Raw genomic sequence first — 72,089 nt, 5'->3', positions numbered from 1 at the left:
GCTGTGCGGCCCTCCAAAGAAATGCCACCCCACACCATTACTGACCCACTGCCAAAGCGGCATGCTGAAGGATGTTGCAGGCAGCAGATCGCTCTCCACGGCGTCTCCAGACTCTGTCACATCTGTCACATGTGCTCAGTGTGAACCTGCTTTCATCTGTGAAGAGCACAGGGCGCCAGTGGCGAATTTGCCAATCCTGGTGTTCTCTGGCAAATTCCAAGCATCCTGCATGGTGTTGGGCTGTGAGCACAACCCCCATCTGTGGACGTCGGGCCCTCATACCATCCTCATGGAGTCAGTTTCTAACCGTTTGTGCAGACACATGCACATTTGTGGCCTGCTGGAGGTCATTTTGCAGGGCTCTGGCAGAGCTCCTTCTGTTCCTCCTTAAACAAAAGCGGTCCTGCTGGGTTGTTGCCCTCCTATGGCCTCCTCCACATCTCCTGGTGTACTGGCCTGTCTCCTGGTAGTGCCTCCAGCCTCTGGACACTACGCTGACAGACACAGCAAACCTTTTTTCGCATTGATGTGCCATCCTGGATGAGCTGCGCTACCTGAGCCACTTGTGTGGGTTGTAGAGTCCGTCTCATGCTACCACGAGTGAAAAGCACCACCAACATTCAAAAGTGATCAAAACATCAGCCAGAAAGCATAGATACTGAGATGTGGTCTGTGGTCCCCACCTGCAGAACCACTTCTTTATTGAGTGTGTCTTGCTAATTGCCAATAATTTCCACCTGTTGTCTATTCCATTTGCACAACAGCATGTCAAATTGATTGTCAATCAGTGCTGCTTCCTGAGTGGACAGTTTAATTTCACAGAAGTTTGATTTACTTGGAGTTATATTGTGTTGTTTAAGTGTTCCCTTTATTTTTTTGAGCAGTGTATCTACGCTGATGGGTGCGGTGGTCTCGAAATGAGGAGTGTTTTCATTTCTGGCGTATTGCTGTGCATCTTGGCACCGGAAAACACAGGAGGAGCTCCACTGACTGAAAACAGCCTAGGCAGACGTTCATCAACAGTCAGACGTTCGTTGCTATCACTTGGCAGTGAATTGTCAGCACAGGCACGTGCTCAGCTTGTACACCCCTGCTTGTTATGCACACATGGACACACAGCAGTGCACAAACCCATAGGCAGCTAGGCAAAGTTTTACATCAACAGAAATACAAAATAAAATAACATTATTTTAGAGGTGAGGTGCTCCACTGCATCTGCAAGCCTTCCCCTACTCTGAAATAGCAATCCGTCAAAGTCAGTCAGACCGCACTTGGCTTTTAAAGGGAACTGCAAGTGACACCCTGATTGGTTTATTACTGCATGTTACTACCCAAAACAAACACACCCATGATTAATTAAGAGACTTTTGAGCGTTTCGAGCCAGACAAGGCGAACTTTTCCCATCGTTACCATAGCAAAGACACACCGACACGCCCCCTAAATCAAGCTGCACGGTGCAGGGTTGGCGGCTCGCCTGAAGATCACTAAAATGGGGCCCATTGTCTTGTTGGATGCGCTATGTTTTTTCCTAAATGAGCACACTAGCTTATTCATTGTTGTTATGGTTATTGTTGTTGCCAGCATGGTCGTGTGGCTAACAGTAACATTGGGCCTTATTCATTAACTGTTATTAAGATCTCACAGGTTTCACGAAGAATCTAATCCTCAACAACATCGTCTTATTTGGGATTTGTCCAGTTTACGAGGATCCATAAGTTAAAGAGTGCTTTGTCTTAAGGGTTTTCTCAAGAATAAGTTTAAGAAAGAAATTCCTAAGAAGATATTGGTGATGGTAATGGTGCACGATGACTTTATCAAATTCAGATCATGACAAAAATATTGGGACACCTGCTCATTCATTGTTTCTTCTGGTTTCCTGCTTGTTTGTCCTGCTTTTATTGGAGTAAATGTCTTTAATGTCCAGGGAAGAATGTTATCTACTTGATTTTGGAGGAGGATTGCTGTAAGGATTTGATTGCATTAAGCGACAAGAGCGTTAGTGAAGACAGAATGTTGTTGCATGATGATCATCACCTCACCTCATCACCAACTTTACCCTTTCACCTTAACTCATCTCAAAAGCATTAGATGGAGCACTACAGAAGAACACAGTTCTTCCACTGCTCCACATTTCAATGCTGATAGGGGGCTTTACACCCCTCTATAGCCCACACCTGGCATTAGGCAGCATGGTGCCAACAGGTTCATGTTGGTTTACCTGCTCCAGAGAGTCCTATTCTATTGGCAGTACTTCTCTACAGGGACTAGACAGGCTATGTTTGTACATTAGAAGGAGCATCCACAAACATATACTGGACACATACTGTAGCTCTTCTTCTGTTTGCAAACATGAATGTGACATTGATTAAAAGTTGAGAATCTGGACTGTCCACACGATATCTCCCCTAATTCAGTGGAACTATGAGTCAGACATAAATCATGCTAATTCACACCATGCTTTTGTAAGCACTGCTGGTAAGCGTAACTTAGACCATGTCTGTTTGGGTCACTGTTGCACTGACAACGATAAGATAAACAATACCCAGTACATGAGGTTATTAATCTAATTATAAACGAGAACAGTCCTGCACTTTTTAGCAGGTGTTAATTGACTCCAGATGTCGTTGTTCTTCTGCGACTGCTACATCAACACTGACTTTGCCTCCAGGATTGAAGATTGGAGGAAAAAAGGGATGGAAAACATACATTTCTTATCTGGAAAACAGGTCATCTTTAAAATGAACGGGTCTCCGGAGAAGAAAACATAATATTGAGTCGCCTGCTAGAGCAGGTACGTTTCACTGATTATATATTATTCCCAGAATCTGAGAAATGTGGGTTTTCAGTGGGAACGTCTTTCTTCCCAGAGGTTTCCAGGCCACTGCCTGGACTCTTCTTCTGAGAATTATCAGTTGACATGTGGAGGGGTGGAAAGAAACTGCTTTACCTCAACTCCGGTTTACCGGAACCAGAATGTGCTGAAATGCTGGACAAGCTCTGGATCACAGTTTTTGATGGTTTCTGTACTGAATATAAAGGAAAAGGTGCACATATCTGCCACTGCACAGCGAAATGTGTCCTTGGCATTTGACCCATCTGTGGTAGTGAACACACACACACACACACACACACACACACACACACACACACACACACACACACACACACACACACAACCAGAGTGGGGGGCAGCCAACTCCAGCACCCGAGGAGTAGACTGGGTGATTGGCCTTGCTTAAGGGCCCAACAGTGGCAGCTTGCCGAGCCCGGGAATCGAACCCACAAGCCTGTCATCAACAGCCCAGAGCTCTAACCACTGAGCCACCACTGCCACATATTTACATTTACATTTAGGGCATTTAGCAGATGCTCTTCTCCAGAGCGACTTACAAAAGTTCTTCACTATTTACCCAAGAAAAACCTCAGCTAGTTTAAATAGACTAAAAATTCAAAGATCCTCTAATCTTAGACTCTACTAAACACAAGTCAATATGGAGACCATAATACTCTTCTCTTAACCTGAGTACTCTTAGAAGAGGAGGGTCTTCAGTCTGGGTTTGAGGACAGCAAGCATCGGACACCCAGGGGAAGTTCGTTCCACCACTTCGGTGCAGGACAGAAAAAAGTCTGGACGCTCGTCTTCCGTGGATCTTAAAGGATGGCGGGTCTTGGTACAGATCAGCTTTTGACCATTATCATCAAGTACAAAGGGGCTGGCTGGTCCAGTCCTGGCTTTGTAGGCCAGAGTCAGGGTGAATCTGATGACCTGGGCAGCAGCTACAGGAAGCCAGTGAAGAGAGAACGCAGCAGAGGAGGAGATGAGCATGGCTGAACTTAGAAACATTGAAGACGACCCGACCCGTGCCACTGCATTCTGCAGAGGGAGACCAGTCAGAAGAGAGCTGCAGTGGTCAAGTGACGAGAGACTGAACAAGCACCTGGAGCACCTGGTTTCCTGGAAATTAGGGAATTTGACATAGCTTGAAGACTAATGTTGATACATTTTGAAAACGCCCACATTTCTCCTAAAATGTTGCAAAAACAGCCCAGTTTAGAAATAATTGGTTTTGTGATATAGTATATACCTACTCAACTTACTGTAGTTTAGCCCCGCCCATTCCTGCTAAAGTTATAAAGAGTGTTTTAGGCTGGACTGCTTTATGAAAGAGGCTCAGAATAGGGCATCCAATCACACAGAGGTCATTTGCATATATATATATATATATATATAAATATATATATATATATATATATATATATATATATATATATATATATATATATATATGGGACAGTAACAAACCCATCTAGTTGGGTTAAGAATACCAAAATGCACTGCAGTGCTGAGAATGACCCACCACCCACCACCCTGCTCTGTAGTGGTCAGTCCTTTGGGGTCCTGAGTAACTGGGTAAAAGGAGGCTAATTACAAAGTATGCAGAAAAACAGATGGATACAGTCTGGAAAATTATTTAATGAAAGTTTAATGAACAGACTGTAGCCATTGGTTGTTTTGGATGCTTCGTCTCTTCAGATGCATCGTACCACCACAACTTTTTCTGCTCAAGTGTTATAATCATAATATATAATCATAATAACCTATATAATCATAGTAAAGATGGTAAAAAAAGAATAATAAAAAGAAACTTACTTACTTACTTACTTAATAGATTATTTGCTATTATTATTATTATTATTATTATTACTTATTGTGTTTTAGGCTGGACTGCTTTATGAAAGAGGCTCAGAATAGAGCATAACAGAGCAAATAGAGTCCATATGTGTAACATACACAGATCAGCCATAACATTAGCATTAATACTAATCCTGAGTAGGCTCCCCTTGTGCCTACACAACATATCTGACCATTCCGAACATGGACTCCATAAGACCTCTGAAGGTGTCCTGCTGTGGTCTCTGGCACCAAGATATCCTTCAAGTCCTGTAAGTTGTGAGGTGGGGCCTCCATAAGCATCACTGGCCCTGCTGCTTCCTCACCAGTTGGTAGGCACAGCCTACCAGGAACACCCCACAAGACAAGCTCTCTCATTGGCCGGCACTTAGTGAGCAGAGTCATAGTAAGCCAAATTTCCAGTGGGTGGGGCCAGTTTTATGAGAAAATGTCAGCCTACAACTTATGGAACTTCTGGAAGTTCTAGATAATGTTCGTTTTAAAATGTCTTTTCCTGTCCAATAAATTCAGAGCTGACTCGCAAGTGGATCCATACTGTTCTCAGATCAGGCAAAGTGATTGAGGTGGTCCAAAGGAATAAGGCACTGTCACTATGATCGGAGGTTCGAATCCCGGTCATTCTGCTAGCCAGTTTTCAGCCGAGGCCCTGAGAGATTGCTATTGGCCTTGCTCTGTCCAGGGTGGGTAGATGGCACTTTCTGGCCGGCACTGTGGTCTGCCGGCTGCTGCATCAGAGCTAGCTACAGGTTTCCTCCGGATGCGTTCGTTGCCTGGTGGCGTTGCATCGACAGCAGTTCAGAGAAAGGAGGCGTGCATGTTGGTCTTCACCCTGGGAGAATTGCATAGGGGGAGAATATGTTTGGGTTAGTTATTAAAATTGGGGAATAAGTGGGAAAAAAAAGAATTAAATAAATTAATTACTAATTAGGACTGTACTTGGTTAGATAGTTCTGCTGATCCTGATGTTCGTCCTGTACAGTTTTGATGTAACTGTGTCCAGATTTTCCGGCATGTGTCAAATTATTTGCACCGGGTTCGGTGTGTAACAGTCGTCGGACAAACCAATGATAGACATAATGTTAATAGAGTGAAAAAAAATACTGTGGCGTCCGTAAGTGACCTTTAGCTTCTGAGATTGATGTAAATAAAGCATAATATTATTATAACTGATGATTTAACGACACTGTCCCTCTGCAACCCCTGGCCCACTGACATTTACAGACATTCCCAGGTGTTTTCATCCTGCTGCCAAATCATACACCCTCAAAACATCTTCCAGTAGGAACTCAGCACTTGAAGCGAGGTCGAGCCAGATCCCAAGCCTGTCGCAGTGCTTTTCCATTGCTCATCACTCATGAACCTTCTCCAGCATCCAAGAGCGCTGCTTTTATTATGGCTCTGTGTGAAGGTTTCCATAGAGATGATAACACCTCACATGTTTTGCTTTTGTTAAAACATGAAACCTTTACAGAACCTTGCGGTCCAGTGTGCCGTAAATTCACAGTCAGTGAGTTTTTTGGGCTTTAGTAAAGCTCTACAGCTCTGCAGTGCTATGCTCAGCGGGGGACGAGTTGTTTTTGGCTGGGTGTTAATTGGGAGCATATGAGGAAATGGTCTATTCTTAACGTTTCATTTCATCTCATCACCCACTCACAGTGACTGACTCCCCCCCACCCCCGAACCCCAGTTCGTCCTCCGACCCACGGAGCGCTCTGCCGGGCCTCTGTAGGGGTGAAGGACATCAGGCTGTTGGGTTTTGGTTTATGAAAGGAATCTGGCAACCCACAGAACAGTGTCAGAGTCATAAACAGGAAGTTTTCTTTGGACAGATCACCTTACAATACACATTGAATTCCTTCATATACAACCACATGTCCAAATGTTTGTGGACACCTCATCTAACTAATGCATTCAGCTACATACTTTAAGTTGCACCCATTGCTGACCGTGTAGAATAGTACTGCTAATATATAGGATAGATATAGGACTCTCTGGAGTAGATCAACATGCTGCCTAATGCCAGGCGTGGGCTATAGAGGGGTATAAAGCCCCCCAGCATTGAGCTGTGGAGCAGTGGAAGAACTGTGTTCTCTGGAATGATGGATGGTGAAGCTCCATCCAGTACTTTTGGGATGAGTTGGGGAGTTGGGGATGAGGTGGGGTGCTGATCATGTAATATCCAACCTCAAAAATCAAACATTTCAATACCCTTGGTTTCAGAGGAAACATTGAAAAAGCAGGTGTCCCAATACTTTTGTCCATATAGATGACATCTGTAGATACAGATGTGACACAGAGATTGCATAGCTCGCACTAATCTGTCTAACATTATACGTTCAGTGATTTAGTCGTGGCTTGTGGCATGTGACTGGCTTATGTCTGCTAATGTGAATGTGAAGCTATTCCTGCTGCAAATTAGGGAAGCGTCTATTTTTGTCTGCGAAGTTCATGAATCATGAAGGCAATGGGCGTGTGTGGGAGGGGGTTCTTTTTTGGCAATAAATATTTAAAAAAAACACTGTAGTGAATCAAAATCACACCCATGGATCAGATACTGGTCTAGAAACCCTCTCGTTTTTATTCGTAAGCTGTATTTTTCTATTTGGCATGTCTCTGGATTGAAGCTCAAACATGTTTAAGCCACATGTCAACACATTAGGTTTCATTTTACAGTTCTTCTGAGTTAAAAGTGCAGTATGGACTGTTTCCACAAGGCCCGGAAGCTGCTTTGTGGTGTTCTAGCGACCTCTACTGGACAGTAGAGAAAGTTCAGGGTGCTGTAAGATGATTTGTAGACTTTCCTGAGCATTTCTAAATTCCTCATCCTCATTCAACCCAAAGTGCCACTTATAATGACCACTGCAGTCTCAGAATTACTCAACCCCTCAGTACTTTAGTAGACCTGCTGCAAGCGTGATGCATAGCCAGACTCCATCTAAGCATCTAAGCCCGTTCCATGAGGGCAGTGGCCTCCAGTCCACTAATGGTCTTGTGTTTACTGCTGCAACCGCCTTCTTCAAATCCCACCAAAGATCTTCTATGGGCTTCAATTCAGGCGACTGTGACGACCACTCCAGAATCTTCCAGAACTTCTTCTGAAACCTAGGCTGAAAAGAGCACCCTGCTTACAGTGAAGCATGGCGGTGGTGCTCTAAAAATGGAGACCTGCGGCGTGTGGAAAGAGGGCAAGATGGATTCAGTCAAGTATCTGGAAATCCTGGGCGGAATCCTCATGCCTTCTGAGAGGAAGCTGAAGCTTGGGCATCATTGGACCTTTCGCCAGGACAATGATCCCAAGCTGAAGGCTGGGTTACAGAAGAAGTCCTGGAAGATTCTGGAGCGGTCGTCACAGTCGCCTAAGAACCCAAGAATATTAGTGAACTGGAGGCCACTGGAGGTCCAGAGTCAAGTACTAAAGACGCTTGTCCTGAAGGGGTTAAGTAATTCTCAGTGGGGGTTGAATAACGATGAGTGCAGCTGTATATGATATAGTTCCTAGTTCCTTTTTTGGGGTTATTTTTAATTCTGTTGCATTGGTGACAGAGCCTGGACTGTTTTACTCTTGCTCAAACTTCTCACTTTGGCTTTTTGGCGTTTCATTTTAGATCAAGGACCTAAAAAGAGAACAACAGTCTGGCCAGTTCAAGCAGGTCAAGCTTAGCTCTGGACCAGCATAGGGTGTTTGAGTTTGATGGTTTAGCTGGCCTAGCACCAAGCTAGACCACCAGTATGACCAAGCTTGACCATGCTGGTCGACCAGCATTACTAGCATCATCACCAAGCTGGTCCACCAGCTTTTCCATTAAACCACCTTGAGCATTAAAGACCAGCTTAGACCATCCGAAACCTGCGACTTTTCAGGATCTAACAGGGCCTGTCCACTCCAGCTCGTTACAGAAAGTCTAAGCTGGTCTTTGATGGTCAAGGTGGTTGAAAAGCTGGTCATCCAGATAAAAAAAACTCTATACCTATACCTTTACCCTATGCTGAAAATATGAACAGCCGGTTGCTTTCATATGGGCTTAGCTGGTCAGGCTGGGTCTGCCAACAACACCCACCAGGCTCTGTCACTAGGAGCAGTTAAGCTACTGCAAGGACAAAGGCTTATTTAACTCCATATATATTTATTTATTGATAAAAGTTGCCAAACCATCTATACTGATGAAGTGCTCTGATCATAATCATAATGTAATAATGATGGTGTGGTAGAACTTAATGTAGACATGGCAGTAATGAGAGTATGTTGGTTAATAGTGGTAAGATTAATATTGGCAGATAGTTAAAAGTCTGTTTAGGTTTTAACATGGTCATGTGTGTGTGTGTGTGTGTGTGTGTGTGTGTAATAAAATATATATAAATATTGTCGCTACCTGTATACACACAGTATTGTACTGTATTGTAAAGTGTTGTACTGTACTGTCCTGTATTGTACTGTACTGTACCGTATTGTGTTGTATTGTATTGTCCTGTACCATATTGTACTGTACTGTGTTGTATTGTATTATACTGTATTGTATTGTGTTGTACTGTACAGCAGTGTATTGTACTGTATTGTGTTGTACTGCACGGCAGTGTATTGTGCTGTATTATATTGTATTGTGTTGTATTGTACTGTATTATATTGTATTGTGTTGTACTGTACTGTATTATACTGTATTCTGTTGTACTGCACTGCAGTGTATTGTACTGTATTATACTGTATTGTGTTGTACTGTACTGTATTATACTGTATTGTGTTGTACTGCACTGCAGTGTATTGTGCTGTATTATATTGTATTGTGTTGTATTGTACTGTATTATATTGTATTGTGTTGTACTGTACTGTATTATACTGTATTCTGTTGTACTGCACTGCAGTGTATTGTACTGTGTTATATTGTATTGTGTTGTATTGTACTGTATTATACTGTATTGTGTTGTACTGCACTGTATTATACTGTATTGTGTTGTACTGCACTGCAGTGTATTGTACTGTATTATATTGTATTGTGTTGTATTGTACTGTATTATACTGTATTGTGTTGTACTGTACTGTATTATACTGTATTGTGTTGTACTGCACTGCAGTGTATTGTACTGTATTATATTGTATTGTGTTGTACTGTACTGTATTATACTGTATTGTGTTGTACTGCACTGCAGTGTATTGTACTGTATTATATTGTACCATATTTTGTTGTACTGTATTGTGTTGTACTGTATTATACTGTACCATATTTTGTTGTACTATATTGTACTGTATTATACTGTACTGTATTTTGTTGTACTGTATTGTACTGTATTATACTGTACTGTATTTTGTTGTACTGTATTGTGTTGTACTGTATTGTAATGTACCACATTTTGTTGTGCTGTATTGTGTTGTACTGTATTATACAGTACCATATTTTGTTGTACTATATTGTACTGTACTGTATTATACTGTGCTGTATTATTCTGTGCTGTGCTGTATTGTACTGTGCTGTATTGTACTGTAATGTATTGCAATGTATTATACTGTAATGTATTGTACTGTACTGTATTATACTGTGCTGTATTGTACTGTATTATACTGTGCTGTATTGTACTGTATTATACTGTACTGTACCGTATTATACTGTGCTGTACTGTATTGTACTGTGCTTTATTGTATTGTACTGTGCTTTATTGTATTGTACTGTATTATACTGTGCTTTGTTGTATTGTACTGTGCTTTATTGTACTGTGCTGTATTGTACTGTATTATACTGTGCTTTATTGTATTGTACTGTATTGTACTGTGCTGTATTGTACTGCATTATACTGTGCTTTATTGTACTGTACTGTTCTGTTATACTGTGCTGTACTGTACTGTGTTGTATTGTGTTATATTGTACTGTATTGTTCTGTGTTATATTGTACTGTATTGTTCTGTGTTATATTGTGCTGTACTGTACTGTGTTGTATTGTGTTATATTGTACTGTGTTGTTCTGTGTTATACTGTGCTGTACTGCACTGTGTTGTATTGTGTTATATTGTACTGTGTTGTTCTGTGTTATATTGTGCTGTACTGTACTGTGTTGTATTGTGTTATATTGTACTGTATTGTTCTGTGTTATATTGTACTGTATTGTTCTGTGTTATATTGTACTGTATTGTTCTGTGTTATATTGTGCTGTACTGTACTGTGTTGTATTGTGTTATATTGTACTGTATTGTTCTGTGTTATATTGTACTGTATTGTTCTGTGTTATATTGTGCTGTACTGTACTGTGTTGTATTGTGTTATATTGTACTGTATTGTTCTGTGTTATACTGTGCTGTACTGTACTGTGTTGTATTGTGTTATATTGTACTGTGTTGTTCTGTGTTATACTGTGCTGTACTGCACTGTGTTGTATTGTGTTATATTGTACTGTGTTGTTCTGTGTTATATTGTGCTGTACTGTACTGTGTTGTATTGTGTTATATTGTACTGTATTGTTCTGTTATATTGTGCTGTACTGTACTGTGTTATACTGTGCTGTACTGTACTGTGTTGTATTGTGTTATTTTGTACTGTATTGTTCTGTGTTATATTGTGCTGTACTGTACTGTGTTATACTGTGCTGTACTGTACTGTGTTGTATTGTGTTATTTTGTACTGTATTGTTCTGTGTTGTATTGTGCTGTACTGTACTGTGTTGTATTGTGTTATATTGTACTGTATTGTTCTGTGTTATATTGTGCTGTATTGTATTGTACTGTACTATAGTACTATATATTGTGTTATATTGTGCTGTGCTGTACTGTACTGTGTTATATTGTGCTGTATTAAACTGCATCCCGCTTTCTCTTTACTTGTATTCCGCCCCTGTGGACACTAGAGGGCGCAGGAGTCCATTACATTCCCCACTGCATTACTGGAAACCAGTGGAATCTCAGTGTCTGTAGGTTCCTGATAATCCAGGTGCTGGGAATTTTAAGATACTGGGAATCTGTGGAATAGCTCTGATACAGAATCACACACAGTTTCTCCTTTCTTCTTCAGTGCTCACTGTGAGACCATATAGATATTATCTCAAGCAGGGATGTAAAGAACTTAATTAATAAATGAGAATATGCATTATGTATGTTGACTGTGCTGCAGCCCATCTGCCCAGAACAGGATGTAACAGTGTTCAAATGCTGTTTGCATTTATATAAACTTTGAAAATTAAGAACTGAAAATTAATCAATTAACAATAATTACTTATAAGTATCTGTATCAAGTTCTTTTTTTCTAGTGTCAAATTGTTGTTGTTTTTTTCATCAGAAAGCAGAATATTATTTATCAATTTCATTCATCTGATTTGTATTGTTTAATTATTGATGTATTCAAGCAAATGCGCGATTCCGCGGCTTTGTACAGATTAATCCTCAATAATTGCATTTCTCGCTTTGCAAATTTCACAAATCGTAATTTTTTTTAGTTTTGTTTGTTTGAACTTGGCCGGTAGAGAGCGCTACAGCAGGGGACTTTTATTATGAATTAGAGCGCGAGAGAGAGAAGCGGCTCCATTAGAGAGTAAATAAAAGTCCCCCTGGAGAGGCTTCGTTTTACATTAAACACATGCATATATTTATTTAATTAATTAAATTTAGACATATAGACAGAATCGACGCTAATAATTGTTCTAATATATAAAAACAATCAAATAACGCAACAATAGTTTTTTTTTGTTAACGATTCAGGTGCGCATTACCGGCTGTTTATCATATCGTATTAATATTATTCATGTTCTGCAACTGAGGATAAACGGGCTACGGTTTTACGCAGTTTTTCATGCACGGCAAACACCTCTGAACACCCTCTCTCTCTCTGTCTCTCTCTCTCTGTGTGTATATATGAAGTGTATGATGGCGGAGCACCGCGCCCGCAGCACGGCGAAAACACACCGACCGACCGAACCAGTGCGCGCGCATATGTGCATATGTGTTGTGTTTTTAATATTATTATTTAATAAACACCATAGAAATGCATAATCGTGTGTTTCAAACATTAAAACATTGCAGTAAATAAAAAACAAATTCGCTTTTAATTATTTATTTTATTTATTTATTTTTTTTTTCTGATTTTGTTTTTTTTTTTTTTCTGGTTTCGTCATGCGGAGAGGAGGGAGGACTCTTCCTCACACCCTGCAAAAAAAAAAGAAAAAAATAAAATAAATAAAAAAAAAAAAAGAAAAGGGAAAAAAAAAAAAAAAAAAAAAATCATCCGCATGACCCCCGTGCCTGGGTTTGGTTTTGGGAGGAGGAGGAGAGGAGAGGAGGAGGAGGAGGAGGAGGAGGAGACGCAGCACTGCCTCTTTTTTTTTTTTTTTCCTTTTTTTCTCCTCTATTTTTTCTGAATTAGATTTATTCATTTCTACACTCCGGCGCCTTGCGGCTTGTCCACTCGCTGCTCCGGATTTTCTGCGTTTTTGTGGGTGAAACTGATGCAGCTCGGGTAAGCGCACTGATCACAGAACTAAACGCTTTTGGGAAAAAACTTCAGAATTTTTTTTTTTTCTGAAAATGTGAATGTTGCTTTTCTGCTCCCTGCCTCCTGCCTCGACTCGGGCTTTTTTTTTTTATTTCCTCCCTAAAAGCTTTTCAAGTCGAGTTTAGGCTAAAAAACGCACTTTTTAAATCCCGAGCGGGGCTTTTATTGTTGTAAATTTGTAGCTTTGCTCAGTGAAGAAAAGCTGGCCGACGGCAGGAAGGGGAGAGCGGCCAGCAGCAGAAGCGACGCAGCCATGTTTGCCCGCAGAAATCCGCTGTATTCGGCTCGTATTCGGCGATTAAGCCCCGCGTTTGAGCCGGTGCTTCGCCCCTGAGCGGCTGATCCCGCTGTTAGGAGGCTTATTTACGCACAGCGCTTCGTCTTTGTGCGGAAAAGGGGCGTTAGGTGTGATTAATCTCAGCCTCCTGTCTGAATGTCGTTTTCGTTTTTTTGTGTGGAGAAATTAGCGCCCCCTGCCGGCAGATATTCCCGAAAATTAAGAAATTGCAATTAATCTGATTGCAAATTCAGATTTTCTCTGTAATTCGTGAGTTAGTCTCGGTTTGGCCGCTAACCCGGCCTTGCCTGGTCTCCTGGAGGCTGTTTGGAGCCGGAGTGTGGCTGAAAGCAGGCAGATGCGCTGAGAGGCTGGAGGAGAGGCTGGATGTGGGAATCTGGGAGAATCTGAGCTGAGCTGCTGCTGCTGCAACAGCCTGCCTGCAGCTCTCTGGGCTCCTGAGCTCCTGAGCTTCTTCTGGGCTTCTGTGCACAAGAGCATTGATTTTTCTTCTGTTTGTTATTTTTTCCCTCCCTTTCCTCGCCTGCAAATATTGTAAAAGATCAATCAGCCTTATCCAGCATGCTGGAACAAAAATTGCAGTGTGTGTGTGTGTGTGTGTGTGTGTGTGTGTGTGTGTGTGTGTGAGACGGCCTAATTTTACTTCTATGGTGCTCTTAGATGTGCATTATGAATATTATGGCATTATGGTTAATGCTATAATTTATTATTATTATTGTTATTATTATTATGATTATATTGTAACACAGTAATCTAATAATTTTAAGGGCCAATTTTTTTTTGGGATGCAGTTGTGACACAGTATTACCTAGTAATGTAAAGGGCTACATGGGGGGGGGCGTTTTTTAAAATGTGTTTTGATTTACGAATGCGGCAATGTGGAAATATGTGGAACAGCATTATTTCCATGTAGATATCCATATATGTGATATACACATGTATGTATGTGTGTGTATATATATATATAATGTGTTTGTTATATATGTTATGTATAACTATGTTATATATGTTATGTGTATATATATATAAGTTTGTGTATCAGTGGTGGCTGCAAAAAGGCCTTATCTTACTTATGTGGTGCTATTAGATGTGCAGAAAGAATAGTAATAACATTATGCTTAATACTAAATTTATTATTATTATTATTATTATTATTAAAATGTGTTTTGCTTTAGGGATTCGACAATATGGAAATATGTGAAACGCCTATATTTCCATGTCCATATCCATGTGTGTATGCTTTCTCTCTGTATATATATATATATATATATATATATATATATATATATATATATATATATATGGTGCTCTTAGATGTGCGGAACGGACATTCATAACAGTATATACATATACAGTATATATATAACTATAGTTTAGTTAATACTACAGTTAGTATTACTATTTCTGATATTTATTATTATTATTATTATTATTATTACTATTACAGTGTGACACAGTATTACCTGGTTAGTTAAAGGCCCCATATCATGAAAAACTGCATTTTCCTCCTATTCTTTTTAAATGTGTTTTGCTTTAGGGATGCGACATCAGGGAAATATGTAGAACGCCAATATTTCCATGTCCAGATCCATGTGTATTCGTTCGCTCTCTCTCTTTCTCTCTCTCTCTGTATATCTATCTATCTATCTATCTATATACACATACATATACATATGTGTGTTTGTGTGTATGGATCAGTGGTGGCTGCAAGACGGCCTTATCTTACTTCTGCGGTGCTCTTAGATATGCAGAACAAATATTAATGACATTATGCTAAACATTATACATAATAAATGTACTATTATTATAGTAGTGTGGCTCAGTATTACCTGGTTATTTAAAGGCCCAATATCCCCAAAAAATGCATTTTCCTCCTATTTGTATGTGTTTTGCTTTAGGGATGCGACAATGCTGGAATATTTAGAACGCCAATATTTCCATGTCCAGATCCATCCATATATGTGATCTATATGTGTGTGTGTGTGTGTGTGTGTGTGTGTGTAGATCAGTGGTGGCTGCAAAAAGGTCTTCTCTTACTTCCGTGGTGCTCTTAGATGTGCGTAATAAATATTCTGACATTATTATTATTATTACGTATTTTGCTGCAGTGTTTTGCAGTAATGTAAAGGGCCCTTATCATTTCTTTATTTTTTTTTGTCTTTCATTTATTTATTTATTTATTTGTTTGTTTGTTTAATCGGGTTGTTTTAAGGCTGCAATGCTGTATGAATTTGCAGAAATCCCCAGATTTCCCCCTAAATATCGAATGTTTCCCCTCTCATGGGAGGCTGCAGAGAAGGGGGACCTCCGCTTCATTGTTATGAATTACACGCCTGATTAGATTTATGGGCTAATAGTGAAGCACAAAGGCCGCCTCTGTGTCGCTCGCAACTTCCCCCGGTGTCAGTTTTAACGTGTGTGTGTTTTCACACAAAAGCACTTCCTTTCCTCTCCCGAGGAGCTGCTGTGTGTAAAAACACAGCCAATCCAGCCCGTTTCACCTTCAAACACCAGTTCAGTTACAGGCAAAACAAAAGACCAAAGGCCGGAGAACAGCATCCTCATCTCCTCCAGACAAGCCGAGATTTCTCCCCTATTTACATGAATCTGGTGAACGCAGGCAGAGCAGGCCTCCTCTGTTGTTGTGTGTCAGCAGTGCGATGGTGGAGACTTCAGCTGCTTCAATATTGACCTTTACGTTTCCCTGGGTTTGAAGGGCCGACGTAAAATTAGCATTTCATCACTTTCTGCTATTTGCAGAATTCTGTCCACAGAGGCAGAGGCAGAGGCCTCATCGTACTTCGGAGAGGCCCGGACCACTGTTTCCTTTCCCATTCCGATACCTGAGATCGTACACACCCACCGACCCACCCACCCAGATTGGTGGGCACCCGGGGAGCAGAGATGGCGAAGAGGCCTTGCTCAAAGGCCCAACGGTGGAGCCCGGGTATCGAACCCACAACCCCCTGTCATCAATAGCCCGGAGCTCTAACGGCTGAGCCACCACTGCCACATACAGTAGTACATATAGTACATGTAGATACTAGTGCTGCACCGATACTGATACCGTATTGGTATCTGTAATTCTTTTTATTATTATAATTTATTTATTTATTTATGTTTTGGGGCAGACTTTGTTCCGAAACCAAACGTTTGAACAACCGTATACAGACATTTAATAAACTTTTAGCACTTTTTTTGGACTTTCAGCAGCTCGTTTAAAGGCCAGACACTGAAGTTTAGTAGCGTTTTACACAGAGACGTGAACCTGAACGTGAAATTTGCTGCATCTGAAATAAATGTGAATTTGCATGGATTTTACATGCATGGACTAAAACAACATGTCTGCTGTTAGGTGGTCAGTCCTGTGGGGTCCTGACCATTGAGGAACAAGCAGGGTGAGAGGAGGAGGAGGAGGCTGGTACAGGGTCTGCAGAGGAACAGCTGGAGACAGTCTGGGTCTATAGAGCTACACAGTGCTGCTGTATGGGAAGTGGAGCTGATAGACTGGACAGTAAGGTGGTGTTAATGTTGTGGCCGGTCAGTGTAAAGATGGATGAATTTGGGCTGTGTTTGGTGCTTAAACCCACGCAGAAGGACACAGGGTGGGACGTGTGAGAGAAATGTAGGCTGTGGGCTCTTGTATGTGAGCTCTGTGGTGTTGCTGGACCTTCAGCTGGTTGTAACTCACCACTGCTGACCTTGAGGCAGGACCATGTTTGCAATTCCAAATTGTTGACACAACTTTGTGCTCATCTAGTGCCTTTTTTGTCCTTTTTTGCATTGCCCTCGTGCTCTGTAGTTATGGGGTAAACACTGGGCTGTTGCTCTTTGGCTTTCGAAATTGTAACATGCTGGCTGGCTAGAGGAGTTACACACCAGTGGGGAGGGGCTGGACTTTTTCAGTGGTGGACTTCTGGGTAAAAGTGGTGATAAATATTGTATAAAGATATTTAAGCAATTTTCTACATACCAGAAATATCACAATCAATAATAACAGAATTATGTATAATAATAAATACATGAATAACAGTAATAAACAAAATGTGTGTGTGTGTGTTTGTGTGTGTGTGTGTGTGTGGTGTTATATGCATGCATGCACGCGCAGGCAGGTGTCCTAATACTTTTGTCTGTGTGTGTGTGTATATGTATATATGTATGTGTATATATATCACATACACTCTATGGACAAAAGTTTTGGGACACCTGCTCATTCATTGTTTCTTCTAAAATCAGGGGAAATAAAGCATAGCTGGTCAGTCGCCAACTGGCGATGTCTATAATATGATGTGTCTAATCACGATAACGAGCTCTATACCTGCGTCTGCATTTTATTTCTATGGACAAAAGTATTGGGACATCTGGTAATTTCTGATTTCTTCTTAAATTAAGGGTATTAATACGAGTTTATCCTGATTTTGTTGGAGTAACTGTGTCTCTACTGTCCAAGGACGAAGACTTTCTACTAGAATTTGGAGGAGCATTGCTGTGAACATTTATTTATTTATTTATTTATTTATTGGGCTTTAGCGACAAGAGTGTTAGTGAGGTCAGAATGTTGGACAGCAATGAGTGCAGCTGAAGGTGTATGTTGCATGTATTTATAATGAATGTATTTATAAGAAGGGGTGTCCACAAACATTTGGACATATGGTGTGTATGTGCATAAACAGTGGTAAAGCTTTAGTCATAACAAGGTTGTTAGCAGCCATAATGGATGATATTATTGCTCTATTTTGACCAGTAGAAAAAAATCACCAGTACTGACTGATTAAAAAAAAAAAAGGGGGGGGGGGGCGCTATCATACACCCTGCGCACGGCGCGTTGCGATGCTCATTGCTATCTTACAACCCTAAGATTTACACTCCTTCCGTCTGCGTCAGTTAAACAGCAGCGCTGCTTGTGAATATATCTACGCTGATGGGCGCGGTGGTCTCGAAATGAGGGGTGTTCAGGTCAATTTCTGGCGTATTGCTGTGTATCTAGGCGACGGAAAACACAGGAGGGCTGAAAACAGCCTAGACAGATGTTTGTCAACAGTCAGATGTTCGTTGCTATCTCAGCAGTGAATTGTCAACACAGGTGCGTGCAGCCCGGCGCTCGTACACCCCCCCCCCCCACGCTTTACACCACTGTAATAGTAACCCACCAAGGTCAGTCTGACCGCACCAGGCTCTTAAAGGGAGCGCAGAGACACGCTGTTTGGTTTGTTACTGCACGTTACGCCCCCCAAAAAAACACACCTATGATTCATTAAGAGACTTAGTACATGACTTTTGAGCGTTTCAAGCTGAGCAAGGCAAACTTTTCCCGTCGTTACCATAGCAAAGACACACCGTCACACCCCTAAATCAAGCAGCGCAGTGCACAGTTTACTGCTCGCCAAAAGATCGCTGAAATAGGGTCCTGGGTGTCATAATTTGCTGCACTGCGTTTAATTAACAGCGTAAAGTGTTGTTATAATTGTGATTAGGTGGAAGACAGATCTACTAATTAAACTTCGATTAAAGAGACTCACTGATCAGGTCGAGTTCATTCGTCATGTGAAATGCTTTGACGACGGTCCGTTCACAAGAAACAACAGAATGCACCCATTAAGCTGCACCCATTTCTGACACAGAAGTGCAAATGCACACACACAGCTTGTCTAGTCACTGTAGAGAAGGACTGCCAATAGAATAGGACTCTCTGGAGCAGATAAACAAACATGAAGCAATTGGCACCATGCTGCCTAATGCCAGGTGTGGGCTAGAGGGGTATAAAGCCCCCCATCATTGAGCTGTGGAGCAGTAGAGGAACTGACAGTGTTCTCCATCCAATACTTAAGGATGAGTGAGGATGGCGATCAGGTGGGGTGGTGATCATCATCCAACATCCATCACTCCATCCTCACAGCAATGCTTTGCCAAAATCTAGAAGAAAGTCTTCTTCCCTTGACAGTAGAGACACTGATACTCCAACAAAAGCTGGATAATAATAATAATAATAATAATTATTATTATTTATTTTATTAATAAATACCCTTGATTACAGAAGAAATGGGACATGAGCGGGTGTCCCAATACTTTTGTCCATAGTAAGAACATGCGAATATTGTACTGCAGTAGTTCTGTATATACATAAAGAGATATAGAGCTGGATAATAGTCACTTTTATCGTTATGGAGGTTAGACTGGTCTCATCGTGGATAGCCTCTCTAGTCCTAGTTCACTGGGTTTGGTGCAGTGTGTGAAATCTCCAATAACCCTCATTCAGGCTCATTAGATATTAGATAAACAATATTCTGCCATGTTTCTAAATCTACTGAGATTGATATGATTAATACTGGATATTGGACTAATGTCCAGTACTGGTTCCTTGGTGTTCAGCGGTCAGTATTAAACGTTGCATAAAAGTTAATGTTTGTACATTTGGTTTCCACTCAGAAACTGAATCAAGCTCCTTCCTGTTGCTAAACACAAAAGGCTTTATTTGTGGTGGCGGGAGACTGACGTGGACTAATATGAAGCTTTAGAAGCTGTCTGGGAGATCAGCTCGGAATAAACGCTCTCAGTAGGAGGAAAGAAATTGGGCTTATTGGTGCGCTTGGCCAGCAGCAGTGACCAGGTCATCTGAGGGAAACAGCTGAAGCTGATGACAGAACAATTGCACAAAAACATTATAAAAGACCTGCAATTACACTTACCAGCAAAGTTTAGGAAACAAGCAGCCTCTACAGTCAGGGGACAGAGAGAGCTGAATTGTAATGGCAGTTTTCAGATCCTTTAGGAAGCAGCAAAACATCTCAAATTTAATAATTCTTTAGAAATTAATTGAATTATTTTGCATCATTTGCATATGTCAGTATTATATTATAGGAACAGGCCCTGTTTTACACCCTGTCGCAATGCTCATTGCTATCTTACACTCCGCCGACAGTCTATTTTCAACCCTTTGAGCGCTGCTGGCGAATATATCTACGCTGATGGACGCGGTGGTCACGAAATGAGGGGTGTTGAGGTCAGTTTCTGGCATATTTCTGTGTATCTAGGCGACGGAAAACACAGGAGGAGCTCCACTGACTGAAAACAGCCTAGTCAGACGTTCATCAACAGTCAGATGTTCGTTGCTATCACTGCAGTGAATTGTCAACACAGGCGCGTGCAGCCCAACGCTCGTACACCCCCCCACGCTTTACACCACTGAAATAGCAATCCGCCAAGGTCAGTCTGACCGCACCCGGCTCTTAAAGGGAGCACAGAGACACGCTGATTGGTTTATTACTGCACCTTACGCCAAAAAAAAAACCTCATGATTCATTAAGAGACTCATTACATGACTTTTTAACGTTCCGAGCTGCACAAGGCGAACTTTTCCCGTCGTTACGACAGCAAACACACACTGACACGCCCCCTAAATCAAGCTGCACGGTGTATGGTTGACAGCTCGTGAAAAAATGGCTGCAATAGGGCCCGAAGGTTTATTACATAGTAAGGTGTATTACTCAGTAACTACAGGGAACTGGTGGGGCTGTTTTCTGGTAACAGACGTTTGTAATAGACGTTTTAAGGGGTTAAAGGTTACATGAGCCCTGTTCGGACGGGAGTAATGTAATTTTACTGCAGGGCGTCTGTAAAATTTATGAATCTGGGAGACGGGACTGGCTACTTGATTTACACACCAAAAAAAGTTGATACTGATTATTTTCAGTGTTTACTGTAGAAATAGTAAGCGTGTGACTTTGCTTGGGGTTAAAACTCCTCAGATGCAATTTTAAAAGCCTGTTTACCACCCTGTTATTTCACCTCGTTTGGTAAATCCTGATTGTCCTGATTTGATAAAACACTGATTGTCCATTTCTCAGGGGCTCATGTTCTTTGGCTGGTTTACGTCACCTCACCGGCCCACTTGAGCCTCTTAGCGTAGTTTTTAACACTGTATTGAACAAAAAGTGCTGCTGTCCTCTCCTTGTGTGCTCTCAGCGCAGTGTGCTGTTAGCAAGCCCCTGCTTTTCGCCTTGCCCTCTATTACTTCCCCAAGTTTGGCTTTCTCAGAACCAGTAAAACCAGTAAAAGTGCTTTAAAAGTAAAAGTGTTAGCTTTTAGCCTAGTGCAGATCCCTGTTTGCGTCCCTGACTTTCACGTTGTTGCATGGGTTCGAGGTGTTTTAGGTTTTAGGGGTGTAAATATAAGACTGTGAGTCAAGACTGTGATGTAACAGTTTAGGGGGTTTGGAATTGGCCTGTTTTCCAGCTCTGTTGTTGTTATTTTTTGGGAGGAAAGCAGTGTTTGAGGATCACAGTTTGTCACTTCCGTCTTCTTAACTCTCATTATTCAACTGTATCAAGTTCAACACAGCTTCCTGTTTTAGGACCCATCTAAAAATAAGGATGTGGGATTGAATAATGAATACTTTTGCTACGTCAAAATCACAAACGTTAAAAAAATAATAAATAAACAAAGAAAAGCATAACTGACTCTAATCTGGAGCTGCGGGAGGGATGCTGCAAAACCAGCGATTCTGATTTCAGTGCTGTGATGACAATCCTCAGATCCTAGACTTCACTAATGTGGCCTTTCCAAAAACATTGTAATGTGTTATATATCTGTTAGATGAGGCTGGGTGAAGTAGAGCTGGGCAATATGGCATTATATTATGGTATATCGTAATAAGTTTTATTATCGTGGTACGCAATATGCTTTAATGAATGTATCGTGGATATCGTCGGTTTTTAAAGAGCACTAATTAACTGCACATTTCATTACAAAGAGTGTTATCAGTCTTATTTAATTTAATAGAGGGAAGCACATTTTAAGTAAAAAGTTTTTAGAATTTTTAAATGACAAAATATTGTGTTAAATATTGTGTATCGTTAAAAATATTGTGATATAATTTTTTTATATATGAAGTCATACCCTCATCTTCTCGCTGGTGGGAATCTTTAAGCTTTGGCGCTTTGCTGAAACCATGAAGAGCTAGTTAAATGTTCCTTGATCTGCTTCACATTTTAGCCATTTTAAGAACAGTTCGTTATTGAAGAGACGCTACTGCCTTTAACAGCACGAATATAGCAGCAGTTAAAAGTTTGGGTACTAGGAATGGCATCAAAACTAGCACATCATGCAAAAGGCTTGTATCTTCAGTTTTGACATAATGTGAGTCTGGCCTTAGTTCTTAGTTCTCCGCCAAAATGTCATGACAAACGGACCAGTAGAGATGCTCCAAATGGACTTGGAATAAAATCTTTTTGCATTGACTTCCATTCAAAGTTCAGAGGTTTTGGAGGTACAACATCCTCTAAATAACACTAGACTCCATGAGGAGAACTTTGGAGATGTTCTAATGATGAACACAGTGATGGAGAACCACTCCACCACTTTCTGTAGGAGGATTTTTTTGAAGCTTGAACAATGTTTATATATGACGTCGATCTCTTCTATGTCTAAATGTGTCTCGTTATTAAGTGGCATGGCCACATTTCCAGGTTTCTCCTGGACGGCATCAGTCCAGCACAGCGTGGATGAGGTGTTTAACTCCATCAGCAGCAGCATTAGCATCAGCAGCTCATCTGATTTACCATCATTAAGCCCTGATTTACCACCAAACCAGGTGTTGATCTGAGGAGAACTCTAAATAATACTAGACTCCATGAGGAGAACTTTGGAGATGTTCTAATGATGAACACAGTGATGGAGAACCACCACCACTTTCTGTATGAGTGTTATTATTAGTGTTTATTCTAATATATAATTATATATATATATATAATCTCTATTAGAAATATATAATCTCTTCAAAATTTCGTGTCGTGTTATTAAGTGGCATGGCTCCTTTAAGCAAATCCAAACCGTTGTCTATTTTCCATTCATCAAAGTAGCCGCCAATACTTTGATGTAGCTTCATACAGTCTTGGCATTCTCTCAAGCAGCTTCATGAGGAGCCACCTGGGATGTTTTTCAGCAGGCCTGAAGAAGATCCACATATGCTGGCTGAGCACATATGCTGAAATAAATTCATAGATAAGCATCAGCTTCGCTGATTGTGGATCAGATTTCAAACAGCTCATCCAGAGCCTTCAGATGAAAGTGACCGTATCCAGGCTTTGGAGTGGCACTGTACGAGATGTGGTAATAATTCAGAATCCGCTCAGAACTGGACACTAGATATTGATCCCTACACCTTTTGGTGCTTCCAAGGGTGCTTTGATCGACGCCCTAGAAAAACCACCAGGCAAAGTAGAGACCCTTTCCACCCAGTGAAGGTTCTTTAGACCTTCTCCAAACATCTCAGCTACAACCACAGAAACGTGGTTCTTGTATGGCTTCAAGAACCTTTTGAAGAACCTTTAGCTCCAAAAAATCAGAAGTATGTTCATCTATTTTAGCTGCTTGTGTTCTGCATATAGCCGCTAATTACTGTGTGCACCGTCTATTTGTGTTGGTGGTAATTTGTGGTTTGCTCTTCGTAGGCCACCAGCAGAGATCACTCCACTGCAGTTTCCCGTTCTAAAGTTCAGCCCTGTTTACCCCACTATCCCCCCCCCGCCCCCGCCTGTGGACTATAACCTGGGATTTGCATAGAAATATTCAAACCTCCTGCCTCCACCCATGCTCCACCCCTCGGCACATTTTGCAGTAAATTCTGTAGTTTTCCGTATATGAAGGTTCTCACCTATGGGCCTGGAATTTTCCGCTGCGGTTAGTTCAGCTAGAGAAGAGTGGCTAATTTTTAACCCACTGAATCAGGAGGGGACGGGACGGGACGGAGGGGCGGAGGGGACAGGGGGTAGGTGGAGAGAGTGGAAAGTGAGCTACAGACCTGTTGGCTACACTGTTTGAGGGGCTCGTATTGTGGTGGCTCAGCGGTTAGAGCTCCGGGCTGTTGATAACAGGGTTGTGGGTTCGATACCCCGGCTTGGCACCCCGGCTCGGCACTGTTGGGCTCTTGAGCACGAAGCTGAATAACTGGCTACATCCTCACCGCTGTCTGTCCACAGTCTCCAGTTTAATCTCGTTATGATATAGGATAAATGGGGAGGGGGGCTTACGTTGGGGTCACCTCAGCTGTCATGGGTTTGACTCTTGCCGATCCCTGCAATCAAATAAAGTCCCCGTTATCGTCCCGTTTTTGTTTTCACCCCCTCCTGAGGGTCACTTATGACGTTTCTGTGGTTTTATGAACCAGATTTCATATTTTCACGCCCATTTTTTTCTCAAATCATCCTTAATTCCTTAGCGTTAATCAGGCTGATTGATCTGTACAGTGTATGTAAATGAGCTCTGCTCTGTAGGGCTGTGTATTGGGAAGGACGTGGTGATATGATGCCTATCACGGTACAGGGCTCAAATTTTAAGGTTCATATAGTGATACTGTCAGTAAAATTTGATATTAGTAGTTTTTAAAATCTATTTTTTTGGAGAATGGTCTCTTTAAAATGAAATAAAACAACATCTTATGCATCAAATCTGAGTAAAAGTTCATTAGCTTTTTATTTGGGACGTCCCAATCAAGGTTTTTTAACCCGCAAATCCAATCCGAGACTCTTAACGCTGACTATCAGCCGATGCCGATCCGATCTTGGTGTTTCTATAAACAAAACAGGCCTAATTTAGCTAAACTGTGCTAATCTACGACAGTAAACAGCAGTAAAATCACTATTTTAGTACCGGTTCCTAAAATCAGACTAAACTCTAATCTGATCTTCTTTGTCTGGAGCAACTTTTTAAACGACTGTTTTAAACTCTACAGTGTTTAATATCTCACAGTCCAGTCTGACTGACCTCCCTGACCGTTCAGCTCCCAGCTCCTTTAGTTACGGCTCTGCAGTCTGATCACTTAGTGTGTGAGCATTAGCATTAGCATTAGCATTAGCCTCCTCCTCGGTTCTGAATGGGCCGTTCAGAGCCGGTTTAGAACCGAAGAAAGGAGCGTGGTTCTCTCGCTGGTAGAACATTACAGCATTTCCACCATAGTCTGGGTTCTAACCAGCGGAACTCCAGAGTAAAGACGGGATGGAGGAACGTTAGATCTTCCTGAATGGAGAGAATGGGAGGAAATATCTGGGTCAAAAACAGCAGAAAATAGAGCAACATTTTGTGGAAGAGTGACGAGTTTAGATCCTCCTCTTCTGACAGATTAACCAACTCACTCTTGACCTGCTGCTCTAGCGGCTCTGAGCTAACGCTAAGCTAAAGTTTTCCACTTCCCCGAACTTTCCGTTCCACCTTAAATACTGCAGCAGTGACGCTCTGCTGTTGAGATGTACACACTGTAGCTGCGGCTCTATTTAAGGTGGAATGAAGAGTTAGCATTAGAAGCTACGTGTGTGTGTATGTGTGTATATATATATATATATGTACAGTGTATGTGAATGAGCTCTGCTCTTTAGGGCTGTGTATTGGGAAGGACGTGGTGATATGATGACTATCACGGTACAGGGCACAAATTTTAAGGTTCATATAGTGATACTGTCAGTAAAATTTTATATTAGTAGTTTTTAAAATCTATTTTTTTGGAGAATAGTCTCTTTAAAATGGTAGAAAACAACATCTTATGCATCAAATCTGAATAAAGGTTTATTAGCTTTTTATTTGGGACGTCCCAATCATTTTATATATATATATATATATATATATATAGTTCAGCAGTTCAAGAGGATAGAAGCGTGAGGAAGTGACGATATATCTCACATACATTACATTTTATATATATATATATATATATATATATATATATATATATATATATATACCCACACATATACATACATACGTGTGGGTATATATATGTATGGATATATAACGTAATGTATGTGAGATATATCGTCACTTCCTCACGCTTCTAGCTTCTGTTGGTCTTAATCATTATAAATCAGCAGAAGATGGCATTTTCCTCCACATTAGACAGGAAATTAGAAGCCTGCGCTTTGTCAGAGGTGTCTGAATGAAAATTAGACTGGCCCATGGTCGCGTTAATTGAGTGCCTCTTTCAGACGCCGAATCTAAACAAAATTAGACTTCAAATAAATAAACAAACAAACAACCCACCACAATATGCAACTAAACAGAAATGCTGTGTTCCCTCAAAGAAAAGCCAATTACACCCTGCTTACAGGCGCTTTAGCCCGAATCCCGAGCTCGTCCCGAGTGCTACGATCCGGCGCTCCCAATGGTAGCCGATTAGCGAACTTCAGCCAAGCTCGCCAGCGTTGCGGCCAATCGGGATGAGCCAGAAGTCATGCTTATTGAAGCCTGATCAATTGCACGGCCCTGTTAGGTCGCGTCGGTGCCGCTTGCCGTCTGTCCTCGCCCACAATCACCTTAATGTATGGAGGCTACGGTTTGAATATCACGCCTTTGCGCCAACGTACCGACTAATGGGCCTTTTGTGAAGCTCGCCGTTATCTGAGATCCTCTGCTCGCAGCTTAGCAGCCGTCGCCGTCGGCCGTAACAGATCACCATTGTGCCAGAAGATGAACACGGGTTCGCGGGATTAAGAGAGCTTGAGGAAGTGACAAAAGTGCCATCAGATACAGCGTGTGATGCTGTAGTAGATGGTGCTATCTCCAAACCCAAGGCAGTTCATTTCTCTTGGTAGAACAGTGAGGTTATTCAGGCCTACAGCGGGCAGGCTGGAGCTGGTGGAGGGCGCAGTAATAGTCACTGGATTATAAATGGTAGTTAGGTTTGGCTTCGTTTTTGATGAAGTGGGTAGAAGAGCTTCAGAGAGGGGCTGGGTTTTTTTGGCACTGTTCACTGTATGATTGTAAGGAGCTCAATTAAAAAATCCTGTGTTTATTTTTTGAATTATTAATTTCTTTTTCATTGAGCCTCTCTTTATTTTCTGGAAGCTCATAAATAGCGTTAACATATTAGCTGTAACACAATTTTTGTCCCCAAAAAAGCTATAACCTGCGCCATGTGACACACTGTGCAGAGTGAGGTGCTGCTGTTGCCCCAAGAACTGTCCTTAGGCGCGAACACCCTGATTCAGGGCTTCCATCCCCACTGTTTGGAGCCTAGTTTGGGCAACAGAGGTAACTATATTTATATATATATATATAAATAAAAAATATATAAAACGTAACATTTTATGTGTCAGGCCCTCGTTATCGCTCCCTTCCCCGTGGCGATCCCGAGCCGCCGCCCACAGGCCCAAATAACTACATCCAGAGCCGCCCTCTGTGAACATACAGGGGTGGAGAGCCAGCTGCCTGACTGGAAAATGAGGCAAGCCAAGGCTGAGTATGTAGCGACTGCCTCGAGCCGGGGTCACCTAGGCGCATGAGCAGGAAGTGAACGTTACACGCTTGCCTCTCGAACCGGACAGCGATCTCTCTTGACTATGAACGGAACTCCTGCCAACCTGAACTTGCCACCAATGCGTGGGGAATCACGGAGAGTCAAGGAAACTCCTGGAGATTCAGTGAGATTCAATTCACAGCCAGGAGTGGCCGTCATGGAGCTCCTTAAATGCTCCCAGTCCCAGGTGCAACTCATGAACAACGAATGAACAGGAATCAACACAAAACCAGGAAGTGAGGCGGAAGTCCTTATTTGGGCCTGTGGGTGGCGGCTCCGGATCGCCACGGGGAAGGGCGTGATAACGAGGGCCTGACACATATAATGTTATATTTATATATTTTTTATTTATATATATAAATATTATATAAAAAACATAACATTTTTATGTATATGTATATATACAGTGGGGGAAAAAAAGTATTTAGTCAGTCACCAATTGTGCAAGTTCTCCCACTTAAAAAGATGAGAGAGGCTGTAATAGACATCATAGGTAGATCTCAACTATGGGAGACAAAATGAGAAAAAAAATTCTGAAAATCACATTGTCTGATTTTTAAAGAATTTATTTGCAAATAATGGTGGAAAATAAGTATTTGGTCAATAACAAAAGTTCATCTCAATACTTTGTTATATATCCTTTGTTGGCAATGACAGAGGTCAAACGTTTTCTGTAAGTCTTCACCAGGTTGGCACACACCGTTGCTGGTATGTTGGCCCCTCCCTCCATGCAGATCTCCTCTAGAGCAGTGATGTTTTGGGGCTGTCGGTGGCAACACAGACTTTCAACTCCCTCCAAAGGTTTTCTATGGGGTTGAGATCTGGAGACTGGCTAGTCCACTCCAGGACCCTGAAATGCTTCTTACGAAGCCACTCCTTTGTTGCCCTGCAGTGTGCTTGGGATCATTGTCATGCTGAAAGACCCAGCCACGTTTCACCTTCAATGCCCTTGCTGACGGAAGGAGGTTTGCACTCAAAATCTCACAATACACGACCCCATTCATTCTTTCATGTACACGGACCAGTCGTCCTAGTCCCTTTGCAGAGAAACAGCCCCAAAGCATGATGTTGCCACCCCCATGCTTCACAGTTGGTATGGTGTTCTTTGGATGAACTCAGCATTCACTCTCCTCCAAACACAGCGAGTTGTGTTTGTACCAAACAGTTCTACTATGGTTTCATCTGACCATAAGACATTCTCCCAATACTCTTCCAGAACATCCGAATGCTCTCTAGCAAACTTCAGACGCGCCCGGATATGTACTGGCTTACGCAGGGGAACACGTCTGGCACTGCGAGATCTGAGTCCCTGGCGGTGTAGTGTGTTACTGACGGTAGCCTTTGTAACGTTGGTCCCAGCTTTCTGCAGGTCATTCACTAGGTCCCCCCGTGTGGTTCTGGGATTTTTGCTCACCGTTCTTGTGATCATTTTGACCCCACGGGCTGAGATCTTGCGTGGAGCCCCTGATCGAGGGAGAGGAGATCGAATGTGAGGAGATATTTAAATGAGAGTAGAGCTGGGCAATATGATGATATTTTATGGTATTATGAGAAATGATGAGACTGTTGGTGCTTAATGAACACTGATCAACTGCAGGCTTCGTTTCTGACAGTGCGATTAGACTGGTTTAATTGGATGAAGGGCAGCAGATGTTAACCGCCTCCGTTTCTAAGAATCTGCTGCCACTGATTGATTTAGTCGACAATTAAAAATGCTTTAAAATATTGTGATATAGTATTTTTACCATATTGCCCAGCCATAAATGAATGTTGTTTTTTGATTGGGGCTTTAATGGATCCAGTTTCGGGTGTTTTAAGCCTGATTGGTGTCCGATCTTTTGTTTTTACAGCTTAAAGCTTACAGTGTAAATTGACGCTATTCAGGGTGGAGCGTTCTCAGAAGTTAACGAAGTAGTTTTTAGTTTACAGGGTGGAACCATTAATAAAGTGTACTGTGGTTCTAGTCAGCTGCCTAGTCTATTTTCCACTGTTTTTGCTCCCACCACCTCCACCCTGTCTGTACTCTTGTGTTATGGTTGGTTAGGAACTAATTCTAGCACTATTAGCTTAGTTTAATCTTTTCCAGTCCATTGCTGTTTATGTGATGCTGCCAGGACTCTATATCAGTAACAGTCTGCAGTCTTTCATCATACACAGCACCTCTTAATAGTCATTATTACTACTGTTAACTTAATTACTGCAGTAAAACTGCACTCCACACTGTTATGGTTAAACTTTGGCGATTAATCTGCGGTTCACTTGCTCTCTGGACCTGCTCTTAGATGACGTCGTCCCCTAATTGATTGTTCAGTTAGTGGCTAACTACTAATTTAGTTGTGGATTTTAGTGGACGGGGTCGATTAGTCGTTGCACCCCTGCTGTACCCCTGCCTGGGAAGGAAGACCATGGGAAATTAGTTTTGTTGTTTTGTATGTTTTAATTTTTTTATTTATTTATTTTTATTGTTAAGGATGTGGTTGAGGATGAGGTGTTGGTTTGGACTTGGTGTATCAATCGGGGCTGATTGATGGTGAATTCCTGGCCTGCCTGTTGTTGCTAGTCTGCCCCTGTGAGCCATTTTCTGAGGGCCACACGTTTTAACCTGTAGCCGGTAATTCCCCCTCATCTGTCAGGATCTCTGCTTTCACACACTTCACAGTTTGCTGAAATCACACACACGGAAAGAATTTAATGATTGAGTGAAATGGTGAGGTTGCAGTTTTACTTCTGTAGAGTGTGTGTGTGTGTGTGTGTGTGTGTGTGTGTGTGGGGCCAGCCAACATGCCGTGACTTACTGATCAGAGTATCTTATTAACTTTAAACTGAATTTTTAAAGTGTTTTTTTCCTCCCCCAATGATGTCAGAAATGCATTTTATGGACAAAAGTATTTGGACACATGTTCATTCTGAATTCATATTTATTAAAAAGTGTGTATCCTGCTTTTGTTGGAGTAACTGTCTCTACTGCTCAGGGAAGAGGGCTGTCTACTAGATTTTGGAGGAGCATTGCTGTGAGGATTTGATTGCATTCAAGAACAAGAGCGTTAGTGACTCCATGGCACAGGAAAAGCCATGGACGTGGCGCCGTTTCCCCGTAGTGTCCCGTATCCCCATAACTATAGTCTGGATGATGGTGATGAGCTGCTCTCCAGCATCAACAGCACCATGTTCTTCTGAAGCCAGCTTTGACCAAAGCTGGGGTGGGGTTTATGTAAATTTTGGGGGTGTAAGTATAACAAGTCAAGACTGTGATGTAACAGTTTTGGGGGTTTGGTATCGGCCTGTTTTCCAGCTCGGTTTTGGTTCTGCTGGACGTTCTTTTGAAGGAGGAATTGCAGTGTTGGAGGTTCACGGTTATTCAGCTATACCAGAGATCTCCACTTCTCCCTACTAGAGCACCTTTAAACCACTGCAGTAATACGTTATGGTTTTCTGTGGGTTTGAGAGCCGCCAGCTAATCTCTGAGACTTGCAGTGACTTTGGTGAAGTTGCGGAGCTCCAGTGCAGCGTTCAGGAGACCACACGGAGAGGTAGTGTTTATCTGATTTGTGGGTGAAGGCCTCGGTTTAACTGGCTGAGAAGCATTCTGTTTCTTCTACGTTCTGCGTTTTAGTTTCCACGTTTGTTTTTCTTGGAGATCTGATCAGATTGGCGTGTTTGGGCAAGCTTCTCGCTGCAAACAGGTGCTGAATTTTCTGTATGATGGGTATAAACATGCGCCAGATCAGGAGATTTCTGCTCAGCCCCTTTTCTACCTTCCTGCTTTGTACACTCTTCCCGGTGCGGCATGATGTAGAATCCAAAAAGGCCTAGAAATGAAAGGGGAGGGGTGACTCTGAAACCTGTGTGTAGGTCCTTGTGAATGGGTGCATTTTGTGGCTTATTATTATTATTATTATTATTATTAATACTTTATTGATAAAGATAAAAAAATGCCACCCTCGCCCTTATGTACGCCGATCTTGGACCTATCTGCTCTTTTTAAATACATACTTATATATATATACACACTAAATTTGGCCCATCTGACATCAGATCAGCCAAAGAACCAATCCTCAAGAAGCAGAGCCCAAAACTCCCCTGCTGGCGTACGGAAATGCCTTGGGAATGGCTCGGGATTCAGCTGTAAGTTCTCGAGTGAGGTGGTGGAGCTCCCTGTGGCGTCGTCTTTTCTGTAGGAATGGGTGAACCCGGTGTGTGCGTTTTGTTTGTTTAAGTGCAGCAAGTAAAAAAATTAAGTAAAATAAAGAAATAAATCTAAATTATTATTATTATTATTATTATTATTATTTTTATTATTATGTCAGCCTTTTCCCACAATTAAAGTGTTTACACACAAATAAATGCATCGGACTTGGTGTGTAGGTTCCACCACATTGAAAATCACATCGGTCAGTAAAAATCGCTCTGTGTGAAAGGCTGTAATAGGGCGTAGTACTAACGAGAGGGTTGGGTCATTGGGAAAGGATCAAAATTGGGCAAAGTTTTTGTAAATAAATATAAAAAGAAGTCTGTTTGTGGTAGATTTTACAGCGATATGGCACCCAAGCCATTTGAACTCGTTACCGCAGAGTGATCACCTCTACTTTACATTTCCTACAACCTTCATCAACCTTCATCCGTTTTGGTTGTTTGTTTGTTTTTGTTTTGTGTTTAGACTTTTTTTGGCAACCTGTTGCATTTAAAACATTTTGCATTATTTTGTTTTCTATGGTGTTTTTTTTTTGTATTTATTTATTTTTATTTATTTATTTGCCAACCTGTTGCATGTTTTGTTTGTGAGTTTGTTTGTTTGTTTGGTTTGGCTGTATCTGAGACCCTACATCTGTGCGTCCACCAAGATCTGCTGGAAAACAACTACCCGTGTACTCCGAGTTCTCATGATCAGATCTGCCATCTTTCTTATTACGTTTTTGGTTCTAATCCTCAGACATTTCTGCATATGATTTTTGTAAACCTGAATTTCAGAAGTCAGAAGTTTTTATTATTTATATTGTGTGTATATAGTGGTAATTTATCTACGTTTTGCATCTGAGTGTCTTGCTTTCCCTTTGCTGCTGTGACACTGTGAATTTCCCCACTGTGGGACTTATAAACTGTTTATGACAAATGAAAACATACTGTACTTTCCTAGCAGCTCTACTAGGAAAGTGTATCTATGGGTATAACACTATATAACACTATATAACACTATATAGTGCCTCTAGCTATTCCGATCCTCCAACAGTTCATACGAAAAATTAGATGAACATTAATTACCATATACCTCGTAACCTCGTGTTTTCTGCTACATGCTCAGTACTGAGATGCAATTTTATTGCCTGGCAATAAATTTCATGGTCTTTGTTCTCGGGCTGCCTTAACAGGTAACTTTATCATTTTTAGGGGGAATATTACAATGATTGACTTGTTGAGATGCAAAAAGAGTTGGATTGCATTGTTAGAAATGTAGAGTTGTGTTGGATAATTGAACAATTGAAAAAAAGATTGATTTAATCCTTAGAAATTTGCTCTACATTCAATTTATATCACATAATTAAAATGCATTATTATTATTATTATTATTATTATTATTATGCAGGTTAAATTGAATGTAGAGCAAATTCCCAAGGAATTCAATCTCATTATACATCTCAATAATTCAATTATCCTGCAAATTATCTATTTTTTTGTAACTATGTAAGCTGAACAGAAGTTTACATTTCTGAAGATTCAGTCTATAAACTGAATGTTTAACAGGTTGGGTTTTAGATTCAGATGCTTCATTAATACAATTATACAATTTAAACCTAAAACTAAATTACCAGGAACTGCCATATTCTCATTACATCTAATGCTTTATATCTTAATTAAAACTCAAACACACAAAGCTATTATCTAAATCCTTGTGTTTTCTGATAAATTCTCAGTACTGAGATGCAGTTTTATTGCCTGGTAATGAATTTCATGGTCTTTGTTCTTGGGCTGCCTTAACAGGTAACTTATAACCATTTTGGGGGGATTTTATGATGATTGACTTGTTGAGATGCAAAATGAGATGGATTAAATCTTTTGGATGAGTTTTTTTTCATAGATTCAGTTTATAGAATTACTCAAATTAATGCAATGTAAAAAAATTTTTAGGATACTTGAACCGCTGAGCTGTGAAGAGAGATGGATTTGCTCTACATTTAATTTGTTGCATAATTAAACTGCATAATTATGATGTATTATAAAATGAATATAGAGCACATTTCTTATTGACTTTTTCTGAAAATGATGTTTTTACATTACATTAATGTGAATAATTCTGTAAACTGAACAGAACTTTAGATTTCTAAGGATTCAGTCAATAAACTGAATGTTTAACAGGTTGGGTTTTAGGTTTCTCCACTATGCCCCTAGTTATTCAGATCCATCAAAACTGCAATACAGTGAAACAGCAGTGAATAGCAAAGCACTTTGTAAGTCGCTCTGGATAAGAGCGTCTGCTAAATGTCGTAAATGTAAATGTAAAATGTAAATGAATACAACAGTAAGACTCATATAATAACACTAGCTGTTCAGACCCTCCAACAGTTTATACCTAAAACTAAATCAACATATAAATATAAATTTCATATTCTCATGCAATCTAATGGTTTATATCTTAAAATTAAACCACAAAGACACAAAGCTATTATCTGAATCCGTAACCTTGTGTTTTCTGCTACATTCTCAGTACTGAGATGTAGTTTATTGCCTGGTAATGAATTTCATGGTCTTTGTTCTTGGGCTACCTTAACAGGTAACTTCATAATTTTTAGGGGGAATATTAGAATGATTGACTTGTTGAGATGCAAAAAGAGTTGGATTGCATTGTTAAAAATGTAGAGTTTTTGTTTGTTTGTTTGTTTGTTTGTTTTTTGAGGATAATTGAACTATTGAGATGTAAAAAAAAAAGAGATTGATTTAATCCTTAGAAATTTGCCCTACATTCAATTTATATCACATACTTAAAATGTATTATTATTATTATTATGCTGATTAAATTGAATGTAGAGCAAATTTCCAAGGAATTCAAGCTCATTATACATCTCAATAATTCAATTACCCTGAAAATGATCTATTTTTTAGTCACACCTTAAAAGAAGAACACCTAAAACTTAATCAACAGTAATTGTCAATTTCTTATGAAATCTATTGCTTTAGATCTTAAAATTAAACCACAAACACTCAAAGCTATTATATGAATCCATAATCTTGTGTTTTCTGCTACGTGTTCAGTACAGAGATGCAGTTTATTGCCATTTCTGCCAATAAATTTCTTAATTAAGCCCAATTTACATGTTGTTCCAAATATTTTAGCAGAGTCTCTTAACAACAAGTAATGTAACAAAGCCCCGTCCTGCTACCACCCAACTGCTCTCGGATAGAATGAGGGGGGCTGGTCAACCCCGCCCATTCTCTATAACTGCATCATATATATTTAAATATATATATATATATATATATATATATATATATATATATATATATATAAAATATTAAGCTAAATTATTGAACAAACACGTTGAGACACACACAGCCACGTGTTTGCATTAATACGATCTATATTTATGCTAATATTTATTCTATATTCTAATCTCTACTATGCTTTTCTAACCTAATAAAATCTCAATGTTCAGACATACATAGTGTTTTCTATAGGACCTTCTCAGCTGCTTATGGCCAGTGCTTTTGCACAGCACTGTATTTGTAAGTGGTCTTGTATAAAATAAGGGCTAAGAGCTGCCTAAATCCTCCTGCTTGCCTCCAGTGCACTGAATATGCCCGAGCACGTTGCTGATTTGCATTGTGTATAAAGCAAAAGGGAGGTACGTGGAGAAAAACAGCGTTTCAGAGACGCCGGTCTACTAAATCTAGACGTCACGTGGTGTTTTTATGTGCGCACAGACAGACCTTTCGGTTTAATGATTCCATAAACGACAATGGAACAGATTTGCTCTCTCTATCTCAGGCTTGCTTTGCAATTTTGATTTGTATCATAAAAAAAAGGGAAAAAAATTTAATCTTGCGCATACCAGGGCTTAGCAGCAGCCAGGGACGCTGCCCTGAATTTCTAATTTTAGAGCACTCTTTCAGGATTTATTTTCATATAATTCAAGTCTGCTTTTCAATAGCTCCCAGTTATTAAATTTTAATTCAGGCAGCATTAGCATATAAATTGAAAAGGCTTTATTGCGTTGCCCACTCATTTGGATGGAATTTTAAGGCCTGACATTTCTGTTTTTCCAGCCGTCTCCGTTAATGGAAAAAATGGAAGGTGGGGGGGGGGAGAAAAAAAAATTCCCCCCTCCCCCCTCCAATATGTTTTTCACGTTATTGCTTTTTCAAATTGTCGGTTGCAGTAATTGAATGCAGGCCAGCAAAGTATTTCTGGTGCAGGAAAACTGGAGCAGCTCAACTTATCATTCCCAGCCCCCTGCTGAAAGAAAAAAAAACAGCACAGAAATTGGAGTGATGAATCTTTTTGCTGTGACTGTTGCAGTTCGCCATTCCTGCTCGTGTTGCAGTTAGCAACGACTTTCCGTGCCAACTGGGTGCAGCGCTGCTTCCTTAAAGTAGCTTACACAATGCATTACACACGCCCGGCCTGGGCTTCTGTTCACCCGGCCAGCAGCTGGGACACCAGCACAACATGGGCTGTGAATCTTGGGCTGTGTTTTGTCATGGATTAAGTTTACATACTTATTGAAATTATTGGAATGTAGAAATATTGTTTCAGGAATTATTGAGATGAAATGAGGGATTTAATTATTAGACATTTGCTCTACATTCAGTTTATATTATGTAATTATAATAATCAGAGTTCAGTATGTAATATAGTTCGAAGGTACAGCAGAACTTTGTCTTTTTACAACTCAATAATGTCCTGAAAATTTCACTTTTAACAATTTTAATTTGAATTATTATGCAATGTGAACTTTTCATATAAGAGAAAACTAGATTCGTAATTATTCAGTCTATTATTTTTTTTTCACCAACGATTAATTTTTACTGAAACTTGAAAAAAATGGGAAAAATGGTAGAATTTTCCTTTAGACTATATAGTATATGCTAATTATGTGCTTTTTAAACTGAATTTTAGTGCCTTATCTTCCAAGCTCTTATGATGGATGAGGAAATCGTAGGGTTGCCAAAATATTTATATTTTATATTTATGTATTTTATATTATTTTATTATATATATATATTAGATATAATTTGTTTTTAGAAACTATTTCGCTTTACATTTTATGTAAAAAAATTAAGGGGAAAAAATCACATCCTTTTAATTTTTTTTTTTTTTTAAAGCACTGTTCGGACAGAATTAGCGTTACATGGGGGAGGTGAGCCAATGTAATTATTACCATATATTTTTTATATGGGTTTTAGGCCCGTCCAAATGTGCCATGTCAGTCTTCTATTTATTTATTTATTTATTTATTTATTTAATGGACCACGAAAAAACTGCATCAGGTCTTTAGATTCTGTAGATTCTTCATTCTATAAAACGAGCTGTAGAACTAACCTCAGGTTATAGTAATCCTGTGCATGTGGGTAAATATTCTGAGAAATCCTGTGGAGAAGGAGAGTTTTCCGCAGCTCTTTATCGTGTATGATGTTCGGAGTTTCTCTGGGAGGCTTTGGCACAGATACCTTGGGTCGTTCTGTCTGTAGCAAAGCTCAGATCTGCTCAAATCCAGAAGACAAGCCAAGATCTCCTCAGAGGCTCAAAGCTTCTCGCAGGTTTAGCCGTCATTGCTGGGCGTAGCCTGTAATAGCTGCTATCAGTGGGTTATAAGACTGGTCATCACGTAATACAGTGGTCACATGATGCTGTGACCCCACGTCAGTCATTTATGCAGAGATTTCTTATCGTCAACCTAAGACACTTTTGTAAGTCCAGCCCCTGAACTTGCTTAGAGTAAGGGCGGAGAGGAAAGGCCATCCTACCCACCCAGAAAGGGTGTGACCGGTTGGCATGGCTGTGGCATCACCAGGGATCGACCCAGTGACCTTCTGATGCTATTGGGGCCAGAGCTTGGATAGCTGATGTTAGCATATGTTAAGATCTTACACTTAAAACGCAGAAGACCACGTGTTGAGATATGATATGACTGTACTTGTGTTGTCATGGCGACGCACACTGACGATGACTATGAGCACACATGCCCGGAGCGGTGGGCATCCATTGCTGCGGTCACCAGGGTGCAGAGAGGGCCCAACGGTGGCAGCTTCCCAGACCTGGGTATCGAACCCACAACCCTGTCATCAATATCCCAGTGCTCTAACCACTGACCCACCACTGCCCCACTGTGAATTTCACACCCTCATTTTGGGTGGAATTCCCCTTTAGATGCTGCCTAGCCCTGCTCACACACTGCAAATGTGGTCCCATTATTTAGGAAGTGGGTCAGATCACTGAAATACATCCTCCCTGTGAAATTTAGGCTGACTGCTCATTTTGGTGGCGTGAGGTGTAGCCATTTTCTCCCCGCTAAGAGTAGAGCAGTGCAGTGCAGAAGTGGCGGTGGAGGTTCTCCATCACTGTGTTCTTCATTAGAACATCTCCAAAGTTCTCCTCTCTCATGGAGTCTAGTATTATTTAGAGTTCTCCTCAGATCAACACCTGGTTTGGTGGTAAATCAGGGCTTAATGATGGTAAATCAGGTGAGCTGCTGCTGCTGCTGCTGATGATGATGATGATGATGGAGTTGAACACATCCTCCACGCCGTGCTGGCTGTACTGGGGGGGGGGGGGGGGGGGCGTCCAGGAGAAACCTGGAGGAACCGAGCTCTGTTCTTCAGACTAGTGTGTGTGTACATATTACTCAAGCCTGACTAATCTAGATTTCCATGTGTTTTTCCTTCTATAAACAGTGCCGTCCACATATTTTTGTCCTTTTTTATTATCATTTTAAGACGTTCTAATTTTAATAGCTGTGTCCCAGCATTATAAACTGAGCCCCAGGTTCTTCTTCTCTCAACACTTTAGGTTTCAGATGAGGCCAAAAATAAAATAAAACACCCACATAAGATTTTGGCCGGTTTGCTGGTTGGACGACAGCCAGGTGAGCAGAAGTGTTTAGAAAACAGCACAGTTGAAACACAGCGGAAAGTCCTTTCTGTTTCCCTTCGTGCACTACAAGGATGACCCGTCCTTGCCCCCCCCCCCCCCCCCCCCCGTCCTGCTTTTTTACAATGTAACGTAATTTAATTAATTTATTTTTTTGCTCGGGGACGCATGTCCGCTCACGCCAGTTCTTCCACATAGATCATTTTTAGAATTTTAAGTGAGCTAAAAATAGGACGTCTTGGCCGTCCCTGGCCGGAGAGGGCGAGTCGTGCTTAGTCTGAACCTTTTCATGGCTGTAGATCGAACCTTCCTGAACTGGAACATCTTTAGTAACGCTGGAATGGAGCGGTTTATAAATCATCATCATCATCATCATCATCATTATCATCATCATTTATTTGTGTTCTAGGAAGTGTGTGATGGTGATTGAGAGCTGGGCAATATGACGATATTTTATCGTATCGTGATAACAATACACCTTCTTAAGCGAATCGAAGAGACTGTTAGTGTTAATAAACACTGATCAGCTGCAGGTTTCATTACTAACAGTGTGATTAGATGAATTTCAGCAGATGTTGAGTATAAATCACTGTTTTCAGTGCAGGAGAGGATCTGATCAGTAGTTTATAAGAATCTGTCGCTACTGATGTTTTCAGTCTGTGATCACACACATGTATCGCCATCAATATCGTTAAGCACAAAAAAAGTCTTTAAATATCGTGATCTAAGATTTTGACCATATCGCCCAGCCCTACTGTTAACTGCATCGTGTTAGCTTGCATTTAGCGCGTTACTAGCGTTATTATTCTAATGATTATTATTATGATTATTACATTTTATTTATTTTTAAACTCTTTTTTAAATTTTAATTTAATTTATTTATTTAGTTATTATTTTTTTGCGTGGGGACGCATGTCCGCTCACGCCAGTTCTTCCACATAGATCATTTTTAGAATTTTAAGTGAGCAAAAAATAGGACGTCTTGGCCATCCCTGGCCGGAGAGGGCGAGTCGTGCTTAGTCTGAACCTTTTCATGGCTGTAGATCGAACCTTCCTGAACTGGAACATCTTTAGTAACGCTGGAATGGAGCGCTTTATAAATCATCATCATCATCATCATCATTATCATCATCATTTATTTGTGTTCTAGGAAGTGTGTGATTGTGATTGAGAGCTGGACAATATGACGATATTTTATCGTATCGTGATAACAATACACCTTCTTAAGCGAATCGAAGAGACTGTTAGTGTTAATAAACACTGATCAGCTGCAGGTTTCATTACTAACAGTGTGATTAGATGAATTTCAGCAGATGTTGAGTATAAATCACTGTTTTCAGTGCAGGAGAGGATCTGATCAGTAGTTTATAAGAATCTGTCGCTACTGATGTTTTCAGTCTGTGATCACACACATGTATCGCCATCAATATCGTTAAGCACAAAAAAAGTCTTTAAATATCGTGATCTAAGATTTTTACCATATCGCCCAGCCCTACTGTTAACTGCATCGTGTTAGCTTGCATTTAGCGCGTTAGCTCGGGGCAGAGGCCTTTATAGGTTTATAGGTAGCACGCTAACTCCTGGTTAGCATATTAGCTCTCATTAGCTCGTTAGTTTATGTGATGTTCAAAGAATTACAGTTAGACGTTAGTCAGTGATGGTGAGGTGACGAGTTAACTCCTGGTTAGCATATTAGCTCCCAGCAGTCTTTAGAGGTTGGTTAGCTCATTAGAGTACAGTTTCCCAGGGCTAGCGTTATAATAATTATTATGATTATTTATTTATGTATTTATTTTTCTCCGTTAGAATTAAGAATCTGTCGATATTGATGATCTTAAGGATAATTCTGGAGCTGCATCGCTGATTTCTGGAAGTCTAGCATGTTAGCTTGTGACTTTGCTAAAGGGCCCAACAGTGGCAGCTTGCCAACAGTGGCTAGTTTCCCAGGGCTAGCTTTTTAACATTTTTTGCAGTTAGGACATCATCTCAGGGCTGGGGCCTTAGTTTAGCCTCAGGGCAGGGGTGGCTTAGTGGTTACAGCTGTGGGCTGTTGTGGGTTCGATACCCGGGCTCAGCAAGCTGCCGCTGTTGGGCCTTCGAGCACCCTCTCTGCTCCCTGGGCACTGCGGCAATAGCTGCCCACCACTCCGGGCATTTATGCTCGCTGTCCACTCTGTGTGTGTGTGGTGTTTTTAGATACAGTAAAAAAAATAAAGCTAGCAAGGGTTTGATATGACCGCGGCAATGAGGATACGTTTTCCTAGTGAAAAAAACAAAGCTCTTTCTGTAGTGTGTGTGTGTGTGTGTGTACGGGCGCATGCGAAGGCTGTAAATGTAAATGTGGCACGCCTTGCGTTTGGTTAATGTGTGATCGTGCCAGCGCTGGAGCCCTGGGTATAAATGCATGTTCGACTGCAGGCCTACTGAAGGTACAATGTTCTTGCTGATTGTTGTCATTTGCTCTTGGCACTGCTGCCTTGCTCTTTATGAGCCTGGAGCTCGGAGAGCTTGTCTTCATCTATTTTTTTTTTCCACTGTATTAAACGTGTTATTTATTTATATTCAGGTCTCTGGGTCTGATGACCAATGGGCCGACGGAGACTCTCGTGTTAGCAAGTAATTGACTTGCTGCTTCCTGCGGCCTGCAGCCTGTGTAGCCGTGGCTGAACTGAATTATTTTGCTGTGTGTATTTCAGTGTAATCGCAGTGTTCACGTTCTGTACGGGCGGGTTCGAGACAGCACATCTGACTGGATTAGGAGATAGGACCATTTACATATATGACATTTAGTGGATGTTCGGTGAATCGTATTACAGAGGTGGGCTGATGTGGTGTAAAGAGTCTCCCCCAAGGACTTATATTGGTCACCCAGACTAGGAATCGAACCCCCAGTCTCCTATTTGGTTGGAGCTACTTGGGTAGTAGCTCACTGGCTACCAAGCTACATTGCCCTCCTCAGACGTCTCTCCACCTCTCTACCTGCCAGTAAAGTTGGAGGGCGGCAGTGTAGCTTGGTAGCCAGTGAGCTACTACACCATGTGGGACACTGGGGAAGTAGCTCACTGGCTACCAAGCTACATTGCCCCCCCCTCCAACTTCTCTCCACCTGCCAGTGAGTTGCTATACCATGTGGGAGACTGGCCACCAAGCTACATTGCCCCTCCCCCTCCAACTTCTCTCCACCTTCCAGTGAGCTGCTACACCATGTGGGACACTGGGTACCAAGCTACATTCTCCCCCTCTCTAACTTCTCTCCACCTGCCAGTGAGCTGCTACACCATGTGGGACACTGGGGTAGTAGCTCACTGGCTACCAAGCTACATTGCCCCCCTCAGACGTCTCTCCACCTCTCTACCTGCCAGTAAAGTTGGGGGGCGGCAGTGTAGCTTGGTAGCCAGTGAGCTACTACACCATGTGGGACACTTGGGAAGTAGCTCACTGGCTACCAAGCTACATTGCCCCTCCCCCTCCAACTTCTCTCCACCTGCCAGTGAGCTGCTACACCATGTGGGACGCTGGGTACCAAGCTACATTCTCCCCCTCTCTAACTTCTCTCCACCTGCCAGTGAGCTGCTACACCATGTGGGACACTGGGTACCAAGCTACATTCTCCCCCTCTCTAACTTCTCTCCACCTGCCAGTGAGCTACTACACCATGTGGGACACTGGGTACCAAGCTACATTCTCCCCCTCTCTAACTTCTCTCCACCTGCCAGTGAGCTACTACACCATGTGGGACACTGGGGAGGGGAAGTAGCTCACTGGCTACCAAGCTACATTGCCCCTCCCCCTCCAACTTCTCTCCACCTTCCAGTGAGCTGCTACACCATGTGGGACACTGGGTACCAAGCTACATTCTCCCCCTCTCTAACTTCTCTCCACCTGCCAGTTAGCTTCTACACCATGTGGGACACTGGGGTAGTAGCTCACTGGCTACCAAGCTACATTGCCCCCCCCCCCCCCCCCCCCCCAACATATCTCCACCTGCCAGTGAAGTTGGAGAGGGGAGGACTCTGAGTGTGGGGGTGGGTGGTGTATTTGGCTGAGCTAAATTGGGGATAAAGGAAAGAAAAGTGGGGAAGGAAATCCACAGTTCAGAAGCAAAGTGCTTCTGTATTTTTATCAGGTTCTGGAGCGGCCAAGGCAAAGTCCTGACTTGAATTCCATTGAGATGCTGTGGCAAAACCTTAATCAAGCAGTTTATGCTGGAAAATCCTCCAATATCTGCAAAGGAGAGTGGGCCAAAATTCCTCCACAGCGATCTTAAAGTCTCGTCCCAAGTTATTCTGCCCGTTTAATTTCAGTTGTTTGTCTTTGTCTTAAATGAATGAATGAAACGATCAATTAAAGGAGCTTTATACGAATCTGGAGAATGACTGTTGATATTTGAACTCAACAGCAACTGGTTACCAAGCTCCGTCCCCTGGTATTCATGCACATAGTGGGTTGACAAACTGTTGACAAACTGCTACGATTGCTGCTGCTAAGCTAAACAGTCACAATTATCCATCATGGACATTCACAAACGGGCCTTAACAAACAGTACTGAATAATAAGTCAATAAGTCAATGTCACCCACCAGTTTAGCAGGAATAGAGCAACATCCTCATCCCATTTCATGCCTTTCAACTAGGGATGCACCGATCCATCTTTTTCTGTTCCGATACAGATACCGATACAAGAACTTTGCGTATCGGTCGATACCCGATACCGATCCAATACCATAGTTGAATTAATAAACCATATACGTGACCATCTGGGAGAGACTTAAGGCATCAGGATTGATGTAACCATTACTTTCCGAATCAGATTTATTGGCCAAGTATGTTTACACACAAAAGGAATTTGTTCCGGCTGTTAGTGACTCTCTAGTGTTACAGCAATATACAGCTACTCTACATATAGTTTACAGACAATATATAATATACAGTATACAGAGAACAATAGTATACACAGTATATTCTGACTTTACGAGGACATTTCTATACTAACTATGTAAAACAAGCTATAACAAATGAACACAGATACAGTGTGTGCAGAATTATTAGGCAAGTTGTATTTGAGAGGATTCTTTTCATTATTGGACAACAACTATGTTCTCAATCAACCCAAAAGACTCATAAATATCAAAGCTTAATATTTTTGGAAGTTGGAGTGGGTTTTTTTTAGATTTGGAGGATATCTGTCTGTGCAGGTAACTATTACTGTGCAGAATTATTAGGCAACTTAATAAAAAACAAATATATACCTCACATATCTCACCTGTTTATTTTCACCAGGTAAACCAATATAACACAATATTTCTGACATTCAAAAACAAAAACAAAAACAAATCAGTGACCAATACAGCCACCTTTCTTTACCATGACACTCAAAAGCCTTCCATCCATAGATTCTGTCAGTTGCTTGATCTGTTTACGATCAGCATTGCGTGCAGTAGACACCACAGCCTCCCAGACACTGTTCAGAGAGGTGTACTGTTTTCCCTCCCTATAGATCTCACATTTTATGAGGGACCACAGGTTCTCTATGGGGTTCAGATCAGGGGAACAAGGGGGTCATGTCATCACCCTTACTGGCCAGCCCCGCTGTGGAGTATTTGGATGCATGTGATGGAGCATTGTCCTGCACGAAAATCATGTTTTTCTTGAACGATGCCGACTTCTTTCTGTACCACTGCTTGAAGAAGGGGTCTTCCAGAAACTGGCAGTAGGTCTGGGAGTTGAGCTTCACTCCATCCTCAACCCGAAAAGGTCCCACAAGTTCATCTTTGATGATACCAGCCCATACCAGTACCCCACCTCCACCTTGCTGGCGTCTGAGTCGGAGTGGAGCTCTCTGCCCTTTACTGATCCAGCCTCGGGCCCATCCATCTGGCCCATCAAGAGTCACTCGCATTTCATCAGTCCATAAAACCTTAGAAAAATCAGTCTTAAGATATTTCTTGGCCCAGTCTTGACGTTTTATCTGATATTTCTTGTTCAAAGCTGGTCGTTTTTCAGCCTTCCTTACTTTGGCCATGTCCCTGAGTATCGCACACCTTGTGCTTTTTGATGCTCCAGTAACGTTGAAGCTCTAAAATATGGCAAAACTGGTGGCAAATGGCATCTTGGCAGCTTCACGCTTGATTTTCCTCAATTCATGGGCAGTTACTTTGCGCCTTTTATTTGTAAACACGTTTCTTGCGACCCCGTTGGCTATTTGACATGAAACGCTTGATTGTTCGGTGATCACGCTTCAAAAGTTTGGCTGCTGCATCCCTCTGCAAGACATCTCACAATTTCTGACTTTTCAGAGTCCGTCAAATCTCTCTTCGGACCCATTTTGCCAAAGGAAAGGAAGTTGCCTAATAATTAAGCACACCTTATATAGGGTGTTGATGTCATTAGACCACACCCCTTCTCATTACAGAGATGCACATCAACTGATTTACTTGATTGGTAGTTGGCTTTCAAGCCTATAGAGCTTTGAGTAGGACGACATGTATAAAAAGGATGATGTGATCAAAATACTCATTTGCCTAATAATTCTGCACACAGTGTATAAATGAACCCAATTTCTATTTATTTGTCACTAAAATATAAACACAATAACTGTGCTGGGCTCTTTATTTTGAAATTCGAAGTCTGGGAGACTAAAGAGGGGCTAGCAGCTCCTCTCTTCTCGCTTCTTATATGAGAAGCTTAATAACTCGCTGATAATTAATGACAGGTGGAGGGCAGGTGCTGGTTAGATAGGGTTTGCTATGATATGTGTATGATGTCTGTAGGTTACTCTGATCCTGAGTTATGAAGCCTGGATCAGGTTCTGTGAATGGATCAGTCCTTATCAGACTAATTATCCAATACACGATCCAGCTAATTTTGTTAGTATCTGGACCGATATCTAATTCTAGTATCGGATCGGTGTGTCTCTACATTCAACATTTGAAACATTTTTCAAGTTTCAGATAATCCAGGTAATTTAAGCACAAGCTACAGACAACATGAGTAAACACATAATGTAGCCTTTAAAGGCACGGTGTGCGATTTCAATTCAATGCAATGCAATTTGTGTTCCTCATGGTTTGAACAGTGTTGGAGCAAAGTGGCTCGGGCCAAGAAACACGACACCTTTCCAGCCAATCAGCAGCAGGGAGCAGGGTGTATGATTACTGGGTCTGTAGGTTACTCAGATTTATGAAGCCTAGAATACCGTCAGGTTCTATGAATGGATCGGTCCCAATCAGACTAATTATCCGATACCCGATCCAGCTAATTTTGTTAGCATCTTGACCGATATCTGATCCTAGTATCGGATCGGTGTATCCCTACTGTCAGCATTTGTAGGCCTTTCCACCATCCAAACGCCTTACCAGTGTTTACATGTGTTTTCGACCCTGCCCCTTTGCTTATTCTGTCTTGTACACAAGCATGAACGCTCCCTGCTGCTGATTGGCTGGAAAGGTGTCGTGTTTCTTGGCCCGAGCCACTATGCTCCAACACTGGAGCAAAGTGAAAACAGGCCAGCGAGCTAGTGAACCATGAGGAACAAAAATTGCATTGCATTGCATTGCATTGAATTGAAATCGCATACCGTGCCTTTAAAAGCTGCATTATGTGTCTACTCATGTTGTCTGTAGCTCGTGCTTAAATTACCAGGATCATCAGAAACTTTCAAAAGTTTGGAAAGGGGTCAAATACTCCTTTACGGTAAAAAAAAAAAAAAAGCAGGTCAGCCCGCAATTCCCGGTCCACACGCACATCTGGATTTATTTTCAGGTGTTAAGACCTATCTTCAGATGTGTCGAGCCTCTAATCACCACTCTTATTTCCGTCTGTCCACAGCCCGTCTAGTCGTGGCTGAACTGAAGTGGAGCGATGAGCAGCACTCAGGAGGTCCCGAACCACAGCCGGGAAAAGGGGGACGGGGCCGCTCCCCCCACAGAGACGAACCCCACCCAGACGGCCCCCACCACCTCTCCCACAGCTACGGCTGCCTCGGTGAAGGCCGAGCCTCGGCCCGCAGCCAGCAGCCCACCCAGCAACGGCAAAGCCAGCGAGGCCAACCTGCCGGCCGAGATCTGTGTGGTCATCGGTGGCTCTCGCAACTCACAGGCGCAAGGTGACTCCCTGCTGAACAGCTACGGTGGACGTATGGCTAGTTTTATTTGTATTACTTCCTTCAGTAGTTCCACAGGGACTAGCTGTGCAGCAATTGCATTAATCAGTACGAGTGTCCACAAACGCTTGGACATATGTAGTGTATATTCAGTAGGTGGCAGAAAGGCACTGATGGTGTGTACAGGTGATGGCGCAAATGAACTGAAATCAGCTGTGAATGTATTAAACCATCCAGCTTAATCTATATTCAGTTACAGAGTGCCTTTATTAATGTTATCTTTCCAAGTGGCATTAAAGTGTACAAAAAGAACATTGTCTGCTAATTACGTGCGAATTATCTTTATTGCTGTCAATTGTGTACATTTGTTATCTAACCACCGATTGAAATAGCAAAGCTTTCAACATTTGTAGACCTTCCCACCATCCAAACGCATTCACCATTGTTTACATGCGTTTTCGACCCTGCCCCTTCGCTTCCTCTGGACTGTTTTCCAGCCCGCAAACAAACCGGACAGCTGGCATTGAATTGAAATCGCATACTGTGTTTACTCATGTTGTGGGCAAAACAGCTACAAATATACAATGCTAATTTTATATTATAGCCTTGTTAAATTATATAATCAAATTTTATATAATAGACTTGTTAAAGTTGGAGCAAAGTAATAAAAAAATATATGTCCTGTGAAAGACTAGAAAATAAAAAAGTAATGTCTGGTACTACAAAAATTTACTAGAAGAAAATTACTAGAAAGGAAAGTACTGTAGCAGTACAGTAGTAATGTATTACTAGAGAAAATAATGCATTTTAATTGATTAATTGGATATTCTTTAAAATCAGTTATTACTCTAACTCTAAATGTTCAGATTACTTGAGTAAGCCATCCTCAGTTTATTACGCTGCTGTGCTGAAAATCCTCAATTGTGTTTGTGTTCATACAGGCTCCTACATCTGTGGAATATGTGGGAAGAAGTACAAGTACTACAACTGCTTTCAGACTCACGTCCGCGCCCACAGAGGTACAGTCAGCAACAGCAACACTGTAGAAACTACCTAACCCTAGCAACCACTAACCAGCACCATATCAACCACTTTATAGACCATAGCAACCACCAGGTATAGCAAAGCAAACTGTCTAGCACCCAAGCATTACTGTAGGAACTATCTAGCCCTAGCAACCACTAACCAACATCATAGCCACCACCTTATAGCCCATAGAAACCACCTAATGTGAAATACATTGGAAAGAAACACGGGGGGAGAAAAGCAACGATTAACCAACACCATAGCAACCACCAGGTACAGCAAACCAAACTGTCTAGCAATCAAGCATCACTGTAGAAACTACCTAGCCTTAGCAACCACTAACCAACACCATAGCAACCACCTTATAGACCATAGAAACCACCTCATGTGAAATACATGGGAAAGAAACACAGGGGGGTAGACAGGCAACCATTATCCAACACCATAGCAACCATCAGGTATAGTATAGCAAACTGTCAAGCAACCAAGCATCTCCGTAGGAACTACCTAACCTTAACAACACCATTACAACACATTGTTATGGGCTTGTTTTTGATTCGCTTTGTCTGTTTCGCATTTAACGATGATGATGCTGTCATTGGGAGCCGCAGAGGTGTTGCCGTTGTTACTCCTGTGTGTTTGAACAGTTCAGGCTAAAGATGAGAAGATCAGTCCGAATCGTAGCACAGAGGAGGAAATAAAAGGAGGGGGGATGCTGTGATAAACTTACATCAATCAGTATCAACAAAAGAGTTGAAGGTAATGAAAGAAAAATGACCAGACAGGAAAAAAAACCCAGAAATCAGCACTTCCGAAGACTGCAGGATGAAACCGCTCCAAAAACATAAGGGCTGTGGGGAAGATTGCTAAGATGGGCCAGACAAGTTCTGAAAGTAAAGTTTCATGGACCGATTACACAAAGATAATCCCTCCTCAAAGTGTCCTGTCATGACTGAAGCATGCGTAGCTGGATCTGGAACCACTTCCCTTTAACTTTTATCCTCTGATTTTATTTTACACTTAATTCAAAGCGTCTGGCCTGAAACGACACACGGCATTCATTTCTTTATCTGCACATCCCTCTGTACAAACCCTTCCATCTTAGCTGGAAGCCGCGAGCGCCTCGCACTCGCTACACTCGTACAGAGGCCGCTGTGTGTGACGGGTCCCTGTTTTTAAACTGAAGATGAACTCCTCCTTTTCTGTTCTCCTGTACAGAGACGGAGGGCACGCCGTCCGGAGAGGGGGCCTCTCACATCCTGAACAGTGAGTACTGCACAGATTTGTTTAATTTGTACTTGGCAACACCATAGCAACCACCTGGACTAAAATAGCAGCTGCCTAGCAACACTGCAAGAACCACCTGGCAACTGCGTAGCAACACTATAGGAACCACTAGGTAATACTGTAAGAACCACATAGCAACTGCCTAGCAATACTAAAAGAATACTAAAGAAACCATTAAGCAACACTATAGGAAACCCTTAGCAAACCCCTAGCATTTGGACCACCAAGAAACCCCTAGCAACACTAAAGCAACCACCTAGCAACTGCATAGCAACATTACAGGAACCACTAAGTAATACTATAAGCCAAACCCATAGCAACCGCCTAGCGACACTGTTGGAGTCACCTGGAATACTGTAGCCACTCCCTAGCAACCGTCTAGCAACACTATAGCAAGCTTCCTAACAATCCCATAGCAACACTATAGAAACCACCAAGCAATGCTCTATAGGAAACCCCTAGCCCCAATTTGGACTTTTTAGCTATACTAAAGCAACCACCCAGAATACCATAGCAACCACTTAGCCACACTATAGGAACCACTTGGGACACCACAGCAACCACCTAGCAAACCTATTCCAACCACCTAGCAACACTGTAGGAGACACCAAGCAACACTAAAGCAACCACACAGAATACCATAGCAACCACTTAGCCACACCAAAGGAACCACCAGGGACACCACTGCAACCACCTAGAAACACTATAGGAACCACCTAGCAAACCCATTCCAACCACCTAGCAACACTATAGGAACCACCTAGCAAACCCATTCCAACCACCTAGCAACACTGTAGGAGACTCCAAGCAACACTAATGCAACCACCCAAAATACCATAGCAACCACTTGCACATCTGGGACATCATGTCTTGTTCCATCCACCAACGCCAATGTCACCTGTCCAGCAGCTGACTGAAGCTTTAATCCGGGTCTGGGAGGAAATCCCTCATGGGAACATCAGGAGCATGCCCAGGTGTTATAGGGAGGTCATCCAGGCACGTAGAGGCCTCATTTCAACCTCTCTTGAGGAATTTCCACTCAAGTTGGATCAGCCTGAAATTTGATTTTGGAGTATGACTCCAAATGTATGGCAAATCCAGACCTCCATGGGATAATCATTTTTATTAACATTTGATCATTTTTGTGTTATTTTGTTCTCAATGCATTCCGCTATGTCATGAATTAAGTTTTTTTACTGGAATATTTCATTCATTGAGATCCAGGATGTGTTCCCTTTATTTATTTTTTTGAGCAGTGTATATTAACACATTCAAACTCATCAACCTTTGGCAGATGATCATATTTAGCATCCAAAACCAATCAGCAAACGTTTTGTTTCCATCTAAAAATAGATCCATGAAACCGCTATGAAAGCTAAGCAGTGCAAGTGGCAATCATAGGGGTCCAAGCACTGTGCGCCATTATAGACACCACCAAGCAACGCTCTATAGGAAACCCCTAGCCCCCATTTGGACTATACTAGAGCAACCACCCAGAATACCATAGCAACCACTTACCCATACCATAGGAATCACCAGGGACACCACAACAACCACCTAGAAACACTATAGGAACCACCTAGCAAACCCATTCCAACCACCAAGCAACACTAAAGCAACCACCCAAAATACCATAGCAACCACTTGCACATCTGGGACATCATGTCTCATTCCATCCACCAACGCCAATGTCACCTGTCCAGCAGTTGACTGAAGCATTAATCGGGTCTGGGTGGAGATTCCTTAGGAGAACATCAGGAGCGTGCCCAGGTGTTGTAGGGAGGTCACCCAGGCACGCAGCGGCCTCATTTTAACCCCTCTTGAGAAATTTCCACTCAAGTTGGATCCACCTTTGGCAGATGATCATTTTTAGCATCCAAATCCAATCAGCAAACGTTTTGTTTCCATCTAAAAATAGACCCATGAAACCACTATGAAAGCTAAGCAGTGCAAGTGGCAATCGTAGGGGTCCAAGCACTGTGCGCCATTATGAAACCATTATGGAAAGACAGGCAGTGTTTTTTAAATGGTCTAAACTAGTGCTGCACTGATACTGTATCAGTAATAGAGAACACTGATACCATAAATCTTACTGATGCCCTACTTTTTTTTTTCTTTTCTTTTTTCAGTCTTTGTTCTGAAACTAAACGTTTAAACAACCATTCAAATCCAGTCATAAATAGCTATTACCATTAAACTGATTTTTAATGAACTTTTAGCACTTTTGGTACTTTTTTGTGGCTCTAACACCCAAAGGTGGAGTTTCAGCAGCTTGTTTAAAGGCCAGACACTAAAGTTTAGTAGCTTTTTACACGTCGTGAACCTGAATGTGAAATTTGCTGCAGAAGTACTTTCTGTTTCTAAACTGGTGTTTTGGGTTTTTTATGGCTCTGAAATAAATGTGAATTTAAACACCAGTTAAAAGCTGTTTGCTGAAACTTAGCAAGATTCTGCTTCCCTGCCTGTACGTGTTTCTGCATTGTGGCCATTTTTATTATTTTATAGTTCTGTTATTATTTTTTTTATTATTATTATTATTTTATGGGAACTTTCAAATGTGCAGTTCCTCAACCAGTAAACACAGTTCTTTCAGGCTAGTTGTATCTTATTTAGGATCAGATATATAAAAAAAAAAAAAAAACATATTGGAAAGCTATAAATATCAGGATTTAGAGCCGAGTATCAAGTATTTAAGCCAGAGCTGGTATCGTTACTCCGTATCGGCAGATACTCGAAAATCTGGTATCGGTATCAGAAAGGAAAAGGTGGTATCGGTGCATCCCTAGTCTAAACCTCTGTCTCCTCTGTTCCAACTTGCCAAATCCTAGAAAATCAGAGCGTCATGATGTGAAGTTTTTTTTTTGGTTTGTCGACCTTGCTACTTCGACCCTCATAGCGTGTCCTGAACCTTCTGGATGTTGTTGTCTCTGTTTGAAATCAGATTCTTTCCGCTACACGTGCGACATATGTGGGAAAAAGTACAAGTACTACAGCTGCTTCCAAGAACACCGGGACCTGCATGCCGTGGACGGTGAGTAATGTGCTCACATGTCTTCTCCTCTTCTATAACATGAGACGGTTTCTCAGACTGCTATGCGAAACCCTGCAGATGCCTCAGTTCCCGTCCCACCCCCTCCGCTTAAGAAGTGGTTTTAGCTGTAGGCAGCAAACGCCCAGCACATGTGGGTCTTTCTGCAGACCCCGGTGAAGCTGCTCGAGAGGGCGGCAAGAGTGTGTAAGGCTGCACCATGGCCAAGGTGCAGTGGGGTGAAGGGGGGGGGGGTCTTTTAAAGAATGTAATGTAGAGGATGGTTTGGATTTGTTTATATATATATATATATATATATATATATATATATATATATATATATATATATATGATATTATTTTTTTTATATATTTATATTATTATTATTATTTTATATATATGTATGTTTTTCATATCTTATAACATAAGGCACAGTTATTATGTTTTAATAGTATAAAAATATATATGTATGTATGTATATATATATAATTTATTTTATTTTTGTATTTTATTTTTATTTATACATTTAATATATAATCAATGTGAGCACAGCAGTAAATTGTCTGAATTTCAAGGTCTTGCTTTATTTCCTAGCAGTTGTGGGTACGGCTGCAAGCTTAGCTGCTGATCTACAGGCTAATACTTAGACATAGAGGGTGATGAGAGTTAATGACACATATAATAAGCTAGTAAAGGGCTGTAAATACGAACGCTGTGTTTAATACATAAGCACAAGCCAGCAGTAGTGTGATTGGTAGATGACTGAATGTTTAATAATGAGGCTAAGAACAGAATGGGTGGCTACTGTAGTGGAGAACACCCTCACTCTATGTGCAAAAGCCTAGGGTTCGATTGCCCATCCTGAGGGAGGGAGGGGGTGGTCGCCAACTAAATATTAGGGGTAGGAATCTCTTGGCGTCTCTCAATTCAGAGAGCTGCGATGCAACGATACAACTGACAATCTTATTTTTTTTATACAGATTTTATCTTTATCTTATAATAATAAAGCATTTTACATGTTGGAATTTTGCCCAGTTCAGCATTATCAGTCACAAACAACATCTTCCTTAGTGATCTATCATTCCTCTGCCACACTCTTTAACAGCTCAGCCATATCTGCACCTGTGTGGCTCTCCTCCACTTCACATTTACATTTACAGCATTTAGCAGAAGCTCTTCCCCAGAGCGACTTACAAAAGAGCTTCACTGTTCACTCAGAAAATACCTTTAGCTAGTTTGTATCGGCTAGACTCCAGAAGACCCCTCAAATCTTAGACTCCACTAAATACAGAAGTCAGTCTGGAGACCCTAATGCTCTACATACTACACTCTGCCTAAGTCCTCTCAGAAGAGGAGGGTCTTCAGTCTGGGTTTGAGGACAGCGAGCGTTGGACTCTGCTGTTCGGTCACCCAGGGGAAGCTTGTTCCACCACTTCGGTGCAGGACAGAAAAAAGTCTGGACACTCGTCTTCCATGGATCTTAAAGGATGGCGGGTCGAGCCGAGCCGTACTTGAAGCTTGATGGGCTCTTGGTGCAGATCAGGGTTTTGACCATTACCATCAAGTACGGAGGGGATGGCTGGTCCAGTCTTGGCTTTGTAGGCCAGAGTCAGGGTGAATCTGATGACCTGGGCAGCAGCTACAGGAAGCTACAGTGAAGGAAGAACCCAGCAGCAGAGGAGAGACAGGGTGCTATTCAACACTAGGTGGAACAGACCTGACTGTTGTGAAATGAAATGTACAGAAGCACAGTTGTTTGGTTTGGGTTTTTTAGGGGTTTTTTTGTCGCTGTGCTGAACTTGGCTCCACCTGCTTAATTTGCAATAAGAAATTAAAAGGAATATGTTGAGTTTTAAAAAAAATTGGGGGTTGATAGAGAGAAACGACTGCATTTATCACCTGTTTCTTATCTGTAGATCCCTATGATCATGTGATTCCTGTGGAGGAACCTGTGAAGGAAGAGATCGAGCCGCTTCAGAAAATAGGACCAAGTAAGTGAAAGCCTGGAAACATCTGCTGCTGAGGAGGATGAGGAGGAGGATGATTTGTTAAACTGATGAAGCCTTGGTGTTATTTAGTGTAAAAACGTCTAAATAATCGTGTCTGGAGCTGTGATTGGCCAGAATGCTCCCAGCACACAGTACCAGAAACCTCTCGGAAAATTGGTTGGAAGCTCATTTGCATATTACAGCTTTCTGAAATGCTGGGATTGTGATGCTTTTACTGTTATTTAGGTAGTAAAACGTGTATTGCTGCTGTCCAATGAAAAACCTGCATCTCCATTTTTTTGGGGGGTGGGGGGGCTGTTTTTACTTTTCTCCATCTTTTGAACCCTGCAGTCACCCTGTATCCTGTGTTAATAATTCTGGATGAATGGACCAATAGAAATGCTCCGAATTTACTTACATTGACTTCTATTGAAAGTTTAGAAGTTTTTGTAGGGGGTTGTTTTGTGTTTTTTCGTGTCCTGTAACGTTGCCATTTTGGAGATACATGTTTTTGTTTGTTTTTTTAATTCGGATAGTGACAATATCAGGTATGCCTGACGTGTGTGTGTGTGTGTGTGTGTGTGTGTTGTGCTTTCTGCAGAAACTGGGAGCTACACGTGTGAATTCTGTGGAAAACAGTACAAATACTTCAACCCCTATCAGGAGCATGTGGCTCTGCACACTCCAATGAGTAAGATTTAAGTTTTTTTCTTTTACAGATTTCACTGCTAAGAGTATTGAACTGCATACAGTAGATGGAAGCGTGGCACTTCTTATTGGTGTTGCCAAAAATACAGAGATTATTGTACGTTGTGTTGTAAGTTTTAGATGTTCCTGGTAAATTCTCCGTAATGCCTTCATAAGAGCTAAATCTGGATTTTAGGGAATTTACCTGGAAACTTGCTTCATTTGGCAGGAATACCCTCTCCCATTACTATCCTCCCCGACGCACGTGAGTTAACCTTCAGAAGACTGGAGTTATTACTGTCCTTTTTTTTTTTTTTGAACATATCATTTCTACAGTTTACTTTCTCATGGTGCTGCGCAATGAATTATTATTAACCTGCATCCAGTTCACATTCTGTATCAACAGGTTCCAGTCTGCTCCTCTTTTCTCTTCACACAACAATAATCTAAGATCTAATAATCTTCAGATCATCATAAAACAGCTCCGCGTCGGCTACTGACAAACACAGCACAGCCATCTCTTGGGTCAAATGGTTCTTTGAGCAATACCATAGGAGAACCATGTTTGGTTCCCTAAAGCCATGGAAGAACCGTTTGTTTTTGAAGGTTCTTCATACTCCCTGAGAAAAGACCACCCGTCCGTGCAGTGAACACCCTAAGACACACAGTAATATAGTGAGCACATGTGCCCAGAGTGGTGCACAGTCATTGCAGCGGTGCCCAGAGAGCGGAGAGGGCTAAGGGCCTTGCTCAAGGGCCCAGCAGTGGCAGCTTGCCAAGCTTGGGTATTGAACCCACAACATGATTCTTTATAAAACCTAAATGCATAAATGATACATAAATCCAACTTTTGTCATTTTTGACAGTGCAAAGAAATTATTATTAATAATAATAATAATAATAATAATAGTAATATTAAAGTAAAGCAATTGATAGGCGTTTATGGGGAAATGTTAGCGTTATTAATATTTGAGATATCACAACCACTATCATACCATTATTTTGGGGGGGGGAAGTATTTTTTTAACAATTAACCAAAAAAAATCACAAAGAGGTGTTTTTTTTTTTTGTTTGTTTATTTTTTTGCTTGTTTTCCCGCACCCCCACCATTTGCCGGACATGGGTTTCTGTTGGGCCTCTTTAATTAAACAGCAGCATTAGCCAAAATGTGTTTGGCAAACAGCACACAGTCAGTATTCTTTATTAGCATGAGTTATTCTAATTCATTAGTGGGTGCGACTTCTAGCAGGTGAATGCATTTATTAGAAGGGGTGTCCACAAACATTTGGACATGTAGTGCATGTGCTTCATGTCCAAGCAAAATCGCCAGACCTCAGTCTGGATCTGAATGGACAGGAACCTGCTGAGACTGCAATTCTCACTTAACAGGACTGATGCTTGACCAAGTAGTAGAAAATGAACAATACATGCAACTAGTATATACTATTTTATATATATATTATATATATATATATATATATATATATTACGACCCCTTTGTTACAAGTTTAAAACAATCCATAAAAATAAAAAAAGAACAGGGCTTCACTGAGTTCAGTCCCCATTGTACATTCACTCCCCCCCCTTTTTTTTTTTTTTGGTCTCCTCATTTGTCTTCTACTCCTTTAACGAAGACTTTAGCCAGGGAGTCTGACATGCAGAGCTATTTAAAGTACAGCGCGTCCATAGAAGTGGGTCAGAGAGATTGCATTGTTGCTGAAGGACTCTAATTCTGATTAGCTGTGAATTAGCCGATGTATATTTAACGCAATGACAGAAATCTGACACACAACGATTTTTTTTCTTGTCTGGTGTCGAGGCACGATCCGTGGAGTAACGGCTGTCGGTGGTTTAGAGCTCAGAGCAAAAAGATTTTTATGGATTTTTATGCTTTGAAAACATGCTTTTAAAAAAACAGTGGTCACTAGCGGTCAATATGTTGTGCAGCGAAATGTGAAGCCCTTATAAAGCCTGAAATTTACTGTAGATGGAAATGTCTGGATTTTTACCTTCTGGAACTGAAATTTCCATCTCTAACTGTAGATCATTCAGAAATCTTCCTGTGGTTTCATTTGAGCTGTTCTTTTTCTGTGGCTGAATGAGTGACAACAAGAATTTTGTTGATGGAATATTCCCATTTTCCCTCAATTTGGTACTCCCAGTCATCCCACCAGATCGTAGCTTCCCCCTGGCACTAGCAATACTCCCGACACTAGGGGATCTATTTTAGCGATCTTTTGGCAAGCCGCCAACCATGCACCGTGCCTCTTGATTTAGGGGGCATGTCGGTGTGTCTTTGCTATGGTAACAACAGGAAAAGTTTGACCTTGCTCGACTCGAAGTGCGCAATAGTCCTGCTCTGAGTCTCTTAATTAATCAGTGTGTCTCTGCGCTTCCTTTAAGAGCCGGGTGCGGTCAGACTGACCTTGGCGGATTTCTATTTCAGTGCTGTAAAGCGTTGTGCTCTATCTGACTCTGGCTGCTGATGGCAAAGCTCCATGACTCAGGATTCGTACCCTCAGTCTCTGGGCCATAGTGGCAGTACATTAGACTGCTGAGCTGTGGTCCAAGTCCAGACCAGATACTATCCTATCTGGAACTGGACCTGGATCTAACCATATAAACCACTGAGAACTGTTCAGTTAGGAGGGAGTGTTTATTTTAACTGCTGTAACCTTCCTATCAGGGACTTGAGGGTATCTTGAACGGTAGCCTCACAGTCTAGTTAGAGGGCTTTGACCTTGGCAAGTTGACATTTTGCAACTTGATCACCACTGAATTCATAATCTGAGTGGGTGTGTTAATATTTTTGACCTTGTGTTGATTTCGGAAATTCTCAGTTCTAGTTTTTATTTCTATTAAAGTTGTGTTGTATCTCATTCTGCCTCAGAAAAAGAGCATTAAAAAATTAAAAACCCAATATTGCCATCATCAACATTCACGCAGTGGTAAATACTGCACTAACAATACACTGAACAAGCTCACATGACCTCCACGTGAGTCCTCCACTCCACATTGGGCTTGCAGGTCTGCAGATGTGTGCTAGCTGTGCAGAGAGGAATGAGACTCCTCATGTCTGCTCGGTTAAGCTTTCTTTGGTTCTGGTTTTGCAGAAAGCTCTTTCGGCCTGAAAATGGAGGGCAAGCTGTCAGGGAAGTCAAACCTCAGAGACGGCAACAATTCCCAAAGCTCAAGCGGTAAGTCGCACTGTTGCCTCCAGTTGTGAAATGTTGAGAATTTGAAGAATTTCCTGACACATTGTAACTTCAGTTATGTTGAAATACTGGAATATGGGCTTTTCAGCTGAACTGCCTGACGCAGGGCGCTTTTGGAGTTCGGTTGGTGACGGAGATTTTTGGTTTTGTTTTGTTCAGTTTTTTACATAACGTAGCCCCTCCCCCTGAACTGACCACAGAGATTAAAAGTCCAGCACTGTGGTTGGAATTATCCTGGCACAGTAAACAGTATGTTGAGGGAACAGTTCAACTGAGGTCTTGGGCTTATTTGGTCTTGTATGGAAGCCCGCTCGTGCCAGGTAGAAGTTTTTGTTTTGTTTTTGTTTGTTTTGTTTTTTTATCTCAGTTTTTCCATGTTGAATCGTTAAATTTTGGTGCAATATGTCAGGAAGTCATTATTTCAAGAAAATGTCTTATTATTATTTTATTATGTCTTATTAAATTATTTTGACATGAGTCAAAGTTCTGGCATAGTGCTGACAAATTGAAACAATTGTTTCATTATTTATTGGTTTACTTTTTCATTATTTATTTCTCTTTTTTTTCTCTCTCACACACATTTACCTGGACCCCTTTATTATTTTTTTGTATTTATTTATTTATGTATTTGTTATTATTATTTTATAAAAAAAATTCTCAATTCCCATCTACCTGGCCCCTTTTATTTATTTTTTATTTTGTATTTGTTTTTTTCATATATTCTCTTTTTTTTTGTCTTGGTTTCTTGGTTATTATATTTTTTCAAACCCCCCCTCAACCCCCCCCCCCCCCCCCCCCCCGGATCTACCTGGGACTTCTTTTTTTACTGTTGACAATTAAAAAAATATTGCTTGTTTGTTTATTTATTCATTTTTATTTATTATTTATTCTTTTTTCACCCCACCCCCCATAATGTACCTGACACAATTATTGTTGGCATATTTCTGACAAATTGAAACAATTGTTTTTGTCTTGGTTTCTTTTGTTGTTATTATTATAACTTTTTTAACTACCCGGCACCAATGGGCTTGTTTATTTTCTGCTGACAGAAATTCAGACGTTTTACACTCAGCTCTCAGAACAGAGGCACAATCAGATCAGTGATGTTTCATATATTTCCAGGATGCCCCCCGAGAGCAGAGCTCAGAAGCCACCCCAACATAACCTTCCCAATAATTGGTTTGGAAAGCCATTAGATCAAACAGTAGTGTTTGCATTGATAGGGATGTGTCCACACTCACACACACACACACTCACACACACACACACACTTCAGCTGTTCTAACTTCATCAATCCACAGGATGTGTTTTCAGAGTGCATCAGGGCTTGTTTAGACGTCCCTTTTGAAAACCTCTGCCTGTGAATTTTTATGATGAGGGAGTGTTGATATAAATTCTAATAAAATGTTATGAACAGCAAACCGAGATGCCCAATCAGCCATAACATTAGTACCACTGACGAGTGAAGAGCATATGCTTAGCTTAATCTACAGTGGCATCTACATCTGTCCAGGGTTGGGATCTACATATCGGGCAGCAGGTGAACAGTCAGTTCCTGAAGGTGATGTTGGTGTTAAAAGCAGGAGAAATTGGCATCCTTAAGAATCTGAGCCACTTTGAGAAGAACCATACTGTGAAGTTCTAGAAGATGACTGGGTCAGAACATCCCCAAAACATCAGGCAGGTGAAAGGACAATGATCATGGAGGCCCCACCTCACAACTTCATAAAGGATCTGCTGCTAACGTTAGTCTTGATGCCCGATCCCACAGGACGCCTTCAGAGGTCTTGTGGAGTCCAGGCCTCGAATGGTCAGATCTGTTGTGGCGGCACAAGGGGGGCCTACTTCATAATAGGCAGGTGGTGTTAATGTTATGGCTGATTGGTGTAAAAATCCCTGTTAGTCCTGTTAGTTTGCTGCATTTCACATCAAGCAAAGGTTGATGTGTGTGTGTGTGTGTGTGTGTGTGTGTGCTCAGATTTGGTTCCAGTTCTGTAATTTCTTCTGTTTTTTAATAGAATTACTGGTTTTCGGGTTTTCTGAATGAGCGGAACTGCCCGCTTTTCGTTGCGCTCACAGTAAATGTGCTTTTCTTTACTTAGTAAAGGTCAGATCACATTTTAGGAGCAATCCAGATAATCCAGATAATTCTGAAATCCAGATAATTAGGGGTTGGCAAATAGTTCCTCACAAATGCTTGTCCTTATTTGGCCTGCAGATACTACAAGCCCCATGATGCCCACCTCCTTCCCCACATCACAGAGTAAGTATGCACTTAACGTCCACTTCTTTCTTTTTTCTTCTTTCTTTATTTGACTTCTCTTCCCCTCATTTCTGCTTCCTTTTTTATTTATTATTGTTTTCCTCCTCATCGGCATGCTGAGAAATCTCGTCACTAGTGATCCATCGCATGGCTCGAGCCATCCTTCCCATCTCCCCAAAGCTAGCCCAAGCAGCCTTCTTGCCTTTACAGCCTATATAGTGACCTTTCGCTGCTATGCTATGTTTCAGCGCTAGGCCGTGCCTTAGTGTGTGTTAGCATGCTAGCATTAGCATCACTGTGTTCTAAGAGAGCGACCGTGGGCCTTGTCTTCTAGAAGCCTACACGTGTGGATCCTGTGGCATTCAGTTCCAGTTCTACAACAACCTCATGGAGCACATGCAGTCCCATGCCGGTGAGTCACACACGCCCGGACCTGCCGTCACTAAGCATCTTAGCGGGCTGAGCCGGGATCGAGATTATAGCTTTCTTTATGGACTTTTGTAATTATTGGGTCGAAAGCAAGATCGATCATGAATAATTCCTTGTTTAGACGCATGCCTTCTGAAATACGTAACGTTTTCCATCTCACAAACATGGAATGTCATTAATGTTCACTCCACCCAATGGCATCTGTCTAAAGGACTCTCCTAATTCGATCACAGGTGGCGCGTAATCTTGCATGGCACGTCATGACCAATGTGAACTCTTGTCCGTCGCTGCTGTTTACACCATTTCTGCATGTTCTCCTACCTTAGAGGATTCTTTCATTTTGTCCGGTTTAGGAATCCCTCTGGACGTACAGTGGGGTGCCAGATGTTTGTGACCACTAGTGAATGAATTTTCCAGCTTCTTAGCGTTTGGTGGTGCGTCCCTGCTTTTGCTCGGGTGATGCAGGATGCACAAACGTCTTACAGTAAATAGACAAAAGTATTTGGACACTTGCTTATTCGTTTTATTGGAGTAACTGTGCCTCTACTATCCAGGGAAGAAGGCCTACTGCTAGATTTTGGTTAGGACAATGGATTTGATTGCATTTGGTAATCAGAGCATTAGTGAGGTCAGGATTTTGAATGTCACCTCATCCCCAAGTCTCCAAAACTCACCCCAAAAGTACTGGATAGAGCACCACTAACCATCATTCCAGAGAACACAGCTCAATGCTGGGGGGCTTTATACCCCTACTCTAGCCCACAACTGGCATTAGGCAGCATGGTGCCAATAGGCTCATGTTGATCTTCTCTAGAGGGTTCTGATCTATTGGCAGTACTTCCAGGACTACAGGGACTAGACAAGCTTTAATTGGCGAGATCTCAACTCAAAACACCCCTGACCTTTCTGTACAAAGGCCTTAGCATGGTTAATGTCACACATTTGCCTAATTTTGAATATTTGCCATGAACTTGAACCTTCTCTCAGACATTTGGACCCCACTGTGTCTTCAGACTGTGGGTTCTGCTGATTAAAGAGGCTGAAAATGTGAAATGTTCACTGTATTTGTGTTCGTTTCAGCGGATAATGAAAATCACACTAAAGAGGACTCTGCTGCTAAAGTCTGCCAAGCCCCCATAGCGTCGCAAGAGCAAACCTGGAAATCCCCTCCGCCTGCACAGAGGAACCACATGCCTTCCTACCGTGAGTGCATATTTTCTGCTCAGTCACCATGTCTGTCATTCCCTGTTGTGAGTATATAGCCTCCCCATATGCCCCAGCCTATACACCACTGTCCCACCAAATGCATCTCCAAATTCATCTACCCCATCACAGCTACAGTATACCTCCCTGTACAGTGTTGTGAATAACTATTAGCCCCAATTTCTTCTGTTTTACATATCTAAATGTTTCCGGTCATCCAGCTCATTTTAATTTCCGACAAAGAAAAACATGAGTAAACATATTAAAGATCAAGATTTTATTGAAACCTGTATCACTCTTGAAAAAGTAACAGCCCGCCTCGACCTAATAACTGGTTGAGTCTTTTTCACATCGCTGTGGGGGAATTCGGACCCACTCTTCTTTACAGAATCATTTCAATATGGCTACATTATTATATTTTTAATAATAAAGACAGGCAATATGCCAATAATTTATCTAAATTTTGATCAATTTTGGTATCGGGATACAAGCAAGAGTATCGTAGATTTCAGCAGTGCTTAAAGAACTCTGACCACCTGCACATGTAAAGAGCATGTAATTAGTGCCAAATTAGTGCTTTAATAGAAACCACTGTAGTCCATATAGGAGAACATTTTAATAGCAGATTTTAAGATTTTAAATATTCAAAATATTGTGATAAATATCATTGAAATATCACAGGAATTTGTCTTTAAATATCGCATATATTTTTGGCCATATCGCCCACCTCTATTTTCCAGCATGAACTGCCTGTTTAAGGTCTTACCACAGCATCAGACTGGGATTTAAGCAAAGACTTTGACTTGGCCATTTCAAAACCTACCTACAAATTTCATGTCTTTGAGCCATGCAGAGCTGAACTTGCTTGTTTGCTTCGGGTCATTGTCCTGCTGCATAACCCAACTGCACATAAGCTTTAAGTCCAGTGCAATTGAAATGTAACCTAATTGTCAATTGAGTTTGGTTAACTGGTTGGTTTAGTAGCTAAGGGAGCTATAATGTTTTTCACATGGGTGATACAGGTTTAATTAAATATTTATTTTTAAGTTAATGATCATTTGAAACCATTTAACCTTTAAATGCAACAAATATGCACAAATTGTAGACACCGGAGAGGGGACAGATATTATTTTACAGCACTGTATAATCCAAGGTAGTCCACTTAAAGCCTTTAACTTGTATACTTCTAGTTTATTTATAGTAATCTATGTAGATATATAGCTAGACTTTGTAGATTTACAGTTCCGAAACTGTAGCCCATTTGTTGCTGCACATTTTACCAGCCCCCCCTCCGTTCCATCCATTAACGGAAATGGGCCGCCGCAAGACCACTGCTGAACAGATTTTTAAGTGCTAGGCCAGTCTCAGCACAGCAGTGACACTGACCTGCTAGTGGCATGTAGATGAGTGTAGCACTAGCATATTACATGGCCACTGTGGCGTATGCAGTGTATAGGAAAAATCTTCACCCCCTGTGATGTTTTTTCCCTTTATTGGTTTTATAAATGGTCAGTCATGGTCAATATAATTTATTTATTTGTTTGTTTGTTTTACTAAGATGTACAAACCATTACATAAATATTCACCCCCTTTAAAGTGACCTGGCCTAATTCAGCAGAGGTCCAGCAGGCAACTGGTGCTAGTACTCTCACAGTTAGTGAAATGGAGATCAGCTGAGTGCAGTGAATGCGCCTCAGGTGAGTGTAGTGTAAAGACAGCTATCTAGAAGGTCCAGACATTGCACGGTCACTCAGTATATGAGTATGTAGCCAGGAATACTGACCACCTAACCAAAGAGGAGACTAGTAAGGGAGGCCACCAAGACACCTATGACCACTCTGAATGGGTTAAACTGGTGCAGCTGCCACCCACTATGCTTCACAGTGGGGATGCTGTGTTTATGGAGATGTGCACTGTTTGTCTAGTGGCCAAAAAGCTTCATCCAGTTGACCTTGGAGTCTCCTTACATGCCTTTGGGCGAACTGTAGTTACTTAATACTGTAGATTACCTTTGCCCTTCTTAACGTATGCAGAGTTTGCCTTTCAGAGTCACTGTTTGAAAAAAGGCCAAATTATATTGACCATAACTCCATTTATAAATTAATAGGGGGGAAATAAGGGGAAATAAACATCCAAGGGGGTGAATACTTTGTTATAGGGACTGTATCAAGCAGTACTGGGCCTGTATGGTGGGTGTGTGTGATTAAAAATGGCCATCCAGTGTCTTAGCTGAGGCTGGTGGTGACTGCAGTAGAGATGCAGGGCTGAAAGGGTCTGGCGAATGCATTATCTCCAGGTGATGTTTTAGGAATTTTAATGCCTATGACATACATTTGTGTAACCTTGCAGGAGTGACTGTTAATATAATAAAATATTCAGTGAAATTGAACTAAAATGTTAAAATTATATTATGTACATATTTTTTTAAAGATCAATTTCAGGCTCCTAATGCAAATAATAGATATCTTTTATCTTATCATATTTTATCTTCAGTCACAGTTTTAGCTCAAAGTGCTTAAAGTAAACTGTAATTTTAATTGAATTATATATAAAAATATGAAAAAAGTGATTTGTCCAGCAAAAGCAGTTTCATACAAATTGCACTTTTGTTGGTACAAACCTGACTACTGCGCCCACTAGAGGTTGAAAGTGCAGTTCTGCTGCTTCTGGGATGTGCTTCTAACCCCAATAAAACAGCTTTATTTTAATTTAAATTATTGAGATGGTACTTTCTTTCTTTTACCATTTTCTGGTTTAAATTTTATAAAAAATTTTTTATTATTGATTTTTGTATTCTTTTTTTTTATTGAATTATTGTTGATAGTTAAACAAGTGAGAAGTTTCCTCCCGATTCTTTTGATAGGATCCCGTTAGGACAACGCCTTAGTTTCTCCCTTAGTTTGCCCTCTGAACAAGTGCCCTCTATCTTTACCACATGTTTATTAAAGGGCTACTTTTATTTACATGTATGGCATTTGAATGGTGATGTTACGCAGGTAGGAGTATGTAGCGTTGCATTGATTGCTGGAAGGCATTGAACTCTAGTCTGTTGTGGGAAAGGCAGGGGTTTTACCCGCTGTTTAACCCTCTGGAGTCTATTAGGTCTTTTTTTTTTTGTTTTTTTTTTGCATATTTTCTTAAATTGCGTATTATAACTGTTCAGAACTGTCTCTGCTCCCTCTGTAATAAGCCCCTATATGAGCACTGTGTGATGAGTGACCTTAAACCTGAGAAATTTAAGTCAGATTTTTAGAAATTCTTAATATTTATATGAGAACATGCCTTTACTCATGTGGACAAATTGTCCTGGGACTTGACCACAGTCTCAGCTTTACAAAAGCGGTGTATATAAATGGCGAGAGGCAGAAGATGGGTTTCTGAGTGTCCATTGGTCAGTTTCACACAAACCCATAGATGGATGCACAGTGAGAGGCAGATGACGGGGACACAAATTCACCAGTTGGACACAGTGAGAGGCAGAGAAGAGCATCTCGACCCGTCTGCACAGCCTCCCAACTCCGGATGTGGGTCACGTACAATCTGGCAATGAGATGCAATGGAAAGGGTGGGCTCTACAAATTCACACAAATGTGACTTGTATTTCTGAGCTGAATTATCACAAAGATATTGAAGGAAACATCAAGAAACATTGCATTTGATGTGCTGGTTAATTATGTATATATATATATATTTTAACATTATAATTTAAAAAAATGTCATTTGTACGTCCCATGAATGAAGCAACCCAAAGTAAGAAACGTTTATCTGATCTTGCCCACCCAGTTTACTGTACTGGGTAGTGTGCTGAAGTCTGCCGTTCCACCCAGGCTATGGACCAGCTTTACTAAGTTATCTAATTGGATTTTGGATTGAATTAAACCTTGAAATTATGCTCTTTTTATTGGCTGTTTCAGGTAGAACTTAAATCCCATCCAAAAAAACCTAAATCCTATCAGTTAACTTGTGAGGAGAAAAAAATGACCCTTGGACTAACTCTGCTGCCAAATATTATCCAGCCTTAACTATTCCCTCAAATATTCTCGGCCTCCTCCTCCTCAAGGTTATTTCACTCGGCTGCAGAGGCGTGCCTGAAAGCCGAAGGACAGGCTTTGGAGTGCCGCACTTGACTGTTTCCCTGCAGTCTGAGCGGGATCAAACTTTTGGTCATGTTACCACACCGTTTGATACGAGTTTCTTTGCCAGATTCTGCTTGTTTTTCACAGCCTGGCACGAATCAGTTATCGCACTCATGATCGCTCTCTCGAATCAAGATCTGCAACGCTGCAAGCAGTTCTGACTGAATCTCCCCTGAATCAGACTGGTCTGTCGGAGCATGCCACTGGCATGCGATCCTTTGCTGAGTAAGCAGTCTGGATTCAGGAGTTGTGTCCACATCGAAAGGGAAAGAGTCAGATGTTGATGTTTTATTATCCTTCTTTTTTTTCACACTTTTGCTGCTCCGACCTCCAGGGCAAAATACAGCATTTATGGGGCTCTGAGTGGCTTAGCGGTCTAATGCGCTACTGCTAGAGCCTCGCATCTCTAGTCAATCTCGAGTCATGCTGCTTCGCCATTAGTCTGAGCCTAAAAGCACACAAGTATCCGTGCTCTTTCCCGGGTGGGTAGATGGCGCTCTCTTCCGACGTTGGCCGGCACAGACGTCTGTTAGCTGGTGCATTGGAGCTGGGGACCTGGCGCTTTTCCTCGGCTACCCGGCGATGCCACAGTGGCAGCAGTTCAGCAAGAGGGGGTGGATGGCTTTGCATGTATCGGATAAGACACGTGTTAAGTCCGTACCCTCCTAATGTCGGGGGCCTTGCTAGTGCTATGAGTGGGTTAATTGGCAGAATCCCACTGGGAGAAAAAGGTGGGAAATACAGTATTTGTTAATAATTCTGATTCTTTTCTTCATCACAGAGAACAGATTGTTGCCAGAGAAGGAGCGACAGCAGGTGGCTGAGCGCCTGCTGCGCATGATGTGTACGGACCTGGGTCTGCTCAGCGCCCTCAGCAGTAAGGATTTCCTCAAGTTGGCCCAGACACTGGTGGATACAGGCTCTCGCCATGGAGCCTACTCCATACGTGATGCCCTGGGAGACATGAGCTCCTTGGCCCTAAAGCAGCTTCCTCGCATGTACAACCAGGTCAAAGTGAAAGTCACGTGTGCCCTGGGGTCAAACTCTTCTTCAGGCATTGCCGTGACCTGCCATTCTCAGACAATCGGAGGGGACTCCTGTTACGTGCTCACAGCATATCAGGTCGAAGGGGTCCGGCTTCGACGCTACGTACTAGGACTTAAGGAGGCCTCTCTTAGGGAGGGTCCTGAACATGTGCATCACTGGGTCCAGAACGTCCTTTCAGAGTTCGTCATGTCCGAGATTCGCACTGTCTACGTCACCGAGCCACGTTTGTCACTGTTACCTTTTTGCGGCCGGTCCGGTCTTAGCCTGCGGTGTGCGGGATGCTCGCTGGCAGCCACCATTCAGGCTGTCCTTGGCCGACGTAGTCTTCAGGCCAGGGGCCTCCATGAACTAGGAGAACTTTTGGCTACGTGTCGCGACATTGCTGGAACAACAAGCTTTAGCCGTGAGAGCAAAGCCGTAGACGAGGCCCCACCACCTCCATGCTGGGATTCGACTGCTGAGGCTCTGCTCAAGGTCCACGAGAACTTTGAGGCCATATGTGAAGCGTATGGCCGCTGCAAGAGCACGGCACCCCTCCTGCAGGCCCTCAACAAGCATCTTCTTGGCACGCTAGCATGCCTGCTGGCACCCTTGCGCCAGGCAGCGCAGGAGCTAGGAGGCGATCGTTGGCCCACGCTTCAGCAAGTGCTGCCGGCCTACATTCGCCTGGAGAAGCTGTTCACTTCCAAGGCAGGAGAAGCAGGTGCTGGTAGCAAGCTCTGTCACTACTTTCTGGAGGCACTAAAGGAGAACTTCAAGGTGGAGCGAGTACATCAAGTGGCGATGATCTTGGACCCCCAGCTCAAACTGAGACCGGTCCCTGGATATCAGCATGAGGAGATCATCTCCAGGGCATGTGACATGGCTGCGAGCATGAGGGAACCTGGAAGTGGGGGCTCTTCCGGGATCGCTGGAGACGAGAGGGATGGTGACGGGCCTTCTGGTCCAAAGCGAGGGCGTATGGACTGCGGGGTGGAGAGGCCATCTTGTGCTGCCGAGGAGCCACAGGTCCGGAAGGAGTTGTTCCAGTATCTGGGCGAGCCGCTCTTCCATGCCACTGGTGATCTGTTCCAGTACTGGAGCTCGGTCATGGACCGTTACCCTAAGCTGTCCCGCCTGGCACTGTGGCTACTGGCAGTGCCCGCAGTCGGGGTCCGCAGCGAATGCGTCAGCATCTGCGAGCAGACCTTAGCGATGAAGAAGAAGCGGCAAGTCACCGCCGAGGAGATGAACAAGCTGGTCTTCCTCAAGTGCAATTTTGCTTGAGGTGGTACCACAAGGCCACCAGCCAATGGCACTATGGACTGTTCACATAAAAGACACTAGTTGATCTAGATGCTGCTCTAGGATCACTTTGTAGCTTTTTATGTCATGTCGTAGTTAGAATGCTTATTCTGGACGAAAAAGCTGTTTCTGGGTCAGTGTCTATGAACGAGGCACAGTTAAGGGATGGTTCTTTTCATGGACCTCTGCGACGGGGTAATGCTTCGTTAAGCAGAGATATAGCCTACACACACACACCTCAAACCTCAACTTGCCACTGGCCATGAGAAAACAAAAAAAACAAACAAACAAACAAAAAGAAGCTATGCCCGAAAAACACGAACGTTCGTCAATGCTTGAATCGTCTACTTTAAACCAAAACATGGACACACTGTATCTTTCAGTACTTGGATTCTTTTTTTTTGGAGGTTGTTTGTTTATTCCCTGCTAGACGGTTTCATTTCCAGTGCCCCGGGTATCCTCTTACCTCTTGTACTTCCTACCTGAATTCCATTCTCCATGTTTCTTTTTACTGTTTCCCAACAAATGGACATTGGACATCCTTTGCCTTAGTTAAAAACGGTTCTTTTTCAAACTGGTAAAATTGTTGTTGACTGAATATAGATGCAAGATACCTCTGTTGTCTTTGGGTCTCGACTCCCAGTATTCACGTGGGCGCTCACTTCCTCTTGTTTGACTGATTCGTTATCTTATATTATATAATATGCTGTAACTTCTTCAAATCAGTGTTTTTACCGGTCCAGACCACTGGTCCAGCAGTGATGGTTCTTTTGCGTTTTCATTAGATTGCATTGACAGCCTTGCAGATGCATGAGGAATTGAACCTAGGTTACATTGTTCCCTACCGAATCAGAGCTACGACTTCCTCACCTGTGAACTAACTTCCCTAAGTCTTCACGGTGTCATGGCGGTCAACATAGCACCTTCCGAAAATACACATAGCAGGTGAATTGGCTATGCTAAGTTGCCCCAGGTGTAAGGAAATCTTGGTTTGGTGGTACTCAGTGGTGGACTGGTGTCCTGGTGCCCAGACCAGGGAGTATTCCTGCCTTGCGCCCAATGATTCCAGGTAGGCACTGGAGCCACCGTGACCCTGACCAGTTGAGGAGGACTCTGTACCTTTGCAGATCTTTAGGGAAGGTCCATCCTAGTTTGGCTCCTTTTGGCATCAGTCCAAAAGCGTCTGAAATGGGCTTGAATGCACAACCACTACGTCCCAGGGGCCGTGAGTTCAAATCCCACCAGCTTCTGGAGTTCAGGGTGGGTAGGTGGTTCTCTCGTCCCTCTTCACTCTTAAGCAATGTTGGACCTGACGCTCCCCAAGCTCATCAGCCACAGGCTTGCAGTTCGACAAGAGGCGGTGGCTGGCTTACCTTACCGTCCATATCGCCCTAGAGTGTCGGGAGCATAGTAAGTGCTGGGGTGGGCTCTGAATGGGTGGGTTAATTGGCAGTAACGAGAAGAATGGGAGAAAAATTTGTTAAACAAATGTATTTACCTCCTCTTACCGAACTAACACACTTCTTCTTTTAGGACTGTCTTTGAATGCACAGATTACTTCAGGGCTTGCTGTGGTTGCCTTTTCAGCAGGATTATAGACTCTGGTTGGTTTATGTATGTGTGTATATATAGATATAGCTTCATTTCTTCAGTTTCTAGGTGGAATAATCTTCACTGGAAGGACTTCAGTCAGGGTTGTAAACGACAAGGGTGTTGACAGGCCTCCACATTTTGGGTTTCAAGGTTCAAAGTTCAAAAGTTACGGTCAAACAATTGGAAAAACAGTTCAAATAGTTTAATTCAGGATTATTTCAATTTCAATAGAAGGCAGCTACGTTGTTTGGAACGATCATTCACCTTGTTTTAAAGTTCTGAAACATGATGCACTGGATTTCATTACTCGATCACTATTGTTTCTGTCTGTTTTGCTGTTTTTGTTGAAGAAGAAGAAGAAGAAGAAGAAGAGGGCACAAGTGAGCAACCAGGGCAACTTTACATTTTAGTTTTTCTGTTTTGATTTAGTCAGCATTTTAATATTCAAACCAAATGTCTAACTTCACCACTCAAGTTCTAATGCTCCTAATGCATCGTGGTCTTTGTCGTGTGTTTGGGGTCAGCTAAATACAAAAGCGAAGAACTTGCTTGACTCCTGAAATGGCCTTCAAGCAGGAAACCTTCCCAACAGCTTGCTGTGGAGAGACTTTTATCTTTTCTGTTCATGTCTTGTAATGCCTTGTAACACTCCTGTCTCCAAGAGTAGAGTTATTATGAAGATATGCATGCGGACGATGTAAGACTCTTATTTTGCTTTTTAAAAAATATTTTTCGTTTCGTTTTGTTACTCTGTATTGCTTGGACCCCACTTCTTTCCACGACCTTCGGACTTAGAGATGAACCGATGACGTCCATTCAGGTTATTTGTTTTAGGTTTTTTTGTTTGTTTGTTTGTTTGTTTTTTCACTTTTTTAATACATACATATATATATAAAACCACAAGAGGGTGCAAGTGTCTCAAAAATGTTCAAAAATGCTCTCTCACTTTGGAGGGAGTTGCCAGTCATACCTCTTTTTCTACACACAACTTTTAGACAGTTTGATAAAGTTCATCAGCAAATGGTACACTCTGAAGAGTTTTATTTTCTGGTCTCTGGTTTTACACACTCAAGAGAACACACTTTCCGATTCCTACGGTCCATATTTTGGGGGGAAAACGGGGAGACGTTTGTTAAGTAATACAAAATGCTCTTGTACAGTACAGTTTGAGTTTGTTCATTTAATTATTTTATTTTATTTTTTCCTCAATATACTCACATTTGCAATATTTAAAGACAGAAATGTACTCCTTCCTATTTATGGACTCACAGTTTTGCTTTACCTTTCTGCAAATAGCAGATATTTGCATTTAATTTGAACTGGTATTTTTCCATCTCCCATGATTTTGTGTATAAGTTGTTCAAGCATTAGGTCTAATTTATACTTTTTTAGCAACACTATTTTTATATACATATATATCTATATCTATATATATATATATATATGGTTGATGATAGAACTTTAACTCATTACTGACTGATTATCAGTAGTACACACACACAGTGCTGTGCAACGTCCACAGAATCTTATCTACTCGCTACAGTATGTACTGTGTGAATAAAACTTACTGAAACAAGAGCTTGGCCTCGGCTCGTTTTGTGATGCTGGCTGATTTTCTAGGAGTTTGAATGTGGGCATCTGTGTTGTAGAACACTACTGAATTGAGCATGTTGAACTACATAGACAAACACTACATAGACAAAAGTATTGGGACGCCATCTCCTTAATTGCTTCTTTTTATTTTGTTTTGTTTTTATTTTTTTCTGTCCTGAAAGTTGGTGGAACGAACTTCCTATGGGTGTCCGAACAGCAGAGTCCAACGCTCGCTGTCTTCAAACCCAGACTGAAGACCCTCTGGTATTTAGTAGTGTCTAAGCTTAGAGGGGTCTTTTGGAGTCTAGATGATACATAAACTAGCTAAGGGTATTTTCTGAGTGAACAGTGAAGAGCTTCTGTAAGTCGCTCTGGAGAAGAGCATCTGCTAAAGG

General features: G+C 41.7%; 1 protein-coding gene across 4 annotated transcripts; it reads left to right on the top strand.

The window, feature by feature from the left end:
- Positions 1-12,989: 12,989 nt before the first annotated feature.
- On the top strand, positions 12,990-71,670 carry znf618 (zinc finger protein 618). 4 transcript variants are annotated; one of them, XM_072693622.1, is made up of 13 exons: positions 12,990-13,120; positions 46,642-46,918; positions 47,857-47,934; positions 49,160-49,207; positions 52,170-52,259; positions 54,173-54,247; positions 54,846-54,935; positions 55,161-55,196; positions 58,045-58,128; positions 60,365-60,409; positions 60,744-60,821; positions 61,919-62,041; positions 66,959-71,670. In XM_072693622.1, exons 2-13 carry the CDS (start codon positions 46,675-46,677, stop codon positions 68,488-68,490), a joined length of 2,523 nt encoding a protein of 840 aa, XP_072549723.1. In that variant the 5' UTR covers positions 12,990-13,120; positions 46,642-46,674; the 3' UTR covers positions 68,491-71,670. The 4 variants fall into 4 exon arrangements, with proteins under 4 accessions (XP_072549723.1, XP_072549643.1, XP_072549805.1 ...); XM_072693542.1 differs by having other exon boundaries at positions 55,128-55,196; XM_072693704.1 differs by lacking the exon at positions 55,161-55,196.
- The last annotated feature ends 419 nt before the right edge of the window (positions 71,671-72,089 follow it).

The sequence above is a fragment of the Salminus brasiliensis genome, chromosome 1 (assembly GCF_030463535.1).
Source record: "Salminus brasiliensis chromosome 1, fSalBra1.hap2, whole genome shotgun sequence".
Classification (NCBI taxonomy): Eukaryota; Metazoa; Chordata; class Actinopteri; order Characiformes; family Bryconidae; genus Salminus; species Salminus brasiliensis.
The sequence above is the reverse complement of the archived record's forward strand: the minus strand, read 5'-3'. Positions and strand labels throughout refer to the sequence as shown.

What these genes read in the sequence shown, in the direction of transcription:
- znf618 (XM_072693542.1), top strand. Translation starts at nt 46,675, where the DNA reads ATGAGCAGCACTCAGGAGGTCCCGAACCACAGCCGGGAAAAGGGGGAC. An exon ending in CTCCTTCCCCACATCACAGA is followed by an intron (nt 60,410 to 60,743) that starts GTAAGTATGCAC and finishes CTTGTCTTCTAG; the next exon opens with AAGCCTACACGTGTGGATCC. An exon ending in GCACATGCAGTCCCATGCCG is followed by an intron (nt 60,822 to 61,918) that starts GTGAGTCACACA and finishes TGTTCGTTTCAG; the next exon opens with CGGATAATGAAAATCACACT.